The sequence below is a fragment of the Helicoverpa zea genome, chromosome 11, assembly GCF_022581195.2.
Source record: "Helicoverpa zea isolate HzStark_Cry1AcR chromosome 11, ilHelZeax1.1, whole genome shotgun sequence".
Classification (NCBI taxonomy): Eukaryota; Metazoa; Arthropoda; class Insecta; order Lepidoptera; family Noctuidae; genus Helicoverpa; species Helicoverpa zea.
Genome location: NC_061462.1, coordinates 6,556,897 through 6,627,716, shown reverse-complemented (window position 1 = coordinate 6,627,716; position 70,820 = coordinate 6,556,897). Strand labels below are relative to the sequence as shown.

At 36.1% G+C, this 70,820-nt stretch overlaps 5 protein-coding genes across 6 annotated transcripts; 3 read left to right on the top strand and 2 right to left on the bottom strand.

Annotated features, from left to right (window-relative positions):
* Window positions 1–10,098: 10,098 nt before the first annotated feature.
* On the top strand, window positions 10,099–20,186 carry LOC124634270 (transcription elongation factor B polypeptide 3). 2 transcript variants are annotated; one of them, XM_047169741.1, is made up of 10 exons: window positions 10,099–10,284; window positions 10,602–10,800; window positions 12,403–12,578; window positions 13,174–14,245; window positions 14,450–14,538; window positions 15,645–15,820; window positions 16,049–16,137; window positions 16,362–16,561; window positions 16,770–16,919; window positions 17,753–20,186. In XM_047169741.1, exons 1-10 carry the CDS (start codon window positions 10,213–10,215, stop codon window positions 17,951–17,953), a joined length of 2,424 nt encoding a protein of 807 aa, XP_047025697.1. In that variant the 5' UTR covers window positions 10,099–10,212; the 3' UTR covers window positions 17,954–20,186. The 2 variants fall into 2 exon arrangements, with proteins under 2 accessions (XP_047025697.1, XP_047025698.1); XM_047169742.1 differs by lacking the exon at window positions 17,753–20,186 and adding an exon at window positions 16,992–17,737.
* LOC124634275 (F-box/LRR-repeat protein 7-like) lies at window positions 19,801–22,535 on the bottom strand. Its single transcript, XM_047169748.1, has 2 exons — window positions 21,794–22,535; window positions 19,801–21,712 (listed from the first exon to the last, which is right to left on the bottom strand). Exon 2 carries the CDS (start codon window positions 21,700–21,702, stop codon window positions 20,662–20,664), a length of 1,041 nt encoding a protein of 346 aa, XP_047025704.1. The 5' UTR covers window positions 21,703–21,712; window positions 21,794–22,535; the 3' UTR covers window positions 19,801–20,661.
* Window positions 22,536–22,855: 320 nt separating this feature from the next.
* Window positions 22,856–37,387, top strand: LOC124634274 (glutamate dehydrogenase, mitochondrial). The gene is made up of 9 exons (XM_047169746.1): window positions 22,856–23,449; window positions 28,789–28,989; window positions 30,987–31,126; window positions 31,442–31,535; window positions 33,029–33,186; window positions 35,020–35,181; window positions 35,913–36,117; window positions 36,753–36,907; window positions 37,036–37,387. The coding sequence occupies exons 1-9, from the start codon at window positions 23,017–23,019 to the stop codon at window positions 37,150–37,152; spliced, it is 1,665 nt and encodes a 554-aa protein (XP_047025702.1). The 5' UTR covers window positions 22,856–23,016; the 3' UTR covers window positions 37,153–37,387.
* Window positions 37,388–38,351: 964 nt separating this feature from the next.
* LOC124634506 (transmembrane emp24 domain-containing protein 3) lies at window positions 38,352–39,898 on the top strand. The gene is made up of 4 exons (XM_047170107.1): window positions 38,352–38,615; window positions 38,765–38,882; window positions 39,275–39,402; window positions 39,620–39,898. Exons 1-4 carry the CDS (start codon window positions 38,460–38,462, stop codon window positions 39,848–39,850), a joined length of 633 nt encoding a protein of 210 aa, XP_047026063.1. The 5' UTR covers window positions 38,352–38,459; the 3' UTR covers window positions 39,851–39,898.
* On the bottom strand, window positions 39,895–41,151 carry LOC124634505 (protein YIPF5). Its single transcript, XM_047170106.1, has 2 exons — window positions 40,926–41,151; window positions 39,895–40,851 (listed from the first exon to the last, which is right to left on the bottom strand). Exons 1-2 carry the CDS (start codon window positions 41,032–41,034, stop codon window positions 40,166–40,168), a joined length of 795 nt encoding a protein of 264 aa, XP_047026062.1. The 5' UTR covers window positions 41,035–41,151; the 3' UTR covers window positions 39,895–40,165.
* Between the last annotated feature and the right edge of the window lie 29,669 nt (window positions 41,152–70,820).

Below are 70,820 nucleotides of genomic sequence, written 5' to 3'. Positions count from 1 at the left end.
GTGTTTAATTATTAAATTCATATTTAATTTGCAGATACGTGATACGCGCTGTCTATTAAATAAAGCTTTTGAAATACCTGTAACTCTACTTGCAACGCTTCTATTTGAATGTTTTCTGTTCAAGATTCCTACTGTTTGATTGACAAAAAAACACGAGGTGATGAGCTGAAAAAGAAATACGATGTGGGTAATTGGGGAAACGCATTGTACCTATAGGTAAGTATATCTATTTACAATAGATAAAGCGACAATGGCAATTTATATAAAACAGTACTTGTGAAGAGTTTAGCTGAAAGATCAAGATATCATGTTTATTAAGATTGTTTGCGTATCAGCCATGGACCCGGGATAACGGTCTACATATTAGACACACTTGCTTTCCAATCGAACGGCTGATTTATCATCTATACCTATCTACATAGGACAAAAAACGTATAACGAGTGTCAGTTATATTTTTTTAAGACTTCTACGAAAACAACTTTTTTTCCATTTCGCATGTCACTCGGCAGTTGTCGAAATTAGTTTGAACCATTATATTCTTTTATTTTTTATGAATTTGCTTTGTTAAAGTCCTCTACGCGACGCAGCTACAGTTTCAAATAAAATAGTCTACAAATTACTTCCAGTTTCGTAGACAAACTAATGTTTCGTCAAGAGGTTTTTTGCCAATTGTCCGTTGCCATCTAGCCGGATGCCGATGATACCTAACTGTAGGTAATTACACAAAAACTGTGTGAAAGTAAAGGTGTACTCGGAAGAGTTCTGGTTTTAGACTCATGCACGATTAATTGGGGAGTCAGTCGGACACAACCTCACCGCATGAGGCCGTGATTACCTTAGACGCCTTAATTTTTCGTATATAAATCTTTCCGTCTTTGCTTTATTAGATTTTCAAATGGGTAGCTTTCTTTACTTAATAGAATTTGTCTTTGAAATGGTTTGTTAGTTTTGACGTTGATAGGTACTTTAGTGGCCAACTTACGTCTACGACACGAAAACAAATCCTGTGTTGTTCAAATATTTAATAATCCTGAATCAAATTAAATTAGTTAGGATTACCTCAGTTTTTTTTTTCAAAGTTTCTAAGGTTCAAAGGTTCACCCTAGATAACACAACAAAGCTGCATCGTGTCGTCGTGGCAAACATCTATCATGGTCTTAACGGACGTTGACTACTTAGCGACCTGCTTACGGTGCTTACTATATCATACTCGTATAAAACGTTAATGGATGACTGCCCAGGCCCTACCGCACCTGTTTAAGTGGAACAACAAACAACAATGTCTGTAACTTATAAACGAACATTAGGCCCTGAAGCGCCTGAGTTGTGAGGCCATTACGTCAACTGGCCATGCAAAGTATCTCCTAACTCATATCGCTGTAGACAACATGATAAATGCCAAACTTCAGTAGTCAACTTTACTGTGATTACCTTGGATTACCTTAAGTTTGTCATTCTAGCAATTGTTTCTAAACATGTAACGTGGATAGATCAACATGGCTCCCAGCTAGTGTCCGACTTGACGGATGGGCCGACCTCGCAAGACAAAAGCGCGACGGATTTGAGGTAAATCGACGAGTCGTGACCGAGTCGTTTAATCATAAGCATCTAAGCTAATTAGAGTAGGTCGCGAACTCTTGGGACCGGTAATGAAAATCACAATTGAACCTGGTTGCGGTGGAAAATTGCACTTGGCGTGGCATTCCTGTCGACATTGCCAGAGGCTCTCTAGTCACTGGTTGTCAACCCGCCACGATACTGTAATTATTATCCGCAAACATATTTATGTGTATGTAGGTCCTTATAAAGCGAAATAAATTCGAACAGCATTACGATAAAAATAAGATACTTTAGCTTAATTTTTTTATTAATTTTATTGCTTACTTTAAATTGGTAAGTTTCAGATTTAAAATACTTTTATTGTAATAGCTGGCATTAGCACGGCTCGATGACAATTACGTGGGGTCTTAGAAACCATCAGGAAAGGGGAATAGTACTGCATCGGCATTATGTACATACCAAACACATAAAGGATTTCAATTAGCCACGAGAACTTTGCCTGGCTAAACATTAATTAACACCGTGGCAAGCATTACAACGTAATTTGTATGGACAAAGAAAATTAATGATGTGAATTATTCATTCAATAATTTGAAATGGGAATTTAATAAGTACATATTTTGAGATCAATCCTTATATTCTACTTACCTATTTCGCAAAATATTTTCTGTAGAAGCTTCTGTAAAAAGTTTTAAATTACTAAGTAAGCACCACTGCAAGGCACTATTGCCGCACGAAACTTAAAATAACCCTTCCATCGCGCCTGGGAAAAAAGAAAAAGAGTAATTTATTGCATTTTTATTCGATGAGTGACCGGACGCACCGACCACAATAACTGTAACATGATATCAAGTTTGAAGATGTACGGAACCTTACAAAGTCGAGTTCACTCGGAACTCCATACATGCACCTATCTCTGTATGGTCTTGCAATAGAACTGGTAAAGCACTGATAATTTATCGCTACCGTTATAATTACTTTCATATACAGACAATATTGTTAAATCATAAAAGGTCAGAGAGATCGGTTGCTGTATTAATTCGCCTCGGGAACAGTTTACGATACTTATTATTCAATAAAACTGTCGGTTAGAGGAATTAATATGTTGCTGTTTGCGCAATCAGAGTTATGTGCTACATATGGGAGAGCTGCATTGTAGCTGCTCAAGTTTTTGTTGCTATTTTCACGGTAAATATAAACTAGATTAAATACAGTACAAAAAAGGAGAAGTTTATTCGCATGAAATGAGTTTGATACAGATGTTACATGGTTTAAGGTGCCCCTTCTCGGTAGATAGGCGTGCAAATTACAGGAGATCTTCTTACTTATCTAAATTAGCTCCTTTTACGGCCACTGGTTATCGCACGCATGCTTGCTATATTCTCCAGTAATTTGATCGTAGCGCGAATTCTTTGTTCCGTTTTATTTCTCTTTCAGTAACGAATTTGTCAACTGTAATGAACGAAATGTTATTTTCATTGCTATGGTAAACATTATATTGGGCTGTTATATTAGGACGATACAAATAAATATGATTTGATTTGTCAGATTTTATTGATTCTGATTCCTCGGATGTCTAAGTATAGTAGAAATAATGACTAATTTGCCTGCCCAGCGCAGGATTCTATAGTTTCTAAAAAATGGCATGAATTTTGCGATATTCACAGATACTTTTCACATTCATAAAAATACAACTTCTTACACCTACTCTAATAAAGGAATAGGAACATCCATGTACCTACCTGCAAACTTATTTGATAGCCTCGTATCTCGCTGCGCAATTTGCAAAAGTCAACCGTGGAAACGGCAGGAATTATATTCCTTGCAAGCAATGAACTATCCACCTGTCGCCACCCGAGCAATATTGCAGTTTTAAATCAGACACCTTATTACTCAGCCCGCACAAAACAAGCCGAGCGCCCGCTTGGTGTCTATTTACAACATAAAATAATGTCACCTATGTTATCACTTACCGTATTAAACCGATATTGAAGAAAACATAAAACACTGCGCAGGTAAGTCAGTATAAATTTCTATTGTCTTACCTATCTTCCATCCAACTACAACTAGGTATGTGACTCCCTTTCAGTGATGGACTGAGGTGCCAAAAGGTTAACGAGAAATTAATTTCATGAACCTACATAATAGTGAGTAAATTACGATGATACATGGTACTGTGTGTGAAGTGCAATGTTTATAATATTAAGTATGAACACCAAGATTATTATAGTTTGACCTTTGGACGACGCCTCAAGGGCTGAGCATTACCTACCTACAACACCTTAATAACTTCAAGTGATGATCCCTTTAACGCTATATTAATCTTGTCTGCTGGGAAATTATAGGTAACAAGCTTAAGCGCACGCGCTACCTTGCCTATCAGGACATACTTCCTAGCCTCACGCGCAGGAAGTCGATGAAGGTAGACGAACCGGACTGCTGAGTTATTTTTACTTTTTCTAGCAGTCTTGTTTACATAATGAGTGTTCCTGTTGACTTATACAGAGATAAGAAACTGCTATGCTAATCTGGTGCATAACGTTATTTTATTCAATAAATAATATGATTGCAAAATTATTGTTATGAGCGCCTATTTGAGTGTAGCGGTCCGGCAATGGGCCCTTGTCCCTTTGTCTCTATTACGGGTTGTCGGGCATCGTCCTTATCTACACGTGTATCTTGTGTTAGTATCACTCTATATGGAGACCGTTGGGTATTATCACATCAGCTTGTTCCCGGCGCGGTCGCACGGTAAGGGCCTCCATTTGCATACAAGCAAATATCTCGATCTACGGCCGCTGTGCGGGCAGATTACCGTCGCAATGCTTCCGCACGCTGTATTGAATTCGGTACCAACGGTCCCGACTCCCATTACCAGTTCACGTTTACTTGTTAGTGTGATTCTCAAATGATAACAATCGCCCCGGTTGCGGCCCGAGCATAATAACAACCAGGAATAAGCCTGTTCAGCTATCCTTGCAAATAATGATCTATGAAAATAATGGCCAGATAGTGGAATTATAATATGTAGCTAATTCATGTAGTGCTGTCTATCAAGAATACAGTCAGCGGTATTTATAGTTCGTAAGAATCATTGTAACAATATACCTGGGCTAATAATTCGTAACTGTATGTAGTCGTTATGTCTCGGAATGGCTGGACTAAAGATTCAGAATAAATAGCCAATATAGTTCTAAGGAACGTGACAAGAATAACGAGCATTAGAATATCTGGGTCTATAATAAAGTAGATACACACTAGAAATTGGTCACTTGGGTAATTAATGTCCAAGAATAATCTACGTTACCACTCTATAACAAAGCGCATTAACGCCTACACAGAAAGCGCGAGCAATGTGTTTAAATTATATTAATACAAACATCGCAAATCAGGCACCTATAATCCGAAGGAAGATTGAACTTATGTGCTCCAATAAAATTAAGAGTAGAGATTAAATACCATATTTATTAATTAACAATTTGAATGGAATGTTTTGCTCATTCTATATTTTTAAGCATGTTTGCTACGTTAGGGTCAACATACCAACTTTCGATTTACGGATAGGTCGAAGGAGTTTTTGCCACAACACCGACAGGGAGGCAGGAGCAAAAAGATAACGGGGACATTAGCGCTAGACGTGTACTAACCCGGAGTACACAGGATTCGCCATGTACCACTGTGTAGGGGAAGCAGAGAAACGCAGTAGGGTCAACTGCAAATGCGTGGGAAGCGGGCGCCGGCCACCATACGACCAATACATTACTATATATCCATATAATTAACTATATAATAATACGTATCCGCTCTTGTCATGCTACACGACGTTCAGATTGTGGCTTCAATTGCACAGAATTCGATGAGCTTCCTGGGCCCCGATTCTCCTAAGTTAATAATGTCAAAATCGAATAGAAATCGAATCGTAATATGATCGTAACAGCAGTTTTAACCATATCGGGCATTCTGCTACTAATAAAAGACCAATCGTATTCGATTGACATTTGATTGGTGTGCGATTGGTCTGCTATTTTGGTGATTTTGGTCTATACGGTAGTTTGCTGTACAATCATTTTGCAATCGTAAATCATTTGCAGACAAAATGATTCATTATTGGATGACAGAAAAGGATAAAAACGTTTATTTCAAAGAAAAAATTGCGGAATGCCACATACGCTTCAATCGTAATCGAGTCGGGATTGGATCTCAGTCGAATCGAGTCGAACGTCAATCGAATGGCGCTTAAGTAAAATTAGGAGAATCGGGCCCCTGTAACTACAACACGCATTTTGCTACCTTGTAAGTGGCAGCTTGAAAGCTAGACGAGGTAACGGGCACTTACTACTTACATGCACTTACACATTGATTGCTAGTTAGCATAATATGTTCTTTGAGTTCTATATTCGATTGCGATGCTGCCATTCAGAATGAGATAACTTTGTAAGCCAGTGGTTTGCGAAACTAATGAAACAAAATAATCCCTGATGATAGCAGTCAACATGAAACAAAGGTTAAATTCAGACCTTGAGTGGAACAATAAAGTTTCCAATATTGCGAAAGTAGGTAATTGATGTCGGCTTGCACTTATGAAAAGCCATGTCGAAGGTTAAAGACCAAGGATGAGTATTATATAGGTTAAATATAGAGGGTGGGCGCGGTTATTGTGAGTAAATAAAGCGTAAGGGGAAGGTAGATAGTAGTTGACAGAGGTCACGTTAGTCCGCCGGCGGCTGTAGGGCTCACCCATGCCCTGTTGACCCACAGCCTCACAGCGCAACTAGCTCCATAAATCGTTGGAGATGACAACTAACTAGCGTCCGCCCATACTTATAACTGGGATCCCATACTCCTAAATGTATTTAACTGCAGTTTGTTCATACCGGTTATTACTTTTAAGCTGGTATGCTTGCAGTAATGTACGTAATATGCTTCAGCAATGGTGGAGGCTACTCTTTGTTCAAAGCTCATAGAACAATTAATTAAAATCAAATTGTTAGTCGATACTAAGTATCTACTTACACGAATGTTAAACGTCATTAGGTAGTATAAAGAATGGTAAACTTACGTGAGACATAGTAGGTAGGAACTAAACTTTAGTTCCTACCTACTAAAGCATTGTGAGAACTTTTTTTTATAAAATGGTAAAAAAAATATATTTACTTAAGCACGATAAAAATGTTATAGCAGTCACGTATTTTCAAAAAAGGAAAAGATATGTGGACTTAGGACATAGATTACATTCAGTCAAAAATATCGGAAATCTATGATGATTCCACAGTAACATTTTCGTGTAAAGGGTTGCCGAGACGAGCCTGCACTGTCAAAAGTAGGTAATCAATCTCAGATTATAAGCCCTAATTTTACGTACAGGTAAGTCACGGTGAAATTCTTCCAAATATGTCAGCCGCGGGAAAAAGGTTTACAGTTCGTTTTACATGTACTGTTGTTTGTAATACAAAGCCTATACCTTCCTTAGTCAGAATGCGTGTCTTGACCATTTTTTTTATTTCAAAAGCTATGTATAGCAATGTTTAAATAGGTAAACAATAATGAGTATTTAAAAGTTCTATTTTTTTTGGTTATGTAAGTACCTACTAATATTAGCTTCCACACACTAGTTTCGAGGACTCCACCTTAAACTTTTTTTCCTTCGGAATCCATTTTTGGCTTGGGAATTCCTTCTTTGGCTTGGGGCCTCTTGTGTTGTTATACTATAATAACACATCGCACCATGTATCAACATAATCCAATATTATGTTATTGAGCTATTTTAGGATTTATGGGATACATTAACTAACTAACATATATAATATATCTTTATTTAAGTTTATATTTTTTTTCAGAAAGGAAAACTTTTTCATGGCACTGGTAACTTACTATCATTCCTCGCAAAATATAGCTTATACCTAGATGGCTTATAGAGCAATGATTGCTGAGCGAATAGTCAGCGTAAAAAACAATTTACCAATGGCTTCGATTCCCACATTTTAAGTTATTTCTACTCATTATAATAATCGGATAATGAGTCTCGGATTCCTGAACTCAATTCCCGCAAAATTGCTATCGCTCTCGCTATAGCTTCCGCTGACGCTACCTCCGACGTTACCATGGTGTCTCTCATAAGTGGTAGACAGGTGCTCGGCCGTGGTCGCAATTTGGCTGATGACTTTCCACTATAGGACGCAGCCTGTGCACAACTGACTATCGGCGATGGAGCTTTCGTTCTAACAGAAAGAGGCCCCTTGAGATGGTGGCCTAATATAGTGTGCGCCTCTTACATTGCAGGCACTGCGGCCTCTGGGTGGTGAGCACAATAAATTGAGAGAGAGTAAAACCCTTCTTCTTTGTCCTAAAGAATAAAATAAGCCCACACGCTATATTCTGTGGAGGAGTTCCATCGACTCAATTGTTCAAACTTAACAATAAATTTATTATAAGCATAATACTATACTAATACTACCGGCAATCCGGAGGTGGGGGACAGTATACTCTCCCTGGAGCACTCGGATATATAGCCCCGCGGGGTCGCTACTCCCCGTCATCCGCCTCAGATGCCCTGCGGGGCTTATTATTATTTTTGTATGTCTCTAACCGACCACGGGACTACAGAGTCCCGGATTTTTGGAAGGCGAACGTGGGGCCGAAGCCAACACGCTGAAGCCCTTTTGAGACAACTTTAATGAAATGGTAACACAAAACCGACGATTATCCCTGTATACACTATAGAAATGTACCCAAGAACAATCCCCGGTTCTGTGCTAAACTATTGCTAACTATGGATAAAAACTACTTATACTTCGGCCGTTCAGAGAATGCGTTCCTGACACCTATCAGTTAGTCACGACTAGTGATGGGCACAACATAACACTGAGTTCGTTACCGTTCCTTCAAAATGAACCGCCGCATTATTTTAAGATTATTTTCGTTTTAAATTGGCGGAATCATTTGTTTTATATTTTAGTTATTTAAGTGGAAACCAAAAAAAGGTAATATTCATATAATAAAATTGTTTTATTTATTCTTTGTTACAAGTACATTGAATTGAATGTGCGAACAGAATATTAATCAGACTCCGATTTGCTTGAGGAGGTGGTGTCTTCATCATCATCTTCGCCTACATGTATAATTATATTATTATCAATAACAGAATCAATCCTGATATCTCGGTCTAACAAAAGCCGGGTAATCAAATAAAAACAGATCGAAAACACTTGAAAAACGTGGTCTATGCGCACGAAACGACAACGGACGACTGTTTTAGCGTCACAAAATGGCGGCCCATAACGCCATTTGGGGTTACCATTTTTAATCTAAGTATAAAAATGCGGTTTGGTCATAGTTTTATTTTTATATTTCATAAACGTTATAATTAAGTCTTATAGTCCATTATTTTCCAATTCTTAAAAAGAAAATCAAAACGTATTATTTTATATTATAACTGTATAAGAACAGATTACGATACTTGCCTGTTATTTTTAGCACAGCACTACAAAATATAAACCGCTGACATAACCTTGTAATAGCGCAGTATAGATTTAGAAAAATATTGTTTACCAAGTTATTTGACACTCAGTTTGGCACAAAATTATAACATTCATTGATTATTGATATAATAATGTTGTTTTAATGCTCCTCAATTGTTAAAACGGTAAACAACCAGCAAAAATATTTTTATCGTAACTGCAACGCCATTGCAAAGTTACGTCGTCAGTTCAATCGCGACGTGTCAGGAACGCATTCTCTGAATGGCCGAACTATAGGCTATTGTGATGGGATGCTAATGGACTAGGAATGGGGAAACTACGGGAACTATGGCACCTGCCGATGACAATGTATTAAATACATGTTAAAATGGCAGGTGGAGACTCGCCAACTCACTTACTGGGCCCCCGGGAATCAGTCACTGAAAAGCAACAAGAGGGCAACAGGGACATGAGCGGCTGAGAAGGGTGAGGATACCTCGGCGGACTTTAAACGCAGATCACGCGCTCCCTGTGGGTCCAGCATCACCGGCCCACTCGCCACTTACCACGAGGCACCTACCCTCCGAGCAGGACTAACCTTGCTCTAGCGACTCCACTCTGACCGGCCGATGAAGGCAAGCCAAGAGGCGGGAGACCTATCCCCCGTCATGCTTCACTCCGGCAAGCCGGAGGTGGGGGACAGTATACTCTCCCTGGAGCACTCGGATATATAGCCCCGCGGGGTCGCTACTCCCCGTCATCCGCCTCAGATGCCCTGCGGGTATTATTGTAAACTTATATATGTGAAAGTATTTGTAAATAAGTTGTTGGTGTGCCTTGTAAATAAATAAATAAATAAATAGACTCACCATCCGGTAAAATAACAAAAACAACATAAAACTCCGACTGCATTCACCTAAGATTACCTATTTAAGAATTTAACTGGGATGATTTCTGAAACCACGAATAAATACCACTTCAATAAATTAGTATTCTACTTCAAATCCATAGACAACACTGTGTAAAATAGTTGACGCCGAAGAGAATATCAGTGACTCCGAGTATCCAAACATACGTGATACGGACGAACGTCATTGACGTATATGTGTATGATAAAAATGGTGCCCGTTTACCAGCTGGCATCTAGTCTTTATTGATACAGAATTGACATTGTGATGATATAAATCGTGTAGCATGGCGTCAGTTCTTGATTTAGTTAAACACTACCAGCATACAATAGAGAAATATCAAAGCGACGAGCATAAAGTAAGTTTCCATTTTGATCATCTTCCATTTGGTGTGATTCCCACATAAATTAGATAATTCCTGAATAATTTCATTGCACTATTACGTCGTAATTTACTTATCCGATATTTTCAAAAGGACATGTCTTATCGTTACTAAAATCACAAACATACATTTGTTTGATCATTATGAAATATGGTGCAGCTAAAACTGAACACTGAACATATGCATGGTGATGTCGTAGTAGTCCCACCAGCTAAAGCACTGTCATCTTATGAATTAAAACATCCATGGTACTAGTAACAGCCTAACACCATCAACGTTTCCTTATATTTCAGGTTTTAAAATGTATAGACAAGTTATTCAACTTGTCTGTGACAGTGCAGCACCTGCAGGAGACCGGGGTCGGTCGCACGGTGAATGCCTTGCGCAAGGAACCAGGCGACGTGGGCCAGGCGGCGCGCTCGCTTGTCTACAAGTGGAAGTTGATGGTGGCTGCTGAGGAGAGTGATCACGACACAGACCAGAACAATGACAGTGAGCAAAATAAATTTTAAACTATTGCATATTCAGTAACATAGAATCGTGTGCTTCATTTGATAGAAATCTTGGCATGCTACTGCTTAATTTTCGTGTGGTATTATTGTTTACAAACAACTAAGTTGAAAACATTGCATTGTTTTTGTTATCGTGGAATTAATTTGTTGTAGTATGTTAAATTATTGGAATGACAGTGTGACGAAGGAAACTTTTATTGTTAAGCATGACACTCTTCTGTTCTTGTTAGTTGGTCACAGAAATACACTTAAGAAATAGTTTTATAGTCTGCGGATGCCCATCTTGATAACTGTAGCTTCTCATACTGTTCTCTTAGTTTTCCTATACCACTTGAAAATGATACTTATGATGTATGTTTTGAGTTGGTGAATGATTGGTGACAAGTGTCTATTGGGATTGTTCAGTAAACGCTAGAACAACCGCCACTAAGTTTAATGTAGTTGTTTTCCTCAACCATTGATTTGCATTCTCCTTCAAATAAATCTCATGGAAATTGTGATAAACCGATCATATTGAGTAGACCAAACAAACTTATTCATGAGATATTCATTTATGTGTTGTCGCAGTATAGCTAGTGCATATATTTTCTTAATTGTAATTAATATTATATTATTTGGTTATTTTCAATGTGCAATCTCGTGCTAGGTCTCATTTTAGTAGTATGTTGCTTCTTAAATAACTCATAAATGGATGAATTCACTTAAATTGTGTTTTGTTTGTAGAATGAGTAAAATATTATTTATTGACTAAAGTTTTACATAATTTAATGTTTTAAGTTCAATTTTAATTTCATCACATACACCTATAATTAATTTAATAGTTATGTGTTATTAATGAAATATATATATTTTTTAATTATTATTTAATTTTATTTTGAATTCCTTAAGTCTTAGCACATATTACATACACAGAATCATGATCTTTCTGAAGGTATAAGTACTTATGTGATTAAAATTTAATATTCAAATAGATACTGAAGTTTATGTAATAAAAATCCTTCATAGTATGCATCTAACTTAGCTAGATGTTTCACAAAAGCTAATTTTTAACACCCTACAAAATCACAGTAATCATGAAATGTTTACTATGAAATATTATTTTCCTAGTTTTTACTGCTATTGCAGCTATTGCTTTAAATAACTACAGTCGCTGTAACTTCATATTTACCTAAGAATATTTCATGCTTCGATATTAAAAACATGGTTCTGCAAGGCTGTAGTCTAACACCAAACAGCAACCAACTGTTGTACTATTGTGCTAACTGGGCCAACTCCACATTAGCATGAAAGCATTTCACTTTCAAGTAGTTTCGAGAATTGCTTAGTTAATAGACTAGACACTACAAGTTACGAATTACAGCGGGACAATGTTTACTTAGGTTTAGTAAGCGCAAGTGTATGTTTAGCTAAACACAACAGTCCTACTTTGCCAACATTTATTCATATATTTGTTCACAGCCCGAGTATGATATAATGGTTCACATAATACATAGAGCATACCTAATGCAAGAACTAGTCGAGACTTGTTTAAGAAATCAAGGAACTATGTTTATTTATGACTGTATGTATTATTCTTTTTCAGCGACAACACAAAATGGACATGGACATGGACATGGACATGGAAGTGGGAAGGAGTCCGATGAAAATAACCAGTCTAGGCACAAGTCTGAGAGGTCACACTCCTCGTCAAAACCTAAAGACCACAGAGAAACTAATGGGAATTACAGCGGGAGCAAACGAAGACACAATAGCAGTGAGGTAAGTTAATCTAGATTTATGTTATGATCATGTCTGACAATCACACTTAATCGGTTGAGCATTTCAAATGAAGTAAGAAATTGGGTCTTATAAAAAGATTTTTATTCTTGTTGGATACCACAGTAAGTAGATGCTGCAATTTACAACATAAATATGCTTTGTAAATCATGTGCATGAAAACTGTGAAGTACTTTATCTGTGGTTACAATATCTCTTGTGCAATAACACTGACAAAGCATTTCACTAGAGATAATAGTTATTTTTACTAAACCACATCCTTGGTTTACCTCATATATTTACCTACTGCTGATAGGCAAAATTAATTCGACCTAACTTTGGCACAAATTGCAATACTGTTTGTTGTAGTGTGGTATTGCAACAACAATATAAACAACTCCAATGGACTAAAGATAAATATATCATTTCCAATTAATATTCTACATCCTTCAATTCTTTAAAGAAAATTTGGTCAAAATTAAAAAAAAAAATGATTAGGTGATGAAACACAATTTCATCATAAGCATAATATGGAATTTTCAGAACTGTTTAAAATATGAGAGCACCAAATATACAATCGATGTTAAAATTATTTCAGGAGGAAGAATCCAACAGCAAACGGTCAAAACATTCTAGTTCTAGTGAGGATGATTACAAAAGAAAATCTCACAGCAGGAGCAAGAAATCAGAGTCAGACAGTGACAGTAATGACGATAGTGATGGATCTCAAAGTGACGATAGTGACTCAGACATGTCAGACTCCTCGCAAGAAGAGGTAAAAGTCAAACAAGAAATTAAGAAAGAACCAACTAGTAGCCATAAGTCTTCATCTAAGCATTCGTCACACGATGACCATGCAGATCACAAATCATCCAGTTCAAACAGGCACCATGAGCCAGAGAAACACTCCAAACACCACAGCTCACAGTCAAAAGAGAGTAATTCCTCAGAAAGACATTCGTCCTCGAAAGAAAAGTCTTACAGTTCAGACAAACACAAAAGTTCAAAGGAGAAAGAGTCCAGTTCAGAAAAGAAACACAAAATAGATCACAAATCTGACGCAGAGAAGAATCACAAAGAGTCAAAGTCGTCTACTAAGCATAGTAGTTCAGACAAGCATACTTCATTGGAGAAGCATAATAACTCTGAAAAACACAGTAGTTCTGAAAAACATAGGTCAAGTAGCTCCCACAAGTCTGACAGTGGGTCTGACAAAAACAAAGGAAGTTCCGATAAACACAGCAAGTCAGAGAAACATAAATCATCGAGTCACTCGCATGCGCCAGAAAAAGAAAAGCACAAGAGTTCGTCCGAAAAGGAACTTTCCAAACAGAAAGTGAAAGAAAGCTCTAGTAATAGTAGTAGTTCTAAGGAAAAACATAGTTCCTCAAGCAAGGAAAAGTCAAAAGATAGGAGTAGCTCTTCAAAGGAGAAGTCGAGTAGTCATAGTAGTGAGAAAAAACATTCGTCGTCGAGTGAAAATAAGTCGAATAGTAGTAGCAGTAAGAGTCATTCAGAGAAGAGTGATGAAAGGAGTGACAAGAAATCAAAACATAGATCAAGTTCCTCTTCAAAAAGCAGTAAGTCAAGCAAGAACGAAGAAGTACCAAAGAAAAAAGTTCAAATACAACCAAGTGAGGACAGCGATGATGGAATCGACTGTGGATCAGGTAATTAAATTAAATGAGTTGTTTTTTTTAGTATTCATTATTTAACGAGCCTTTTCCCAACTATGCTAGGGTCGGCTATCAGTCTATATGAATGCAGTTGAGTTCCAGTTGTTTACCAGGCAACTCGTTACCAGGTTACCCAGATAACCGTTGGTCACAATTTCTAAATACTCTTCTTCTTCAATTGTATTTCAATTATTTCAGGTGCCAGTTTTGCTGAAGCACTCGGCATGATCAGTCCCGCTAAACCTAAAAAGAAAACATTGAAGGATGCAGCTTCACCCAACAATGACGTAAGTTGAGACGCTATTAAAATCTCCTTTCTGATATTTATCACTATAATAACATCTTGACGGGAATGTGACCAGAAGTTACCACATTTTCCTGTTGGTTTTCCTTGTATCAGATGGCGTGTTTTATAGATATGCGTCATGATGTTTACAACCAAATACAAGGTGTTGATTTGCATTTGTGCCATAGTTCAGGAGGAGGACATACAATACGTAAATAATCGATTGGAATTACAGTAGATGGGAAATAACTAATATGCACTGCTTTTTTTGTCATTGTAATGTCGTGGTATTTCCAAAGTAATCCAATTTTATGAATGAAATTTATGAGTGATCGTTGCGTATGCTTTGTGTTTGCGTTTGTGTGAGGGCGCAGCACGGGTTTAATGCCAGTAACATACGCGCCAAGTTTAAATAAGGCTAGATGACATTTACGGAATTCCGAAAAAAAATTAAATAAAAAAAATTACGTACCAATTTTTTTATTGATTTGGGTCGAGAATCATTAGCAGAATTACCTCCTTGAATATGGCACGGATGCAAATCAACAGCTTGTATATCCAATCCATTGCCTACATAGCTATCTATGGCGGTTGATAAACATATTTACTCTTATGTAATAAGGAGGGGAGGATGCTTATAATATAAGTTTTACATATGCATAGTAATTTCAAACATAATGTGAACAGATTCACAGTATTTTTGGGTTGAACCGAAGCTCGTACAATCCAGATGATCTTCAGTTGAAAAAAATTCTACCGTTTTAAAAGTCAACTAAGAAGATTGCCTAACAGCTAGTTTCTTCATCAAAAGTAAAAGCCAAAGTAATGTCATGAAGTAAAAGTAACGGTCAAATTTGTTTTTTTTATTCGTGTTGCTGTTACTTTAGCCTTGAAAAAACGAATTTGACTGTTACTTTTACTTTATGACTTACTTTAGCTTTTACTTTTGATGAAGAAACTGCCTGTTAGTTACTTACAAATACTCGAAAAAATAAGTTTTTTTTTTTAATGTTTTCGAGTGTTGTTATCGTTAAGTTCTAAGACGCTCTCTATACATAAAAATAAAAGTACCTAATATATTTTATATCTTTTTGTGTTTCTCCACAGCTAAGCCCAGCTGCATTATTAGCTCCTACTGCTAAACTAGCGCCATTGCCCGCGCTAGAGATCTCGGCCTTACCAGAGATATCGCCCAACTACAAACCTCGCCCACCGCCACGACCCTTACCGCATTTCAGTGACGAAGACGCCATGAGTGCTGTCATTTCGTCCAAAAACCAAAGGTAAGACCATAGATATGTGTAGTTGTTGGCTAAAATATTGTTATAAGAAGTATTTTGGGCTTGGATATGCTATCTTTTCGGAACTAAACAAGAGTATGTAAAAATAAGTAACCATAGATTGTGACCACCATATTGAGGCACTATAATGTAAATTAGATTTAAATAAAATGTTTTTTGTTAGTACATAATATAGGTCTCTATTGATTCCATGTTATTCTTTATTTTCAGAACCAAAGTCTATTCAGGCAACAAAGTTATAGGAAAGATACCGTCACTCTACGAAATGTGCGTGAACGTACTTCAAGAACATATTGATGGTAAGTTTTTAATTTTTAATATATCTCAATACATAATTCATTTATTTTTAAAACTGCTTCCTGAATTATTGTAATATAAATGGCAGGGGTTCCTTAAACTTTTTCTAGTATATTTTTGCAACAACATACACATTTTCTTCAGATACCTTTAATTAAATCAAAATCAAATAAAAAAATAAAAGAACAATTTGAAATTCCTTCATCATATAAATTTTGAATTCCAGCCCTTGAATACACGGGCGGAGTGCCATACGAAATTTTGAAGCCCGTCATAGATAAGGCCACGCCGCAACAGCTCTTCATACTCGAGCATTACAACCCTTACCTTATGGAAGACACTGATCATCTGTGGCAGAAGTTCTGTCAAAAACACTTCAGAAATAAACAGAGACAAGAATTGGAGGCTTGGAGGGAGATGTATACGGTAAGATTTTTTTTTATTGTGAGAAAAGTTGGTATTTAAACTCTTTGTTCATCGAAAAAGTTTTACATTCTTTTAAGGTTATAAAATGATATTAAATGCTTTCAAAGGTAGAATGCCATTGCTATGCCATACTAATCGGTAGTGTAATAGAGTTTCTAATTATAATGTCCATGAATACTACAAAATATACTCTCACTTCTTGTTTCAGAGGTGCCAAGAAGAACAAGAAATTAGGTTGAAGTCGCTCACGGCTAATATAAAAATAGCCCAAGAAGCCAAAAAGGCGCCCATAAAACAAACTAAAATGGCGTACGTCGACTCCGTCGCAAAACCACCGCGGAACATCGCCAAAAAACAGGTAATTACCACTGAAATAATTATTTTTATTTGCTCGTCAAAATACGTTTAGAAAAAATACATTATTGTCCAGAAACGACGTTCGAGGAAACGTAAAAAAAGAATGACTTGGATTTTTTATCCACGTCCACCCAACTAAATAGTAAGTATCATCGTGTCGTCATTGTATTTTTTTTAGTGGCTTAATGGTCCAAGTTGACAAATAGGTTCGGTGGGATGATAGTTAAAGTATGAGCGTCAAATTGTTTACTTTGCTCGGTGAAGCAAGTTTATTGGACGAGAACTGTATCAGTATACAGTTCTCGTCCAATAAACAAATATTGCTATTATACAAATCACTTGCCAACTATGTTAGGGTTGGGTTCTAGTCTAGTCGGACGCAGCTGATTACCAGTATTTTACATGAAGCGACTGCATATCTGACCTTCGTAACTGAGTTACCTGGGCAACCCCTTGGTAAGACTAGTTATTAGACTGGTTTCTGACTACCCTTAAAGACTGGGACCGGGCCCACCAATATATCGTGCTTTCCGAAACATGGAGAAACTCCACGGACTGATTGCGTCAAGCATTGCATTACCTTATGATCGATCAATCCTTGCGGCCGTTACTAAGGTTTTATCTACACGGTGCATCTAGCTGGAGCAAGTGACCTGAGAGCACGCCACAGAACGCGTGGGAGCCTGCTTTGGTACATGCACGAGTCACTGGACCCGCACTTATTTAAAATGCATGTAACCTGCACATGTGCAAGCTACTTGCACTGTGTAGAGGTACCCTAAATCATGCCATATTTAATGGTTATTGAGGCGTGGAACATGTTTATTTGATCAGGCGCAGCACGGCACGGCGCGGCTGGCGACGGGCAGCCCGGCGGCGCGCGTGGCGGCGCTGGCGGCGCCCAACGTGCTGCGCGGCGGCGCCACCGCCGCCCGGCCACTCGCCGCGCTGCCATCCACGCCCGCCTCCTTCAAGCCCAAGAAAGCACCGCTCATGGCGAAAGCCCTACAGATCATGAGAGGACGCAAGCGATGATCCGCTTCAACTTCTACCTATGTGATCTTTTTTTGTGTCCCCTTTTAATTTTAACTTGATTAGATTGGTCATCTGAAGAGATGAAAGAGCATTTTTTTTTGTTTTGAGTGGAAATCATAATAAATGACGTTTTCTGTTGGGTGCAGGATGAGGGAGTGCCAAAGTTTTACTGACTAAATTCCATCATGTTCCTTCTGAAGCCCTTCGTGTACTAGGCCCCCGGTAATTCTTCCGAATAATCCTGCCACCTCGGCAGAAGCCGAAAGACCTTGTTTTAATTTATTATAACAACATCAAAATAACAGTCCAGTTGTTGTCACATACGTCAGTTTTAAAGCTGTCATTCTAATCAAGTTAAATTAAAAATATATATATATAGGTTATGCCCTCCGCCCGAAATCGAGCGTATTTTGTTTTATTGAAGCGATTTACACATTGGATTAAAGTACCGAACGACAAATAGTGACCCTTTCAGAACAAATTCGGATGAACTAGCCTCGTGTGTAGAGCGCTGCAATAAATTTTGAATGTTTCAAGACCCTTAAATATTACGGGTGTTGTACTTTTTCTGTAGCATCAACCCTCGTATAGGATACCGATAGTGGCCCATCAATGTCTGTACATATATTTATAATGGACCATATGAAATTTTTGTGCCGACTGGTTTGTGTTTTCTTATAACTACAGCAGACGCTTCTTTTTATATTTGTAACTTTTTACTTTTTGAAACTAAGTGCATGCATGCAATTGTGATTTTCGTGATGCTTCGTTTTTATTTCGCGTTACTGTTTAAGTGCTTGGAGTATGAAATAAAATATTTGTAGATTTTCTTTCGATCTTAGCTCCACTTTAACATTGTAAACTATAGAACAAGTATAGATGGATAGATTAAAAAAAATAATAAAAAGTAATTTATTTGTTTTCGATTTCAACATCACAGTATACTACCTCGTAGCCAAATACGCTATCAAAGTAAACTTCTTTAGTAACATTTTCTTTCACAATATTTGTGTACTTGATGTAAATGTCCTTTTTTCATATTTATTCCCGATATGTTTTTTTTTTATTTCCATTTTCTTATAAATTAAAGCACTGTCACAATTTACCTTGCCGGACTTATTAAGTACTTGTTCCTGTTTGAAACCAAAAAGTAGACAGTGTACAAAGGGAAATCATGTAAAATATCTAGAACAAACAAATTTTGAGCTTATCAAAACATTTGTAGTCGTTAAGTTAGTATTTAGCGTAAATTATCGGCTCTATAATCATAATATTGGACATCTAAGTCAAATGTGAAACTATCATCACATTTGTTCGTGTCATTAGAAGTTTTAACCAGATTTCTTAATATAGTCAGTATACAATGGGATGTCAGAAAAGTACCAAATGATTGGGTTGCTGTGATATGTTTGAAATAAAACATAAAATGTGATGTAGTGTTTTGTAAGACGCGAGATGAATGACTTGGTATGTATGTATTTTTAAAAGTTAAGGTAATTTTTAAACGATGTTTTAGAAACATTTTTAATTGTTTGTCGTGCACTTAAAACTACTGTTGCGAATTCGGCTACGGACTAGATAGACAGTGTTGCCCACCGCAAGAGTAGGTCGCAACGACAATACACGTTCTTTTTTTTCTGTGGTACCTCTGTAGTATAATTGCACGTACCTACAGCAACACATTAACTTTGTATAAGATTCACGCAGCTGTTGTAGTCACAGACTTGAACAATATTAACTACACTGTCTTTGCTAACTGTAGCCGAACTAGCAACGCTATCAATTACCTTGTATGTCTTAAATGTGACCTGCAAAACTACAATGTAAAGGAAAAAAAAACAACTTTGTTTCTCGTAATTAATGTATTGTTATCGTAACATCACAGTAACAAATATATGTAATAAAGTACATATTAAGAGAAACAATAGGTACCCATAGAAATTAGCGGCAGAATAAAATTATCGATGTTGTAATCATGGTTATTTAAAAAAAGAAGTAGGAAAAATATCTGTATATGAGCACATTTAGGTCAATTTCTTGTTATTTTTTTTTATGTATCGATAAAGTAAGAACGATTTCCATTATGATAAAATTCATTCTCTTAACAAAAGACTAGTAGGTATTCTTATTATATAAGTTTTGTCTTATTTACGTCTGGTTTCAGTGAAAAGATTTTAATTATTTGACCCGTATGCCATTATTTATACAGTGAAATATACTTATGTGGATTTTATGTGTTTTTTAATTTTCAGTACAAAATCATTGAATTCATTAATTTCGAAGTTATTAAGTTTACAAAAAAATTCATAAGCAATAAGTTACTATATTTGTGCAAGGTGTTACAAAAATCGTAATCAAATATAATCAAATGATCAAGTATGATTACGATATTCAGTAGATTTTTCAATGTGTATTTTTTTTTTTGCAAATCGTTGCACTGAAATTACCTACTCTGAATAGGCATTTGCGAATTGTGTTTACTTTGGCATCGTAACCTTTTTCGTTACCTTGTAACGTTTTGCGTAGAATTTGCGGGAATATTGTAACACCCTGTACTTTTGGAGAAGACATAAGTTCAAACAGACAAATAAAACGCTAACTAGAGAATTATAATTCCCTCTCAAGTCTCATTACCACGATTCTTAATTAAAATAGCCAATCAAGCTCCATTTTATGGAGGTGTATTAAAGAAAATTTCATATTCGTATTTAATACAAAACAACATCAATATTTCTAAATTTTGATTTTAACTGTTTTTCGTAATCAGTGTTAATGATTCTAGGGCACTGGTAAACGGCAAGAAATTTAAGATTTTTATAATATTCAGAAATCACATCTACTATCACAGGTGAAATATTACCTATTCTCGATAAACTTAAGCTTTCCAGTTTGACTAGATTCGGACTGCTCAGTGTCCTGTGCAGATTGTGTTCGGTAAAGTTCACGTTATTCCAGATTTGTAAATGTTGTATCTGTTTCAGATCTGCCAACTTGATAAGACCTGCATCTGTCAGACTCTCACAGCGTATGATTGCGAGATCTTTCAATAAATTACAGTGCGACAACATTAACAAACATTCGTCATTTACAGAGTCGCCGCCGTAAATGTGCAGAGCGGTAAGAATTAACATTTTCGAACTAATCAATTTTTTGACATAGTCTATATCGAGATTTTTTACTTTTTCTATGTAAATTTGACTGAGATAATTACAACGCAGCAAACTGTCGCGGGTCGCGACTGGAAGTCCAAAATCAGACAAAGCCAAATATTTCAAATATTTAAAATTATCGTACGGGACCAATACGTCTACATTATTCATCAAAACGAGGGAATTTTTCAAGTTGATTTTCCTTAAATTCGGCCACCTCGTGATATCATCTTCAAAATCTTTGGCAATGCGGCACATAACAAGTTCAAGTGAGATGATATTATGGCACTGCTCTATTATTGATTTGATCACAGGGTAACTGTAAACATACTGTATTTTAAGACAGCGTATACAGTCACTATGAGTTTCTATGATTTGCAAGTTTTTCTCGCTTACTTCGCTTTGTCCAGGTTTCCCGGAGTAAACGAATACAATCCCTCTCCAGAGCGCGGGGTCACGGGACAATTTCTTCCATCTAGTGCAGACATTCTCACACTCTAGGATAGTCTCTATTGGCAGGAATTTAAAAATGTTAATCATTAACTCATCTGGTAGGACGTCAATTTGATTTGGAGCTACTTCGGCTGTGGGGACCGTCATTGTCGAAAATCTAGAATATAAACCATTGTTGTAAAAAAAATTAAGAAAATTGGAAGCGCAAAAACGCATTTCGCGCAGAATATAAGCTCACCTGATGTTTAACTGCTTAATATAATTTTATAGATATTTAGATTTAGATAACTGTGTTAGACTACACAGCGTCAACGTTCAAAATGCAAATCATTTGGAGTAAGCATTTCAGTTTCTAATTTTGGCTCCAACTGAAATTATTTTGCGTATTTTGCTACTTTACCCTCTCTCTACACGTGTAAAGACAGAGAAGGGATGTGCCTAGCTACGTATATTTATGAAACGAAAGTAATTAATGACATTGTTTTAAATTAATGTAGCCTCCTACTCTTAAACAAAATTTAGTATCGATCAATCAGTGACACAATATCGAAGTCAATTTTAAGAATGTTCCAATTAAATACAAGTACTTAGTAGGTAATTCTTTATCAAATTAACAAAACATTTACTATATTTGACGTTTATTACATTAACAAGTAAATAATCAAAATCACTCCTTCGGTCAAACCTGCATTATGACAGCTGCTTTGCTTGCTACTCCTAAAATTGGTTCTCTGTGGGTGTCGTCTATGTTTCTCACATAAATCGAGCGAGTCGACTATGTTAAGGACCATAGACAAGCATACACTGCTAAATCAAACTCATCCGAGTCGACGATCGATGCTGGGTTTCTCGTTATGCTCCTGCCTGTACCACTGAATCTTAACGCGCAAATTAATGTAGAAGTTAAGTTAATTTTGATAAAGTTAAATGAGAGTTAACGTGAAATTTAATATACATTAACGTTAACATAAACATTAGCGTTAAAGCAGGACTAATGCAGTTGTACGTCCTAAATATTCTACTAAACTTTTTGCATGAAAAACTAGAGTACATACTTACAACTCAAAACAAACGTTTCACGAAATCAAACCGTGCAATAAATTGGCTGGTAAATAAAATATTTTAAATCGACTCTTATTATCACTAACAATGCTGCCAGTCTCTAGTCAATTATGACTAACGATTTCTTCCGACCCATGAATGTGACCAACTTCGTAGCGTTGTGATATCTTTATTCTTATTGTGTACCTAGGTGTGAGCGAGACCAAAGATCTGCATCACGACTTGGGGCCTTTTTATTTTTTGCCGTTCGGCGCTTTACTCAGTGAGTCGGATTCCGTCGGGGCGGGTCGTCACTACAGTCTAATATAGCACTATATAGAATTGTGTACTATACATTTAGTGTAGAGTAGGGCGGCCCGATTATTAACCCGACTAACGTACTTAATTAAAACATCCACAATGTTGCACCTAAAGAACATCGCCAAGTCGGTGGTTCCACCGCTAAAGAATAGCCTCCAGAATGAGGCAGCTAATACTATGCTCAAACTTACGCCTGCTGGTGTAAACGTATGCTGCCGTACATACGCAAGCCATGAAATTCCAGACAGGCTTAAAGAGATTCCGACCTCCGCTAACCCAAGATTCTTCGACATGGTGGAGTACTTCTTCCACAGAGCATGCCAAGTGATCGAAGACAAACTGGTAGAAGACATGAAGTCAAGAGTTCCCATTGAAGAGAAGAAAAAGAAGGTAGCCGGCATCCTGAAGTTGATGCAGCCATGTGATCACATCATTGAAATCCAATTTCCATTAAGGCGCGATTCTGGCGATTACGAAATGATTCGAGGCTACAGAGCGCAACATTCCTCACACAGGACTCCAACCAAAGGAGGTAGGTGCCATATGTATTCGATTTTCGTTTAACTTTGCTTACATCATCCATGTAATACTTATTGTTAATAGGAAGTTTTATTTATAGCCCAGGAGACACGTGATGTTACTGTATGTAATGTTATATTAGCTCAAAAATGTGAACGTAAAATTTTACCTTTCATATGCTTAAAATAATACCACAACAATCTGCAAATTAGTGAGGTAATAGGTGCCTACTGATTTTAGACGTAGCCATTTTGCTGCGTCGGTAGATTTTAGTCTAGAAGCTGCCAAAACAAAGTATTTTTTGGACAAAAAATATAACCTGATTCGTCTGTCACATGTTGATCTAACCTAGCTGAATAATGCCATTCACCTTGATTGCGATTTGATTTAACCCGTCGAGCCTCTTTTAACCTAAAAATAAGTCGTTCCTTCCTATTATTACTTTCGAGCGAACGATGAATGAGCACCAATGCACAGGGAAAATATAAGTATTGTAATAAAGTCAAATTGTGCCGCGAATTATTATTAAACCTAGCAGCTGCAGAGTTACGAATTTGCACCAATACTATCTTTTGTTACCCACTGTTGAGATCAATAGGTATTAGGTACTGACAACATAGTATCAATGTCGATTCATTTGTTGTTCAATTTGAATCTGCAGCCGCACTAACAATAATAAATTCCACTGAGCATTCGACTAAAGTTGCGATCATTGAATATGTATTATTATGCAAAATATTTTGCGTTACATAATTCATGGTCAACCTACCCTACGGATATTTTTGCGAAAAGAACACTTGTCACGTTGTTGCAAAAACTTAACACAATGTTAATTGAATTAAATAACTGCGAAGAAAAAATTTAAGGCTGAGAAAATGTGGCAATAAAATGAAACATAACAATAATCATATTTGGGATAAAATTGGTTAGCGTTCACATCGAAATGCATTATTTGGAATGACAAATGCGACTGCCCACTTGTAAAGGATGTACCTACAGGAAAAAAATACTAACAATATGTCCTCTCGTGCGATCGACATCTCGTAATTTTATTCCGTTGATGATGACAAATAAAATAATGCCATCTGGACTGATAGAGACATTATTAGAACAATGAGGAATTGTTGAAGGTATAATGAACGCAATTTCACATTACGTAATAACTGCATTACATACAGGAGTACGCAATATGCAACAACAAAAAGTGCACTCTGTATAGGTTCCCGAAAAAAAACAGCTGTTGTGCATGTGAACTACATAATGGCCTATAACCGGCGTTCAAGGGTCCACCTTTGTTTGCAACAGGAACTAAACAGTTAGGCGTCTACCAGATGTTAACTTCGTAACAAGAACTCTGCCAGCAATATTGTAGATTCAGCCCGTAGTGATCGGAATGCGGTTAATTGATCCCGTTTGCACTACGAGAAGCTTACTATCCTCTACCTGTTTTTTTGAATATAAAGAGATACCCCAGTGCAATGGTATAATACTCCTGTTGAATTAAGATAACACGTAACGAGATTTTCTCCTCTAAGATCTTTTTCACTGCATAGTATATTATCTGTAACATTTGTTTCAGCAATTAACGAAGATAAATGTTTTGTCAGGTCATTGGACTCTATTCTAGATCCTTCCTTCCTCACCTGACACTGTTTCTTTAGTTGTTTTTTTTTTCATCTACTATTTTTTGTTGTGCATAAGCATGACGCATTCTAAAAGATAATAATACCTGTCTTATATAACTAGTTCCTTCTGATCTTATAAAATACATATTTGTAAGTTCAATAGTCAGGTTATCTAAATTGAAAAGGTTTTGATCGGCTACACCTATATGTTCCTTTCAATTGTATTAATTAAAATTATAAACGTAACTCGCAATTAAAGTTAACGAAGCAACAGAAAATTCACATTATTAAAGTACGTTAAACCACCATTACAATCGTGTTATATAATGTCGTCGTTGATAAATCTTTAAAAATAATTGATTGTTTAAAAAATGCAGTGGTTTCAGTGAAGGCAAGTTTTTTCCTACTGAATTTTCTAGGCAATTCACCCTGAAAAAGAAATTCCTGTTCATGTTATCCATATATTTGATTGGAGGATTTGTACCTTTATGTAAGAAAACGGTATCCTAAATGTGTGACCATTTCTTCATAATATTCTTTTGACTTAATTTATGACATCTCCTGTTGAGCACCTCAGCAACTGCGTAATAAGAAACTCCATACTGTGACAGTCTATATTATTGAAATTCAGGCATCCAAAGATGAGATTAGCGGAACCGGTCCTATACAAACACAATCCAGTTTAAATTGCCAGAAAATGGAATGCTATTTCAGTATAACCATTGAAAAGTTTAATCATATGGAACTCGCACTAACTATAACGTGAAGGTGATAAGGCAAATTGGTACCACATTGAGAAGTATTAGAATTTCTGAGGAGCTTATAGCGTTCATGAAACACACCTCCAAAGTGACGGTTGGCAACAACATTATCGTGCCCAAACCACCAAAATCAATTATGAATGTGATACATAAATCACGTGTTACGTGACTCGTGTCACCAGCGAAAGTGTAGGTAGTGCGATTAGACACTTGACAAAACAAGATAAAATTTTCAGAGGTTCTTAACAGGTTGGCAACGGGAGGCGTGGTCGTGACGCATTTTACGTCATTTAATATTGCGCAATCTCTAAAATTAAATAAGACTTGTTTTCATTTCATAGCCGACACCTACCCGTACACCCCTATACATATTTCATGCGATTGTCGTCTATATTACGAGAATTAGAAAAGCACATACGACATGACAATAGCTTTATTGAATAGTCACGTTTTGCTAAGTATTTACTCATTCTAGTTACACTTTGCCATGCCCCCTTTTTGACATTTAGTACGTAACTTGTTTACCAGAGATATAATAAATATTTGGACGTCTGAATACAGATTTATTTAGAAAATCTTGACTTTGTCTGCAGAATCTACTCCATTTATCACCTACTTCGCGTTTTGGACATATTTGTCACTTTGATATTGATATAGAGGATTTAGTGGGTAGGTACGATGGAGAGAGTAAGAAGCTGCCTTTAGAATAACCTCGATCAAGATCGACTTGGGTGAAGATATGACCACTGACGCGATTGACTAGGTATTCTGCGTTGAATGCACACAAAATAATATTAATGCCGGTTCAATTGATATATTATTGTATACCAACAAACAACTTTCAATCAATCAGTGCAGCTCAATGAAACTGAAGTCATTAATGTACCTGTAGATACTAGATGTATTTAGTGCCAGTGAGTGACACCTATTTAGCACGCGACTATTGAACTGAAAAAATGTGGTCAGCAACGTCAGCTTTGACGCATTTCCAAAATATTTTCTTGATGCAAATAGAAAACTTTATCCAAAAATACCTGAATGTAATTTTCCTGTCTAAGCTGTAGATAAGATACAATTTATCGTCCTAAAGATTATCGCTCTTGATTAACGATACTTAAGTGCCGTTAACGAACTACTAATTTGTATTTTCAATAGTCATGGTGCTCCTATTTTTCTACACAATTACATTAATTCATCTATAAAGTAGAATCTTTTTGTTACGTACCAAACTTATAACCTAAACAAGGTTTGGAAATAATTAATTTCGTACGGTCGATATCATCTCCGCTAGACGATAGACTGCTTCACGGCTGTGAAAAATAGCTGAAATGTGTCTCGAACAAGGCCCATTTTATTTCAGTCACTTATCGTTAGGAGCTATTTATAACAAAATGGAAAAATATCCCATGCAAAACAACTTCAACATTTTTCACTCAAGTAGTAACAGATTTTTTGATATATATGATTGATGTTGATATATCTTAACACATTTTAAGCTCACCTACTTATTACATTATTGTCTATGTACCACCTAGAATGTTTATTTTTAAATATTTATTTTAGGATGCGATAATAATAGCTTGTACCTAGCTAGCTACAGTTATATAACTAGTATGAAACTGAGCATTCGTAATAGTGAGACGAAGTCACAGGTGCTCGGGTTTTATTTTATTTTCGCTTACATTTGTGAATTTATTCTCACATGTCAAAATTTTCTTTTAAAACATTAAGCAGCAGCAACTGCCACCGTTTTAGTCACATTCTACAGGGAAATCCCTCATGGAAGTGATTTATTTTAGAATAAAATTCTGTTTACATCTAGTAAAGCAAAACGTGCAGACGGAACGTGACTGCTGTTTTCGTGTTTCAGTTTGAGATTAGTTTAAGTACCTATACCTACCCACCTAAATCAAGTGACGAAACCAAGAAATTGATAGCTAATCTTATCGTATTTTTCCTCAATTAGAATTAAGATACTTTAGGTAGTTACCGTATAAATCAGGTGATGAGGTGACCCCCAAAGAAAAACAAAATATTTCATCATGCCTAATTTATAAATGTCGAGATTGTTCTTATCGTGAGAGCTGCGGATAACCCCTATTGGTAAAACAATAAACATTCATAAAAATTGATTTCAGTGCAAGATTAAAGACTTGATATCTCAGACTTTGATATGGCGACGATAAACAGACTGACCGAGCTGAGTTAACTAAACATTAATGTCGAATCATCCTTTCAATACAATCTTCTGTGATCGCAGAAATAGATTAGACGAACCAGATAAGCTCGATATAGAATACTATCTGTTTGGGCCTACTTACCTATCTAATATCACTTCAAGTCGAAAACGTGTTTTTACGAGACTTCATAAAGCTAAAACCATACAATTCCCTCATGTAAAATATAGGTAATGACATAGGTAGGTACATGAAATTAGGGTATCTATTACGTTTAATCGCAATATGACATTCGAGTTCAAAAAGATATGGTTAAAACGGCGACTTCCTCGAATTAATTAAGTGTGGCTATCTTTATAATGAACCATTAACAACAATTAACTCGGTGTTGTTAACAAACACGTTTATGGTAATATATTATGTTCATGTAAGCCTGTGTATGTTATGTACTGTAACTGATAATTCTGAAACTGAAGCTTCATATGTTATTTAATTTTGTGCAACGTAAAATCTACAGTTTTCGCTCAGTTAAATCTAATCAAATTGTTCAGTTACTTCAGGAATGTAGCTATAAAACTACGTTAAAGCTCTTAGGACTAAATCAGTGAACACAGACCAAATATAAATTCACATTCGTAGTAGTTATAGCGAGCAAATCAACTCTAATAGACCGACAGCAAGAACTAACTCATATAATTATGTATTAGCTACGTAGGTAGATAAACAGTTGGCTATTTTAAGAACTTACCTTATCTTTTTCGTTATTAATTTTCCATAATTCTTCCACAGGTATCAGATTCTCAACCGATGTGTCCAGAGACGAGGTCAAGGCTCTTTCCGCCTTGATGACATTCAAGTGTGCGTGCGTTGATGTGCCATTCGGTGGTGCTAAGGCCGGTATCAAGATCAACCCCAAGGAATACTCTGAGCATGAGCTGGAAAAGATTACCCGTCGTTTCACCTTGGAGCTCGCCAAGAAGGGCTTTATTGGTAAGCAAATCTTTCTTATTCCTTTAAGCGCTTGCTTGCAGGATTGTTCGAATGAGTTACCGCGACCCTTGTACATAAAAGGCCTATGAAGGAAGACGATGGATTTTTAGTCAGTAAAAGTCTGACACTCCCCCAGCGCTGCTAGCTACCCCACAGCAGGAGGGGTCATTTAATGATTTTTGCCGTCGTAAAAAAAGCGCTTGCGTATGATTCCAATATTTCTTCGTCTTCTTTGAGAAATGAAGATAATTCTTATAAGTAACAAGTTCGCACTGTTCGCGTTAGATAACTGCAATACTTTACACAGACAGTGAGAAGTTAAATTACTTAATTGATAACGTGTGACTGACAGTGTCATGATAAAAGTGTTAGTGAGTGTTCCAGCGATACAATTTAGGTGAAGGTGCTTACCTAAATACTTTGTCGCTAATTTGCTGTAGAAATTCACGAAAATAAGATCAATGTTTGAAACAGTGAAATTGAATACCTAAAGTGCCTACTTTCATATTTTCTCATACCAATCATAACACAGATTAGGAATCATGTTTACTAATAATAGACTGGGAAACAAAACAAACATGTTTTTCTCATCGATATGTTTATTCTGCATTTAGTTACATAGTTAAATATTTACAAGTGATGAGCGACGTGATGTAAATTGTTACTTCTCGGTTTAACCTTGTTTGGTTCAGTTCATTGACAGGCAACTGACCATTTACCTAGGTCGATAACCGCCGGAAGAAATTACTGAGTCGCGTGACCGTCGTCCAGTGACAATGCGCTGCAAAATAGGATAAAACTGATATTATATTAGACACCTATATTCCTCGAAGAGTAGGGTAAATGATGACATTATTTGTACGGCGCAATCTCATCTTATTTACTAGGGTCGAGATTCTAGTACGTCATAGATATCTTAAGTGTCTCGACGTAAGAGAGCCTTGAATGGACAGCGAAATACTCAAGTTAGGAACCGTGCTAAGCACTTTACATGCTCTTCAATATCGAGCTTGAAATCGGTATTAGGTAAATTAATACTATTGAATCTATTGCAATATTAAATGTAGTCTTCACAGGCATAGTCTGTTGCAAAATGCATAACTTATAGTTTAGTGTTAATTCGCCGATTCTTTTAACCATTACTTATCAAACACTGTTATCAGATATATTGAATTGAAAGGCCAATAAGTGTTTCTTCGTTCAGAATTTCATAGCAACCGATAAAATTTACGATAACAACTGTGTACCTATAATAAAAATCCAATCTAATTACTTACTGATAATGTATTCGAGAAATACCAAGGCTACCCATTGACCGAAATGTCTGGAAAGTAAAAGTCCTCAGTTTGTAACAGTTTTCTTCATGACCAGTTTTCTTAATATGCTATTATGATGAGGTAGGTAGTTAGGATAGTAACCACTTTTTCCAGCATAAATGAATTCTTTTACAGTTTCTGTAGTATTGTTTTAAGTACCATGTAAATATATTTCTTTATATTATTTCTTTAAAGTATATCCCATAGGTAGGTAAACATAAATTAAAGAAAATATTTGTGGTTAGAACCACAATTCATTTCAAGGAAAATAGTGAATTGGGTATAATAGCCTAGTCACGTTTAAACACATTCATTGTGGCAAGAAACCATACTTTTTGTAACACCTACTTATATTCAAAGCATTTCAACTATTTATTAAGCGAGTAATGAAACCGTTATTTTCCTTTACTTGCTGTTTAAGGGATCCATTTCATCTCTATAAATCTTCTATGAAAGCTAGTAGGCCTTGGTTTGTTTGTAACCCTGCTAGTGTCTCCATATATTAACATTTTATGGTTACCTGTACTCCAATGAACCGTTTTTCAATTAATCTGACTTTCCTTGAAGAACAGGATAATATATTCCTAAATCTTATAATGCCTGCCTCTTTAAATACCTTCATAACTCCTTTAAATGTCCATTTTGAAGTATTTCACTAATACCTTTTCTTTCTTCGTTCAGGGCCCGGCGTGGATGTGCCAGCCCCTGACATGGGTACTGGTGAACGCGAGATGTCGTGGATCGCCGACACGTACGCCAAGACCATTGGTTACCAGGACATCAACGCTCACGCTTGCGTCACTGGAAAGCCTATCAACCAGGTAAGATATGCTCAGAAACCATAAAAGCCAGAAATTAATCGAAATTAAGTAGTCTTAGTGAGGCTTGAAACACTTAATTACACGAGTGGTATTAATCTGAAGTACGTCAAGCCTGTGGTTTCGATTAGCGATTATTACGTTAAACCATTGTATGATCGTATTGTATGCTGAGAATATACATGCATGAAATATGCTGCAACGAATATTTTGCAGTCTCTCATCAATGCTATCCGTCGATGGTCTTCACGGAATTTTAGCCTAGTACCTATTTTTTTAAAGAACACTATTCTAGAACAAAATTTTCATGTTTGACAGGGAGGTATCCACGGAAGAGTGTCCGCTACCGGCAGAGGTGTATTTCACGGCCTGGAGAACTTCATCAATGAGGCCAACTACATGAGCATGATCGGTAAGATATAAAGTACACGCTGTTTGATAGACTATACTGTACTATACTGTTTGATAGTTTGTTGTTTGTGTGATAGACTGTATTTCTAACCTAGCTTTAAGTACTTACAACCTAGCATAAAACGACCGCGTGACGACACTTGAACTTTTAGAACACGCTGGTCACATGATTATGACATTCAAAATGGAGGTTAATCTATAGCTATTATGATGCATTGAAGCAAGATTCTGGAATAAATATTGTAGAAACGTGTTTGCAAAACGACTGTTACATTTGAATGTAAAATAATGAGACCAGCTAGATTATCAGAATCATAAATTGAATATCTAAGATTAGTTTTTTAGCTCTTAAAAATATTCAGACTGTTAATTGTGAACTGTAGTCAACTTTATTTGATATCGCAACGCGAAAATAGTGACGTTGATGACGTTCACAAGCCATGCCCTCGAAGCAAAGATAATTATTTCAATTCAAACACAATGGCATTCCTCGCTTTCTGATAAGTTTTAATTTGTATTGTAACTACACACAAATACACTCCGTCATACTGTGTTTTTATCTCAAATTACAAATAATAATTTTGCTGATTTATGTTCACGGCCATGTCTACTTTAGTTCTTATATTGGCAATTTTTCTATTGTTTTCTAATCATAAATATCAGTACCAGTACCTACTTATAATATTTTTACTACTCATTAATGAAACTGGTAGCGTAAAACCATAGAGTTTATATGATATAAATGACTGTGTAAGTTCATTACCAAAGTCATGATCCAAACGCGTGTTTCTTTCCACATAGTAACAAAGATGCGGCCTAAGGCCTCTTCACACGGTCGACAGTCGTCAGCTTTTTTGCCCCATCCGTTCTAAGAACAAATTAATCGCCCACGATGCTTAGGCTGAACTGACCTTGCTCCAACGTTGTTCTCTGAAGTTAGGAACCAAGGTTACATAATTAAGGGGCGTATGCAGACTAATATTGATGGCCCTGTTTGCCTAAGGAAATTGTGTCGGTCATTATGCGGCTTTCATTCATAAATATTTTTGAAACTGAGCAAAATATCTCGTTTATCATTTATTTTTCAATGTCACATGTTTTCTTAAAACTGGCCAGATATCCTGTCAGATATGCATATCACTATCAATATCAGTCTGTAATATATCATATTTATTTTTGTAAATTGATTGATTGTTACATAAATTATGAATCACAGTTATCACAAAGATTATGAATTCGTAGAATTATAGGTAGGTAATAATACATTTTTACCTAAGTAGTTGTATGGGCTTAATATCTTGTAAGAGCATGGTCATAAGTAGGTACCTACAGGTCAGTAATTTGATAGACAATGAACTTATGTGGGTAGGTTTTGAACACATTTAATTTAACACACTTAAAATGTTTTTTCTTCTATATGGTATCTCCTCTCTGCCACAATTCTTGCCCACATCCAAAAGGCCTTCTATAGCCATTATATGTTGTGTTCTCCAGGCACGACCCCCGGCTGGGGCGGCAAGACGTTCATCGTGCAAGGTTTCGGTAACGTGGGTCTGCACACTTGCCGTTACCTCGTCCGCGCTGGAGCCACCTGCATCGGTATCATCGAGCACGACGGCTCCATCTACAACCCTGACGGTATTGACCCTAAGGTGAGAACTGATAAATTATCTATACTTACTAAGGTTGAGGTGAACCATATGATAATATATTGGGAACTTCTGGTGTGAATAAAAAAATATTAGATAACTCATTCTCGAAAGATATATGTATACCTATAGGTATACCTAGGCACTTCGTATGTCTTAAACAAAGCGCCATTACTATCACGATAAATACTTAAAATTAGACTCTTAACATATTAATGACAGTCATAAAAACCTTTGTGTACACTATGTGTTCATAATTTAAACTCATATTTTCAAATAGACTTCACAATTAAGCATCGTATTAATATCTAGACACATTAACTACTCATCTTAGTATAAAAACCGTCTAGAATTAAATTAATTCCGACACCCATCACTAGCCTCTCAATTGAGCGAGAAACAGCATGCAGTCACGTGATTATCCGTTACGTATTAGTTGATAATTTGAATTCTCACAGACATAAAACAGCGATTAATGTAATGTAATAGTCACAGTTATGTAATGACATTTGTCTGACGCTGAACAAAACGATTAACACCTGTGCCTATTATCACATGTGACACATTATTAAATGCCGACTTGCACCAATCAAAGGCCCAAGATCAACGACAACATAAACGTAAGTTTTCTTAAAACAATGGTCTACTCTGATTTTTAACTCTCAATTTTAAAAATTCTCTCAAAGTACACAGTTGTGTTAAGAAAAACGTACGTTCATGCTGTCGGCGACGCTTATTTGTCCTAAAGGTCTATTATATTACTGGTCCAGTCGGGGTCCTCTTTTGTCGCACGAAACCATAGACAAATTGGGTTTGAAGTGGGTTGAGGATAAAAGCGTCCCATTATAGTAATTAGGCAGCCGCCTACCTGAATTCTTATGATTAACTTCCGAGCGCTGACAGACTCTTCATGTTTTGCTGAACAATATCAAAATTAACTGTGCGATTTGTTGAGGTTTTCAGAGCTAATAATAATTATTAAAATGCTATCACATTTCGGACCTATCATCTTTTTCGCAAACCTATTAATTATATTAATCATCCACCAACAATACATGTTCGCCTATAGGAAAAATCACAGAGCGTTACAAAAATTACTGTAATTATCAGCAAGGTCACAGGTGTTTCAGCCAGTATCTGCCTTGCTGACCGCCGAACTTTTCGTCTCTATAAAACTATCAAAACAACGTGAAACAAATCAATATCGGATGTTTTTCATCCGTTTGTTAAATAACTGATAAATAGTTACATATCTTCGCGTCATAGGATTAAGCATAGATACCTACTTAGGTACCTATATTTGTTTATCAATTTCATACTTTCATAATAGTAACTGGTCAGTGCATGACAATAAAGAATTAGGTAGGTAACCTACCTTCTTATACAAAATGACCTTTAGCCGTTTTGATATGATAAATCAAATCGATCAACCTTGATCTTGGTCTTATCACTGCTATTAAGTTTTTAATGGGCCATTAGTGACTACAATTTAAATATAATAACAAAGTAAAAGTAACTTCCTTTGATCGTTTTTATTCTCTTCAAATTTTTGAATGGTTTCTAAAAGTAAGTAACAAGTATCAGTGAACAAATGTTTATGTTCATATGAGCGTAAACACCTGTTTGTACCTACCTATATTTTAATGCGATCGCTAATCACCTGGTCATGATTTTCACGATAGTAGTAGTGTAGTGTTTAGGTACCTACATACATATTTAACAAAAAGTTTAGACAAATGACTGAAAATAGCAATATTTAATTACCTACACCATTTGTTACATTAGTCATAAGCAGTCTTCTATAAGTAATTTCAACTGTAAATTCGTTTGTTCTAGGCCCTCGAAGACTACAGAATCGAGAACGGCACCATTGTAGGCTTCCCCGGAGCCAAGGCGTACGAAGGCGAGAACATGTTGTACGAGAAGTGCGACATCCTCGTGCCCGCTGCCATCGAGCAGGTCATCCACAAGGAGAACGCACACAAGATCAATGCTAAGGTAACTTACTATACAACCTTTATTGTCTAACTGTCCCACTGTGAGCCCTATAATTTAGTATTTTATTGTCTTTGGGCTGCCTACTTCCACTGCACTCTTGAACTGAGCCAACTCCAGATTTGTTATAGTCTATTACTAAACCTTGCGTTACATTTTGTAAGTAGGTATTACACATATCAGATTTATTTATCAAAAATGTTTGTTCTGTAATGGAAACTTGATTTGGTCCATCAGCAAGGAAATCATTGTTTTCATTTCGATGTTTTATAAAAAGTAAGATCAGACCATTTTTAATCATATAAACTTATCGCTTAAATTACATAACGTGTGAAAATACTCTTACACGTATGTTTTATTGTATGCACTTGTTTTTCTTCCGAATTGACATAATCTCTGTGCTTGATAAGATAATGGTAAAACAAATAATTATGCTAGTGAAATATTGTTAACTTAACAACAGAAAAGCTTAAGTAAGATTAAGTTGTAACTAAGCATAATATTTTAAAAAGTGTAAGTACAAATAAATCAGATAGATTGGACTCTAAATCAATCTAAGTTGTATGTTCTTAACTTTCTGACTAGAGACATTCATCAAAAGTCTACTAAGAGCATATGAAGAAGTCAGATATTTAAGTAGCTAATTGGTTGAAACTACTTCTACCTTCACCACCATATTTTATGACTCCATTCAGATAGAAACCAAGGAAATTATAATACTTTCTTCCTTCTAGATCATTGCTGAAGCTGCCAACGGCCCAACCACGCCCGCAGCTGACAAGATCCTGATCGACCGCAACATTCTGGTCATTCCTGACTTGTACATCAACGCTGGTGGTGTCACCGTGTCCTTCTTCGAGTGGCTCAAGAACCTCAACCACGTCTCTTACGGACGTCTCACCTTCAAATATGAGCGCGAGTCCAACTACCACCTATTGGGTAAGCTAGCTTTTCCAGTGCCGGATTATACAAGTTCTTTCTAAGTATATCTTGGACACAATGGCTGATTAAAAGTTTAAGGAAAAGTTTCCAGCACTGGCACGATACAAAGGCTGATGATATATAATAAAACATGTGTGGGGCCCGTAGAAAATATTTAGGACAACTTTTTCAAAAAAATGGAAATCAGAAAGTGTGGGGCACGTTTGGTCCTAAAGGCTGTGGGTCCATTTTAAGCTTAGGGCCGGTAGCTTGCGATATGGTTAATCGCTCTTTGCGCCATTCTCACATCGCTACTACTCACTGACCGCGACAAGACACAATAACTAAACAACTGATGTGTATCATATTTGTTTTATGACACAAGGAAGTTATTAAGAGCAAATGGGTATATGGATCTACAGTATACCTATTTGCATAGTAAATGACCGCAAACACCGCGAGGATTGTTATCTGTTTGCTTAATGAAAATACTCTTAGAAGGCCAGGTTTTGTTATTCTCTAAATACCAGGCACTGTGTCCATGTGATGAGTTAAAACTTTTTGAAACCCAAAGTAATCCTTATTTATGATCCAATATTTTAGGCTCGATTGATTTTTAACAAGAAAATTAACTAATAATTACGTTTTTACAGAATCCGTACAAGAGTCACTAGAAAGGCGTTTCGGCCGCGTCGGAGGCCGCATTCCAGTCACACCCTCAGAGTCCTTCCAGAAGAGGATTTCTGGTGCCTCCGAGAAAGACATTGTTCACTCTGGTCTCGACTACACCATGGAGAGGTCGGCTAGGGTAAGCATAAACAATATTTTTTTACAGCAAAGACTTTTTGTAAATATGTAGTCATCGGCAGTTATGCCAAGAAAGTGCACTATATTTAAATTTACCTAATATTTATCATAATTTATTTATGTCAACAGGCCATCATGAAGACTGCGGTGAAATTCAACTTGGGCTTAGATCTGAGAACAGCGGCGTACGCCAACTCCATCGAAAAGATCTTCACCACATACGCCGACGCCGGTCTTGCATTCTAAACACTCACTAGATAAATTGAAGTATTGTCTGCATTTTATAGACTCCAGTTTAGTCCCTATGCACATAAGTGTAACTTTTAAGACATTATTATCACAGTATTTTTGTTTGTTGGAATCATGGCTTTTTTACTTTAATGTTAAGCGAATCGTTAAACTTTTTAAAGTGAAAATTTAATTTTCCAATTGTATCGTCTTGAATTTTGAATAAATTGTTTTACTGTTATTCCTAAATAAATTGTATTTTTATTCCAATCTTTATTTGATCTTTGTGGTCTCGACCTTTGGTTTGCTATCTGATCACTTTTTTTACAACGAATCCATTTCAAAACATGCCAATTGGTTATATGTATTATGAAATCCTAGAAAAAAACAACCCTTACCAATATACACCATAAGTCAAAGGATCGATATTAACCTTCATCCCTCAGGACTTACTCCGAACACCTCAAACAAACACTGGCGGATCTATCGTAATGGGTTCTCTGGGCACGGCCACAACCTTTATTTATAAGTAACTTTACACTCATTTCTAATTTGTATGTACTCCCTTATGCACTCTACCTATCAACTTCCTTATGTACAACCCCTATGTATTTACTTAGTAGAACCACAGATTACTATAATAGTTACTACGGTAGAACTCCCATATACACCCTTATACGTAGACGCTTCTACTTAGACATAGTCTCAGTTCTTCCTTATATACTCCGTTTTGTACTACTACCCCTATGTATTTTCCCTGTTTACTCTGTTAAGATACTACCCTTATAAACTCACTTTTATACTTCCTTATGTATTAGTGTGCTTCCTCATGTATTCACTTACGTAATTTTTTAAGTACTCTCCTTATATGCTCCCTTATGTACAGCTATCGTAACAGCCTAGTTTAAAAGAGGACAAGAAAAAGAAAGAAACCATTCATATGAGTTGTGGTTTGGTCACAGCGAAGTTTTTGAAACGCATAGTGGATGAAATACAGTTCAAATTAGCTGACTTGTGATCTGACGCAAAAGTTCAGACTGGTGATAATAATGTTTCTTAAGTAAGAACGTATACAATATTATCTTCTTGTTTAGTTTTCTAAATGATTTTTTGCTATAAATCAAACTATGCTCCTAAGTCCGCCATAGACAATAAGTAGACTTTTCTTTTTTTTGAACGCTATGGTAACTAACGCTATTTCTGGAACGCAGCCAATTACGTGGTGAAATGTCAGTTGTCAATCGATGCGGGTTGTAAATTTTTCTAAACCAAACGATAGTGATTATTTTTGTACTTAGGCTGTTTGGGAAATTAATCTTAGTAAAATGCTTTTCTCACCAATATTTTTTACGATATTTATGACGTTACTAAACGGCATATTCTCCAAAAGCGTTGAACTTACCTTCGAGTTACCTGACAGCGCAGTAGAATGTTTTTACCAAGAAATAGAAAAGAATACGTCTGCGGCGTTAGAATATCAAGTAAGTACATTATGTAGAGTGTTATCTGGCAAAAATAGAACAGCATAGTTAAGCTATTGTATAGTGGAACTACATATTCCTAACCTTACACTTGTTTTAAGATTTTCCTGTTGATTCAAGGGCATTCACGTTTTGGTGTAAATTTTCAGGTAATTACCGGAGGACAGTATGACGTTGACGTTAAGATAGAAGGTCCCAACAAACAAATTATTTACCAACAGCAAAAAATGCAATATGATTCACATCAGTTCACCGCTCAAGTCGCAGGTATTTTTATAAACAACATTATAACTTTTGTACAGTCATGCAGCTTTGATTTTCACTCATATCAGTGTTAAGCAAGTCTTAACTCAGTTTTGTGTAGGGTTGAATGCTGAGCAAAGGCTCTTTCATGTGGATGTGAGGCATATTTTCCTTTTTCCCTTCTGTCTCAGATGTCTTTTCATTAATAATTAGATTTATTTGTCTATTTACTTACTTTTGTGTTAGCTGTATATAATTAATTTTATTATCTTTCTTTCATATCAGTGATACATAACTTAGCTCTCATTATAATTGCTACAATAGTTACAAGATAATTGCTAAATGTATTTTCTTAACAAGTTATTTAATCACTATAAGATAAGAAACTAATGTACATTGCAAAATTTTTGTTTCAGGCATATACAAAGTCTGCTTCAGCAATGAATTCAGTACATTTTCTCACAAACTTGTGTATATGGAATTGAATGTGGGCCCCGAGACTCCATTGCCTGGTATTGGTGACCATGCAACTGTTCTTACACAGGTTAATAATTCACTTATGCTTACATCATCTATTATTGATAGTTTCTATTTCTACATTCTTATGAGAATACCTACTGAGTCACTAACCATTTAAAAGCAATTAATGTAAATCCACACAGACCTAGTTATAATTAGAAGTATAATTAAAACTTGTTCTAGATATTCTACCGTAATGTAATATCATAGCATATTGTAACAGTACATTTTGTTAATTTCAGCTGGAAACTTCTGCAGAAGAAATTCATTCAGCGCTCAACAGAATCATTGACCACCAAACTCACCACAGGTTAAGAGAAGCTCAGGGTCGCAAGAGAGCAGAGGACCTCAACGAAAGAGTATTCTGGTGGTCTATGGGCGAATCTCTAGCAATTGTTTGTGTAGCATTTGCACAAGTTATGGTTCTTAAGAACTTCTTCAGTGACCGACCTACATTATACAATAGAATGTAATACTTAGTTCAATATATAGTTTATTTATTAAAACATCTTTGGGATTTATTTTATTACAGTTTTATTTTGTAAAAATGTACATTTTATGATCTAATATAAAATTAATTTTCAACTTAAAACTCGAAGATAGTACTTTTGTTTTATATTACACTTTAAATCTATATATTTGACATGGTTACAAAATAAATGGAATAATTTTAAAATGCTCTATTTAAATCAAACAATTATAAATCTTTTGTCAAAATAGATTTCTTCAGTAGCAAGCTTATTCCACTGACAATTTTATACTCTGTTCCCATTAGATTACATTCAAAATCAAAAGAGTACTAACAGAGCAAATACTCCATTCACCAAGGCACATGGATAAGCTATCAGTGGCCTTTGTTCAGAATCACCTGACATAGTTACGAATAGTCTGCTAGCAGATAGAGCTGACCAAATTACTGCAATAGCAGATAAGCTTAGTCCTACAGATCCTTCAAGGGATATAAATATACCCAGCCCAGCTAATACAACCATGGGTAACATACAATAGCCAAGAACACTGGCTACACTTAACAGAGTAAATACTCCTTCAGTGCGACTCATCAAAGATAGTAAGCAGTACATCAATATTACTGACATAACAGATAGTCCATAAACATATCCAAAATGAGCTTTGTTTCCAGCAAGAAACAGGCAAACTGCAAGAGCTAAACAAAACGCTATTGGTCCAGCAATGTCTGTATCTCTCAATAGAAAGTTAGCATCATCAGCTTTTGATTGACCATGGAATGGGTTCATTACAGCTAAAGTTTTTTCCAGTATCCTATCAGGGTAAATTTCAAGTTCATCTAGCAGTGGCGGTTCGTCGAACTCTGTAGGTTCACCGACGGGTTCCCCGGGTACTGGTGCTGGGGTAAATATGTTTGAGTTATAGTACTGATTGTTGTTAGCGGTCATAGTACCCTGACCCTGGTCGAACGAGTAGTTTTGTTGATCACTTGGAAAGGTCTGAAAGTCTGAAACAGAAACACTATAATGTAGACTCAGAATGAGCTATGCCTCATTAAATAACGATGAAAATGCAGCTTACCCAAGGTTTGCGCTGGATCGGCAAATGTGTTGGCAGAAGTGTTGAAAGAGTAATTTTGGCTATTTTGTGTCTGCCATGAAAAATCGTTGGGGTTATTGAAATTAGCCATATTTGATGTAATTTAGTTCCAGATTTAATAAGAATAAACAAATTTGCTTCAGTTTATTACGTTAATAGACAAATTCCATGTCACTACATGTTTGTCAAAATAGAAGCCGTCATTGTCAATGTCAATTTGATCATTTGCCAATGACAAAGTTTTGTTCACAGATTATGTTATATATCGGTTCACTATGGTTTATCGTTTATCAATAACAAAATAAAGATTAGAAATATACCTCACCCCTAAAAAGTTATTTAGTTGAACTGGCCGTGACGGAAGATATAGACATTTCTGAGATTGTTAGGTATGTAGAACGCCGTCCCGAGCTCGTAGGTAAGTAAAAGTCGCATCCGCCGGATCGATCGATTATAAGGCTAAGCAACGCTTGGCGCGGTTGGTCGGTGAATGGGTGAACATTTCGTCGAAACGAGTATTTCCGTTTTTCGGAAGACATGATAAACTGGTGGGTTCCGGCTATCATTTGAACATCTTTGGCAGATATCAAGGATAGACAGAAGCCAGAAAGTCTGACAACCAGTGTTACCAAGGGGTTCGGGTTGCACGGGTAACTGGTTTGAAGAGGTCAGATAGCCAGTCGCTTCATGTAAAACACTGCATGTCCTTAGCTGCATGCGGTTATACTGAAAGCTGACCCCAACATACATAGTTTAGAAAAGGCAAGCAGGTAGTACCTAAGGAGGTTGTAGTCTGCTAGCGTTTCCTAAAGCCATTGCAGCTATTGATGTTTTTCTCAACCTTTTGAAATGCTATTCCGGTTTACGTCGGCGGCTAATATTATGTTTAATGTTTTATTTCTTGTACCTAATACATATAGGATTACATTACCTACAAAAGGACCGCACTCTAGATTTATTGGTAGCCACGAAGCGAACCAACCCAACCCGTTACCTACTAATGGTAACCGCATTTATCTGCGGAATCATTTTGGTTGTCGGAATTTTATTGCAGTCGACCATTATTGTTCCATGAAGCGAAGCTACTAATAGCTTTCGTTGATAATAATCAGACCATAACAAAATTGAGTTTCCACAAAGTGCAGTTACTGTTTATGTTAACGTTTGGCTGAACTGAATTTGATGCGGTTTTCAGCATAGTATTTGTCAGACTGACGATAAGGTTTTAGGTAGTATAGGCATATGTTTATTGAAGTCGATTTAAATTATCATTTAAAAAAATATTATTCTTATAACATTCCAAATATTATTATATATTGTATACCTATATAAACCTTCAACCATAACTTTACCATCTTTCGTGTTCAACGTGGGGTTAATTTCCTCCTAAATCTTCATTTAAACCAAAGGAAGCTAACTATAGTAGAAACATAAGCTTAAAATGAAACATAATATGTATGAAATACTTGCTTTTTAAGAGAGTACTTAACTTCAGTGGTACATTTATCAAGACTAAGTCAGTAGTCTAATTTTACAAGATAAGTTTTGTCTTTTATTTTAACTCCTTTGAATTTTTTCTTTGTTCTTTTTATGCGAGCTTCAGAGTAAGTACCTATTTGGGTATAACAAGTTAGGATAAAAAGAAGGTCCCTGTACTAAATTAGGACTATCCAGGCAGTTTTTTCAGGGACACTGCTCCTGTTGTCCTATTTAAATTTTAATATCTTCATTCTAAAGTCAAGCGAGGAAAGAGCCTGTGCCTTGCTCCGCTTTGGTAAAATAATACAATTTGGGGATTTTTGAAAAAGATTTTCTTTAACATTTTGTTTTTTTTTCAGGTATCTAGATAGATATATATATTAAGCAGACAACTACAAAAGAAAGATATGATAGAATGACATGGATAGAGTCAAGTGGAGAAGAAAAACTAGGAAACCTGATCCCAATTTCATAAGCTATATATAGCAGAAAAAGAAGATTCATCTACCTGTAGGCAAGTGTTGATTGCAAAAGATCTCTGCGATAAGGTTCATGGCCGGTTTACGAGAACTGTTCTGTTCATTTTTAGGTTTACTTTTTATCCTAAAACAGGAGTGCTCAGCGGGCCTTATTACTATGTAGGTATTGCTTTTGGTACCAGAAATATTTGGAAAAAGGAATAATTTTACGATAGCATTTAATTTCAATTTAGCATCATCTTGAACCACAATTTCTCCTTTGAAGTAAAGGCACACCATCATGATATTACGAGTAAATAACACCACTGTCTACTTGTGTCCAATTAACTACGTAATAAACATTGTCAATACATGACGGAACAGTTTTGCTTAATTGCTAGTAAACAAAGACGAGAAGGCGACACATTCATCCTTCTAAGTGACGTAGAACAGTGAGTTTGCGGGAATTTATATCCGTCCATAATGGCTAAAAGGCGGTTATCGCTTTGCCCATAACCCAGAAGCACATAAACTGGGATAATCCTACAATTATGACTGTTTTTTATTTGGAAGTCGGGTGCTAGGTAAATTGTACCTACAGGGAATTTATTTAGGTAAAGTTTGGAGATGATAAAGAACATATGATATTTATAGGGATCGAATTTGTGCCAATTTCTTTGAATTGATCTCTTTTTTTCTTTTGTCTAAATCAACAATGTTCTGTTTAAAAATGAGTTAGTTAAACTTAGTCTTTCAACTTTATGAAGCTTTGACGAATCCGCCCTTTCCACGCTTCAAAAAACTTTTCAGCTCAGTGCTATAAGTATAACCCACATATTTTCAAAGCAGATATTTTCGCAACAACACACAAACAAGAAAGAAAATTGCGATTTTCATTTAGATAATGCTTTTCTAACGTAGGTATGTGTTTATTTGGATAAGTACAGAATCTTTATGAACGATAAATAGACGGCACAACAAAAGAACCGTTTTAACTTCAGTTATCAGCTATCCCAATCAATGTTTTGTTTTACAGATATTTTTTATAAATCCGTAAATAAACGAAATGAACCTTTCTTCAGTCTATTGAGGATCCAACCTATGTATGCCAGATACTTGGTTCTATCGTTCTGACAGAATTACCTACTATTCAGTATTTATTCTTAAAATAAACTTTCCCATATAAAATTGGTCACGGATTCTTTTGTAACTACTTACGATGAAATCACGAACCCTTTAGATTGAGTAAATACTCTTGATATTGGGTAAAGAGAATAGTGTTATTCAATAAGTAGAGAAAATGCTGAACAAAATACATTTGCTGTGCAAAGAGACATTTCTTATTATTGTAAAATAATACCTATATATTCTTTGTATATCTCAGATTAAAATTGATTTATTGTTAAGACTCATTTTACACATCATTATGACAAATGGTTTTAAATCTACGTTTTACAAAGCTCTAAGAAAGAGATCCTTAAAATTCATTCTTAGGTTTTTTATTTCTCGTAAGTGTTTTATGTTTACCGCCATAATTTTCTATATACCTACATATTTTAAAAAAATATTTGATTAATTATAATTTTAGTTTAAAATTCAGTGGCTGCAAATGAAGTGTCTTGCTTAATTAATTGTTTTCTTTGAGAAGGTATCAAGTTAAAAAAAATAAGGTTGCCTTGCTAAGTTCAAAACTTTTGTTCTTGCGATCCACTTTCGGCAAATTGCTATCAATTTCTATCATGAACCTTCCTGGGGTCGGTGATTGTGGCTCGAGGGTTGAAGACCATTACCACTAACCCGGATTATGACTGGATTTATAAACTTTAATGATTTCCATATGATATGTTGGGGTTAGGTACCCTATCACAATTTAAAGTGTTGTTTTAAATAAGCAAAACTACCTTGAGAAAGAGCTCTGTATTAGGTAACACATATTCATTTTGATCTGACTAAGTAAAAGATAGATAGAGGAAAGTAGATTTTGCCTGCCTAAAACTAAATAGAATGAACTATTTTTTGTCTATGAACTAAGCCAGCTATCTAGACGACTTAGCACCTCATTTCTTTGGCTACGTTAGATACCTGTGCATATTCCGTATATTTCATCATATACTTACGCAAATCCATAGTTTTTCGTTGTGATTGAGTAACATTCATCCATCTAGATATTTTCCACATAAAATAATCGCGTGCCTATTTTTTGTGAAGACATTTTCTTTTGAAATTATTAAATGATAAAGATACCGTTGGTGTTTTTCATGTAGGTACTTTAACGCCTACAGAATGTCTACTTTAACGGATCACTTAACCAATAATGGGGCTTGAAATTGAGTGAAGTATTCGTTTAATATTATGAATATTGGCTTGTGTTCAGTGAACGGCGACATTACCTTAAGTAAAATAAACATTGTTGAGGTAGTAAAGATAACACTGTACCTATCAGGTAAAAACGCTTAAAGAGAAGTCGAAGAATTTTATGACATAATGTTGAACCTGACATTTTTGTTATTTAATTACTTAATATTCCCGAATATACGATGGATTTATGACTCAGCATGAATGTCTCGGGGCTGGGGTATTCCTTATTTTGACCTATTTCTTACTTCTAGAATTTTTATTAGGTAACGATATTTTAGTATTTGATTAACTCATAAGATGAACGTCGGAGTAATAATAAAATTGAAGTAGATCAGTTCAATCCAATCTCTGGATTGAACTGATCTGATACGGGCGTTTGCGTGTTATGATACTACGGTAGAGACGAATATATTGTCGCAATTAGGTTTATTTTGTTCTTTCATGCGATAATTTTATCTACATCGAAAATTCACCATACTTATTTAGGTATACAATGCTCTCAATACATAGTAGGTATAGGTTATACATGAGCATAATTATTTCTGTCCTGATTGCCTGACCGCGCCGCTTGTCTCTTGGTTGCAACCGCCACTGCTGACCTCAGTTCCCATTTTCAATTTCAAGTCGAAAAAATCTTAAAATAATAGATAGTACTTGATAGATATTTTGATTAGTTACACCATTTTTTTTCATTTTTGATGTTAGAAATAATTAAACCAGATGACATTATGGGCGGTCACATTGCACTACTTACTGGAACTCAGAAGTAGCGTTCCTGAAAAGGAATGGAAATAAATTATTACATACAAAAACAATGTCCTAATACGGTAATCTACAAACACGTACAGCATAATCGTCTAAGTAAATTACACCAACTCACTGACGAGCCTTTGGTTAGCATAGATAGCTGTGAATTATTCCATTTCGTGTTATTAGGCACTCCTGACAAGGACAGGCTCTCTAAATAACTGTTATCTATTACTAGACACAAACAACATTAGGCTCGGCACGTCATTAGTACCTAGTAATATTTCCATTAGTTGTAGGTAAATTACATAGAAACTGCGTCTGGAATTATATGTACTAACTAATGTGCATCATCTATGTTTTTTTTTATCGTTCAAGCAATCTTCAAAGTAACGACAAATTATATTAAAGTTTCTCAATCATTGTGACTTGTATACTTATGCGAGATGTGAGCATAAAATAATACAATTTATCTCTCGCTTAGAATCCTACTCAAGTTTATAATTTTCCTAGGAAAATAAACTTAGGGATCTTGTTATTTTCCGGTGACTTATAAAATTTTTAGCCTTAGCATAAATTTTATAAGTTACACAACCTAGGTTAATAAACTTAAAAACTTTTTGGTTTAAAAGGCGTTGTTCTTCTAGTTTATTTAGTAAACAAACTGAGCTCGGAGTCAGCTTACGCGACCACGCATAACTGGCTAGCCTAAATCCGAAGATACGTCACTTATAGTTCGCGTGGGAAAACGAGGAATTAATGGGTCAACAATTCATAAAAAGTAGTTGCTAGGTAGTTTTCCTTTACAGTATTTTCGGTTTAAAATATTAGGTTTTCGCATCATCGTTTATAGGGATGAGATACTTTCTTAGTTAAACAAAAACTCGTGGGTATTTTTTTTATTGCAATTATGTAATTTAAGCTACAGCTCAGTGTAAAAATTATAACTATTTCTCGACTCAACTACCTACTATCGATCTATAGGGCTTTAATAAATACCATAAAGTGGTTATAGTGCACTTGGAGAGGCCTATGTCCAGCAGTGGACTGCGATAGGCTGATGATGATGATGATGATGAAGTGGTTATAGATTTAAGAAACGCTTAAGTTAGGAAATGACGTTTGTTTACATTGATAAATATTTTACTAACTTTCATCGATTTCCATTCACAAACAACTAAAGGTCATATTTTGACGTAACAATAGCACCGGGATTTACCTATAAATAATTCAGAATGTTTATCAAGTTAAACATTTCAAAGAAACTGTCACAGTTCACGAAGATTGACAGGTTAAATAAGTAATATGACGTCCACTGAGGTTTTCGTGGTATTTTCATTCATTTGCTTTATCTTATTATGTAGAAATAGGAGAATGTGGTGCGAAAAGGTTAGAAAAATATATAATCTAGAACTCTGCTTTATAGACATCAATGTTTACGGAACGCAATTTTCTTATTTTCTTGTTTTAGTCTAGCTAGATTTCTACTACGAATACTCTATGAGCGGAGTACTATAATTGAAATGCCGGAGAAAAAACAATTGTATGAATACTATATCTACAGGAAGAATTTTCATGATACTTATTAAACTTATTTTGCCCCATCACACCCTCGTAATAGGAGCTCTGACCAATCAAAAGGCCAATCTTGAAACTCACAATTTGGCAAATACAATTTACCTATAGATATTCAATTAAATCCGAGTGAGCCACTAGCCACTGCAACACGTGGGCTAACGTGAGCACCACAAACCGCACGAATGATAACGTACTGAACAATTCTACTGGTTGCTAGTACAATAGAAGCCGCAACCGCAAATACTGCAGGTATGAATCGCGTTCCCAATGAACTAACCTAATGACTTGGAAGCAGGCTTTAGAACAGACGGTAGCACATTAACCTAGCTTAATCTGTTAAATTTCTTTAATACATTTTCAACCTTATCGCAATAGTGGAAGGTTAATGTTCGATTGGTAAATTCGGCTGGCGTCTGTGCTCACATTTTTTGAATGTCTTGTTCGACCAATACAGCAACATAGAACTTTAAACGGAGTATGTTAATAGTAAGTTAATATTCTGCACAGTGCCCTCGTTTTTAAGGGTTCCGTGCCCAAAGAGTAAAATTAAGAAGTCTTCTCCGTCAGTCCGTCTGCCATCAGGCTATCTCCAGAAGCTAGACAGTTGAAATTTGTAAAAATTGAAAACTGGAATAAAATAAAAAATAAAATAGTTTTTATTTCAGACAAGTGGCATCCATAGTATGTTAGTAAAAAATAAACTTATGAAAAAACTATGTTAGTAAAAATTAAATATAAAACAAAACAAAAGACTTACTTACATTTTGGCCACGAGGTTGTTGCGCGTTATACAATTGCGAACAATACCTCCTGGATGGGCCTCGCTGGAGAAATTGCTGGCGTTACTGCAAACTCCGTTGAAGTCCCCGTTGAAACCCCGTGACCCTCAATGTAGGTGAAAAAGGCAAACTTACCTGGGAAACAGGGAAGTGGACAGGAAAGCAGTCTGCCGACGACGGGACACTCGAATGCCGGCCGGCCAGCGGGACACTTTCTCTGCACTTGCTTCGTATTGTCTTTTCACGAGTCCGGGTGATCGAGGCACTAACAGACAGCACTTCTAGCGAGGCTTTTATGGGTTTTTCTTATTTTTATCGCGCGACGAGCCGCGGGCGATACCAATTTTTTGACTTTCCCAAAGAGAAGTGAAAAACAAAAGCGAAACCCGTCATGGCAGGAAAAATTAAAAATAAAGAAATGAGGAAACGACCAAGAAGTCTGAACATTTCCCCCCACTTGAAAGCCACATGGGTTTCACGGATAAGCCGAACGCAACGAAAGCTATGCTCGAAAAATATATGTTAAACTAAAACTTAACTTCTAAGAATGAGCAATACGATATAAAGTACTGAAATCGATATTGCTCGAATTATATCTAGTAGAATATCTAATTAATTGGCAAAGAGCAGAGCTTGACGACAGGTTGTCGAAGCGTCTTGCCATTAACAGCTCGGAGAGTAAAAACTCTAACAACATTATTGGCACCTGGGTGCACTTGTTCTATACGAGCCAATCTCCAGAGCACAGGTGGAAGATTTGGTTTGTTGACGATGACTAAATCGTTAACCTTTAAATTAGGCACGACTGGAAACCATTGGTTATTTTGTTGAAGTGTGTGAAGATAATCACGTTGCCAAGCTCGCCAAAAGACGATTTGATGACAGACTAAACCATCGTATATAGCAGATTTATTTTTACAAAGTTCATTTACGATGTCTTTGAGACATTTATTCGCGCCTACGAAATTTATACGACAATCGGTTAGAACATAATAACACATATCGCGACGAGGAACAAATCCGATTATCCAGAATTTACATTGTATCAACGATCGCGATGTTCTAGGACCGCAGTGAAGATATTTTAAATTAAAATGTTCAACTATCATTCGAGATAGTAGACTTAACTTAGGTAAAAGAAGAGGGTGAAACGAAGATGTGAGTAAGTTAACCTCATCAATGCGTCCCCCCACTCGCAACAAATCTTCCTCATCTATGAACGGTGAAACGCTTTGAAAGGATTGGTAATCTTGTTCCTTATCACGCACTGGATTACATTTTGTTGTCATATATTCACTTTGAGTGTCCAAAGTTCTCCATGACTTATTATATTCAGTGCAAGTAAGAGGAAAAGTGTCCCAATGTTGTTTGGGACGTTTAAAATTCGATATAATACGAAACCACCAGGCTAAAGTTCCTTGATGTTTCATAAAATTGGAATGTCTAGAAATTAAAGTTGTATTTACATCTTGAACTTGACGAGAATGTAAATTCTCTATGATAACAAGTTCACGATTAGCTGCATACATTTTTAGTAAATGAAGAGCAGTACCAATCCAACAGAGCATTTTACTGCTATCGGAATAAGCACGAATAGAAAGAATAGGAATTTTATCCTTTACCAGATTATACATGTGAGATAGCACACGCGCTAGAAGCAAAAAAGCGCTTAGCTCGAGCCTATTCACTGTTGACGGCTTTAAAGGAGCCACTCTAGACTTTCCTATCAATAGATGCGTTACAGTAGAATTTGTACATGTAACAGCGCATAAATACCCGCAGCATCTATATCCTTTTAATGAACCGTCGCAAAATCCTACTAAATAGATATCGATAAGATCTGGAGGTATCACTAGCCGCGGTAAGAGAATAATTTTCAAACTAAATAAATTCGCGGCAGGCAAATGCCATTGTTTGACTAAATGTTCAGGAATACAAATTGCTAAATAAAGCGAACTAGGTACTTCATTTGCAACTGCTGTGTGGCACTCATATTCTACGAGAGCGTCGGTAAGATTGTCTCGCCATAGAATATGTTGACAGCACCTCTCTTGAGGCCTGAACAGAATCTGTCTGTAAATGTTACAAACAGGAGAAACTTCAGCAGTAAGAACAATTTTATAAAGACGAAACTTTGTAACTAAATCGACTATATCGATTTGAAGTTTAGGTCCTACATGGACAATATTATTCAACGAGTAATTATTTGTAGTTCGACTACTGGCGTCGAAGACTACACGCAGTCGTGTCGTAGTACTTTCTAGACGCACGACGCAGTGATGCGGAATAAGGTACGGACCAGTAGACAAAGTATCAATAGGCTGCATATGTCCCAAGTCTTTGTATTGCTCCATGGAATCCTGATATTCCGTTTTAAACTCAGGTCGAGTACATAAACGTTTCTCTAGGTTGAGAAATCGCTTTAAAGCGTGGCGAGAAGAATCGCCAAGGGAAGGGGCATTATCCTTTAACATCAAAGGAACTAAATACCTATCCTCCGGAGTACGATATGTACCGGATTTCTGTTCACAAACTTCGTGAACTACATCTTTAGGGCCGGAAATTTTACATTTCGACGGCTCCTCAGACTCCCAGAACCGTTGAACGGTATCGTCGAGCGCACTGGATAACGCGACGAGTGACGTAACGGATTGATCTGGTGTCAGAGTTGACGTGTTATGAAGAAACTGACCTGTTATCACCCAGCCGAATATACTCGATAACGCGCAAGGTAACCCGGGACCGGGAGTGTAACGAGAGCCAGTATATAGCTGGTCAAAACACTCAACTCCTAATAAAAGATCGATCGGACCCGATTTATAGAAATCGCAGTCGGCGAGATCTAAGTGTGCGAAATGATCCTTGACGTACATCGGCAGCGATGACGAAGGCATCATTCCCGCAATCTTTGGTAAAACTACCAAAGAGATGTCAAACTGTGGTGACTCACTCAACCGAGGTATTATCGAACCAACAGTGTGACCCTTGATATTAACAAAATTTTGACCAAGCCCAGACACGGTTAAGTTGCATTTTCTAATCCGCAAGCCTAATCTGCGTGCGCACTCATTTGTGATCAACGAATCCATCGACCCGCTGTCGATGAGCGCACGAGCATACTGCATAGAACCATCGGAGTGAAGCAAGCGCACTACAGCAGTACCTAAGATCTTTGTACTCTTGAACGGTTCAGCTGTCGTAGATGAGCAGGTAAGCGTGGTGCTTGAACCCGCTCTCACAGTCACCTTTGAATCACCCGCCTGTGTTTCTTTACTTTGACGTTCGATATGCAGCAGTGTATTATGTCTCTCGTTACAAATGTAGCAAGACAACTTTGATTTGCAGTTAACATTATCGTGACCAGGACGCAAACAGTTAGTACACAGACGCAAATCTTTAACTAATGTTCTGCGTTGATCAACCGACATTGAATGCATCTTTCCGCAACGGTACACAGAATGACTTTCATTGCAACAAACGCATATTATCTGGTCTGACTTGGTATTATTTGAGGTAGGTTGCTTAATATTTAAGGAAATTAATGACGTTCGATTCGGACGATCATGATTTTCGACCTTATTAATCCGAACGTTAGATTTATTAAAATTAGAAGAGCAAGCTAACGCGGGTGGCTGACTTACTTCCAGAACTTTTATATAATTTTGTAAATAAGCCAGTAAGTTATTGAACGTAGGAAGTTCGTCCTTATTCTCTAACTCGAACCTTCGCCTAGTGTCAAAGTCAAGAGGTCGAGACGCAATGTAAAATAAAATAAATTCACTTAAATCGTTAATATTTAGAGCACGAAGAGCGAGAGTATGAAAGTGTCAATGACACTTTCATACAGTGTATTGGTTAACTCGGATAGATTCGATAACGATGGTTTTTGAATTGGGGATAATTTAAATAATTTCTCTAAATAAGTTGTCGCGAGAATGCGCTTGCTGTCGAACCTATCGATGAGCGCGTTATATACTACAGCGTAATTCGCTGATGTAATAGGAACGCCTTTCGTGAGCGACAACGCACTGCCGGACAAACATGGAATTAGATAATGAAATTTTTCTATATCGGATAACGAGGCGTTATTATGCACTAATGGCTCGTAACTATCTTTAAACGTCTGCCAGTTTTCAATCTGGCCATCGAATTTTGGAATTTTCAACTTAGGCAGCTTTACAGCAGCAATCGATGATTGTGTACCAGATGCTACTGCCAGTGGCGCACACGAACTAGAGTCTAGCGAATCGGCAAACTCAACGGCCGCGTAATATAACTCGTCAAACGACACCAAAACGAGATTATCAATTACGAACTTCGGATTAATTTTTAATTGTATTTTATCAATTTCTTTACAGACTTCAACATAAGTATCGCGAATTTTTTCTATTGACTTATATCTGGCCTTGAAAGTAGATATTTTTGCTTTACTTTCTTGGCAACTTTTAACTAAGTCGTAAATAATTTGCATGTTTTTGAACGCATACTCGCGTTCTTTAATCAAAGATTTCAATTCTACTTCCATCTTGCTCAGAGACTACTGAATGAAGAAAGAAAAAGTTAACTGATTGGTTTATAGTTAAAATGAAATCCTTCGAGCACAACTGTCACTACGAACTACTTATAAGAGATCACCGGCGAATGCAGCAACAATACTCTTAGGTATAAGAAGTTTTGCGAGTGGAACAGATCGAAAACTCGATAGGAAATATTATTTTGAGAAAATATTACTGAGAAATATTAGTATTTACGAGATTTTGTGAGGAATTCGGACCTCACAGGAGGCACCAAAAGAAGAATGGATGGGCCTCGCTGGAGAAATTGCTGGCGTTACTGCAGACTCCGTTGAAGTCCCCGTTGAAACCCCGTGACCCTCAATGTAGGTGAAAAAGGCAAACTTACCTGGGAAACAGGGAAGTGGACAGGAAGGCAGTCTGCCGACGACGGGACACTCGAATGCCGGCCGGCCAGCGGGACACTTTCTCTGCACTTGCTTCGTATTGTCTTTTCACGAGTCCGGGTGATCGAGGCACTAACAGACAGCACTTCTAGCGAGGCTTTTATCGGTTTTTCTTATTTTTATCGCGCGACGAGCCGCGGGCGATACCAATTTTTTGACTTTCCCAAAGAGAAGTGAAAAACAAAAGCGAAACCCGTCATGGCAGGAAAAATTAAAAATAAAGAAATGAGGAAACGACCAAGAAGTCTGAACACCTCCTATTATTGGGGAGTCGTACCTCTCCGCTATGGTCCTCATGATGGAGTTGGGGCTGCCCCGCACTCTGCAGAGCAACGACGCGGATTTCTTGCGTATGATTGCATAAAAGTCATCGACATGTGCCTGCGCGAACATACCTGAAGCACTGCAGAAGCGGAATAAAATACATCAATATTTTAAAGGGATCCATATAACAAACATGATTTTCTATAGATGATAGTACGGAACCCTTGGTGCATGAGTCCGACTCGCTCTTGACCGGTTTTAATAATTTACTTGTTTAGTTTTGATATCCTAACTTTCTGGCGAAAAAAGCTGAGATAAATAAGCCTTAAAAGGTTGCGTAATTTTGTGAGGCAAGGATTAATTATTATTGTCTAATGACGCTATTAAGTTAATGCTCTTAAAGTTATTATTAATATTCTTCCTTACCCGGAATAAATTATGATTTTTTATATAACTCGGAAATAACTACCACAGAATAATAAAGATCAAAAATAGGTGCTTGATTGGCTCACCGAGTAAAAATGAGCTAGCGTTTTCAAAAATGTGATTTTGGAATTCGTAACTTAGAAAAGTTCAATGATTCCAATCCTGATTATCCCTCTAGTTTGTCAGCTCTCGTTTGGTTCAATAAAATAAGTTTATGTTTTATTGGAGAATGAATCACGACGGTTTGAGTTAGCCGTCAGATTTATGATACAGTGTTATATTTCACTGGTCATCTTACCAATTAGACGGGCAGACATCGTTTTATGTTTCATTTTGGAGTTACTTTTTTTAGTCTGCCGACTTTATTTTTTAAATCCTGGAATAAAATGGTCGTACTACTAGTGCAGGATGCGTGAAATGAGTTTGTGGTATCGCAAGTCCTAAAACAAAACGATTTGAGTATAGTTTAAGTAAATTGACTTCATGGGATTGATGAATGCAGGTAATCGGGGTAAGTTGAGGAAAACGTTTAAAGGGGAAGAGGAGGACGTTTAAAAATTTACGAAATAGTTCATTAATTATTATAAGGTAATTAACGCTAGCCAGTACTTCATTTGGAAGAATGGGGACTGCATTTTGTAAGTTAAAAGATTCTTTAAATGTCTGCCACATTGAATTGTCGTTCCTAATTAAGGAAACTCCTGACTTTCAAAATGTGACCAACTCCATTTCAAGTTCTAAATTGTTTGATTACTTTGCAACTGTGAAATTACGTACGTAATTTTATTAATTAATATTCTCAGAATGTACCTATTGAATTAACGAATTTTGTCTTTCAGTTTTCATTTCTGGGTGTATTTGCTATACTTGTTACAGTATTGTCAATATTTGTTATAGTTCAGGTTCATTGCCACTATTTAAAACTATTCACTATTTAGTCTGTGGGTAGGTAGGCACACCTACATGAAGACAAAACGATCCCTTGAGAATAAACTAAAAATAAAATTCTAAGTAAACGCGGCTTCCTAATAGATCAAAGTACCAAAACGCAAATTCCCCTTGACCTTTCTTGGTCTTAAAGCTTTTTTCACTGACAGTCCACTTTTTGGTAACTGGTCCGCAAATGGTTGCTAATTCTTAATTTGTGAGACAACTCTAAAGAACGAAGACAGAATATTGACGATCACAAATACATTTTTTTACATATCAGCACCTACTAAATCCCATTGCTGTTATTTGTACCTACCACTTACATTATTAATTTCAAAGTTTTCCCACTACGGGTTTCCGATGTTCTAACATCCCAGACCCAGACCTCCCGAAGTTCAAGTAACACTTCAATTCAAAGACCCCAGAAAGAAGTCCAATAAGTATATACCCAACAGCGGTACCTATTACCAGCAACTACGACAGATACTATAGCAAATGAATCGATAGCTAGTCAGTCAGGGCAATTGTGATTCGTCACAACAAAGCGACTCGTTTCCTACAAAATTGAAACCGACAGTGAAACCTAGTCCAATATGGTTTCCTCGAGTGCCTTTTGTAACCTGCGTCATACATATTGTGCCTTTACTAAGTTGATTGTACCAATCAGATTTATATTCCGTTCCTTTTCATGAATTGTAATTTCCGTTGAAATTAGGAAAGTACTTGGTCTGTTTCATTGAAAAACGTATGGCTGTTATTGAAACCAGTGTTCAAAATTCAGTGTTCTGTATTTTGTCCTTAATTTACGTGTGGTCTTTGTATCCCTTGAATTGTACGATTTTTGTGTTCTTTAATCAACAAGTTCAATCACTATAGTAAATAATGATTTAGATTTGATGTTTATCCTTTTTTATTATGTACTAGCTGTTGCCCGCAACTTTGTCTGCGTGGGCAATATAGAATCGTCAAAATACTACTTATCCTGTAGGTGCATTCTTTCACGTGACAGTATAATTAGGATTAGCACTTAGCAGTCGCATAGATTCATTGATCAAGGTTGTGTTGTGGATGTGACCATTTATCTAAATAAAAGAAGTAAAGTTTGCGACGTTGTTCAGCCAATTTGGAAAATTATTACGTATGGTGCGTAAGTAATTTTCACAGGAAACGGCTATAATCTATGTCTACATGCTTTGAGTCTGACAAAGCTGTCATTTGTACATTTTCTGCAGCTGCTGCGACTAATCAGAAGCCAGAAAGTCTGTCAGTCTTACCATGGATATCGTCTTGTGTAGTTGACTGGATTGAAGATAGGTAGATAGGTAGTCGCTCCAAGCAAAATATTGGTACTCAAACAGATTCGGTGACTGGAAGCCAACACCAACATAGTTGAGGGAATAGCTGGATGAATGACGACATGAGTCATCATCATCAGCAGGCGCATAGGGTAGGATAGTTTCACTTACTCACTACGGTAAAGCTGACCCCACATTAGGCGTGCGCGATCCTCGGGCGTGTGAGTAGCGCGGGCGTCGCGAGCGCGCTGCGTGAACGTCGCGTTTTGCTGCCCTGCGGCATGTGTGAAGAGTGCAAGCGCTCGCGGCGAGCACGCGGCGCTCGAGTTGCGTTCTTACCCCTTCGTCCGCTATCCCCGCCGCCCGCTAAACGCCTTAGCAGTTAAACGTCAAGGAGAGCGGCGCGTGCGCGCCGCGAGCGCGTTGCAAATGCCGCAGGGCAGCAAACCGCGACGCTCACGCAACGCGCTAAGCCGGGGGGGAGGCCTAAGCCGGGACTCCACCGAAATGTTTGCATTAGTTCACGAATAGGCAAAATGTACGTATCTGTGAGAGTCCACTTCATGTGTTCGTACTTGAAACCTGCAGTTTTGCCAAGATTTTCAGAATGTACGCTCGCAATTTGTCATTTCTTGGTGGAGCCAGCAAATCAAAAGAAACATAAGTGTTGTATACTGTGCGTCACTACCGCACACCGGGAAAATTTCGCTCTTGCGGAGGACGTTTATATACCATATTTTGTGTCACACGTAAACAGGACGACAGTAAGTATCCATCGAAACACTTTCAAAGATCTGATGGACGAACAAATCAGACCTGACTTGGTCACCTGGGGCCAATCAGAGCTCTATGAAGCGATCATACGCTTTGGCTCCTACTGTTATTGTTGTTTCTGAAAATTTATTCATCTCATTCAACGATGAATGTAATTCTGATGGTACTATTAAGAACACTTGCTTAGCGCAGAAGCTGACGTTGGCAGGTCAACTCTTTTGACTTCTCGAATAGGATACCGTTGGTTTTTGTGCAATGCACACCTGCAATGCATTCTGGATTAGGATAGGATATAGGTGGATAGGATGTCTTTGTGATTAAATGACATCAAACGTAATTTTATATAAAAGGTGTTTTTTAGAGTTTTTAGACTTGGCTCGGGTCTTACTGAGACTGTTCGTAATCGTGAACAGTGTATTTGCGATCAGAAGTTGAAAGTAAGCATGTCTCTGGTATGCGGCGCGTAATTTGTACGTTTTCAGACGCATAAAGCATTTTACGTGTGTATGGTATTAAATAGAGAGAGCTCCCATTTCTTATCTGCACTTTGTATCTGGGCTTGTTTTTAAAGCTACAGAATCCTACATTACCTACCTCACGCTTAGCAGCGCTTGCGAGAGATAGATCCTCATTTCTTCTAGGATTAAGTTTACATATTTTGCATCAGAAAAAATAATTAAGGTCTACTTAATACTACTCACTCAAAGTAATTTGTTTTAAGGCCACCACATTAGTGGAAGATAAGCTAAACTATGTTTATGAAAAAATCCTGATATGAACTCCATCTGTAACTTTAAATGATAATTAATTGTTCCACTAAAGTCCTCATTTTTGACATAATGTACAAAAAATAATTTAGATGGCACCGTTTTAAATTTGGCTGAGAACTATTAATTTTCCTTTCATCAAGGTAATAATTATAGTTGGATTTTGATGTGGCACGGCAAACTGACAAACACTATTGAAATGTCTATCGAAAAATTACACTACGTGTTAAAATATGGTGAATTAGGGAAAATACACAACTCCATCTGTTGAAATATAATAATCCTCTATAAAGAATGTATGGTAATATTGTCATTTACCACCTCGCTCCTTTGACAAATTTGATATATTTTATTTACCACAGATGGAGCTACTTTAACCTTGGCTAAACAAAATTTTCATATTTTTTTTTCTTCCGAAGTTACTTATAAAGGTGTGATTTTCTGTGTAAAGATTAATAATAAGCCGATCAACTAATATAAGTACAACATTCAAATGTACAGTTTTGACAAATAGATTGCGTGTCGTAATATTTTACATCTTGAATTCACAAAATTAATCATATCTTTTGATAGAGTGAATCGATTTCGATGGAACAAAAACTAAATAATACCCCAAGTTACGTAGAATTTTTTTATATAAGCATTGTCTGCATTTAATTCGTAGATTTTACGTGAATCGCGAACAAACAAACAAAAATGACAAAAATGATGGAAATGGGTTCTGTTAGTTATCCTTTAACATGCTGGCTATTTTTTTTGTCAATTTCTTCAATGTACAAAAATTACAGATTTATTATATGTATAGATTCTATCATAAGAGGTGCTATAGCTAGCCTTGTCATAAAGAACGTAGATTTATATAATAATTCACGAAAATTAATCGGCAAAAAAATGAGGCATAATAAAAAGGAATATAATGTACATATGTATGTTGAGACATCAAAACTTTTTACTTTTAACTTCGTTTTTAAAATTGATTCAACTATCTATTCCTTGAAACATAGGAAGGAGCTTTCAACTTTGCTTTGAAGATTTCCTCAGAAGTACATTTGCTGAAAGGCGACAAGAAGCTAGATATGCTTTCATCTTGTTTAGATTTAGAGCTTCTGTACTGAAAATGGAGTCGCGGGTAAAATACTGGCCTCAGAACCTCGAGCAGAATAAATAGATGATTATAATCCACATTGTTTACTTACTGCTTCTGAATAATATAGACACATTATATAGTATTACGAAAATGATAGGATGTGACGGCGTGTTACACTACATTTGCCAGCCAGTTATTCGATGTTTATGAAGGAAAATTCCTGGATAGAACAAAAAATAACTTGCTTGTTTCTCTTGCTTGTGGAAGTTTGTCTTTGTTCTTGACGTGGATGGTTTAGTCTCAGCTACATATTTTGTTATGGTAATCTCATTCGGCATATCATCCATTGGCTTGCATGTATGTTGATTTTTAGGCTATATGGAACAATATCAACTTCAATATGGCTTTCTTAGGCCGTAAAGTGTTTGTCATTGTATATTTTGATTTAACATATTTCATATTCTAGATTATCTTATAGCCGTGTCCCTTCAAAATCATAAAATAATCCATTTATAGCCAACAGGGATGATCCGTTAAAAGGTTTCATAGTATATGATTTGCAAAAAGATTTGCTTTTACGTAGCATTATGTTATCTCTATTATTTTAATTGTTCTTATGAAAGTCTTAGAAATGCACAATTAGATTTAATCACTCAGGTATATCGTGCCCAGTTTTCAAAGATACTTAATTAAGATCGTGTCAGACGAAGATGATCACGTCAGAATTCTATTAAACAGGAGATCAGGTGAATTTAAACTTTAATTGCATGATTTGTTTAATTACTCATTCTTTGACAGATTTGAAGAGAAAATATTTATTTTAAAACATATTTATGTCTGTTGTTTTGAATAAATATTGACTTGTAAGTAAATGCAACTAAACAACAAACAAAAGTCATCTAACTTAACGGACTCTTCCCTTTGAGTGGGAAGTGAAAACAAATTACAGTACTGTGATTTGATCCCAGCTAGGTGAAGAGAACAGAATGTAAGATAAGCGCCGCGTCTGATATGATATAACTTAATTAGTCTGAAGCCCACGATTTAGAAAAATTTCCTCGGCTAAACTTTTCCTTGTTCCAAGTTTAGTAGGGTATTGAAATAAAGCCCCATCGTAGTGCTCCGAAGCGAGAACGAAATGTTGGGATAACAGTAATTTGTTGCGCCAAAGCGTGCCAAGATATTTTCCATTTGGAGAGCGTCTTCACATAAAACATTACCACAAGATTGCTGAGCAAGTGCTGTAAATTTTAAACTTTCCGAATAACTCGCTTCTCGACGGTTGAATAGACCTAATTTAGATTTTATAGTAACACCAAGTTTGCGGGTTTTCCAGGAAAAATTGCGGACTCTCTCGCTAAATGTTTGTCTTTTTATACAAAGCTGGGTGATGCGTGCCTATACATACTCATTACTGAAGCAATATTGCGGCTAGTTTATAACACTGTTAGCAAATAAAAGTTTTGGAGAGACCCTTTAAATCTCATACGCATGTCGTCAAACAATAAAAGCTCTGACGATTTCATCAATGATGTAGGGAAAAAGGTCGCTGTTTAAAAAGATTTCTACTTTTAGGGCAATATAGGCTGAAAAAAGCAATCCAGTCAAAGCTGATTACAAATTGGGAGTTTTATGTTCCAAAATAAAAATAGGAACAAATGAAACCATGTTACACTCAAAGGAGATTAAAGGAGTTCCCATTTCGTGGTTTCTAATTTTTAATCAGTTTTGCTGAGTTACAGAATTATTTTTAATTTAGTACTAGAGGCAACATTTTAGAACTAAGTTTAATACTACGTTTCAATCATAACAATTCAGCGGCTTAATTGTTAAATTCGTACTGTGTACTTTAATCTGAATATATATATGCTTCCATTATTTCATTGGTTTAACAAGATTATCTTTCATTTAGGGATGAAGCTAATTTATCGCTGTTTAAAACTCCTAGTATTATTGTTCTAATGTAAAGTTATAATAGTAGGTCAATAATACCTAAGTCATATTATTTATGCCATAGCTTAATCTATTATTTCGATACAATTTAGATATTAGGTATAAGTTGATAAGGTTTCAATTTTTAATATCAAAATAAAATTATGAATGTATTAATCTTGAACTATTTAATTTAAGGGAGAAGAATATCTTTCAAGTTAAATTGAACGATAAAAATAACAGTTAAAATATACGATTCCAGCAAATTATGGAAACAACCCACAATTGAACTCATAAAAATATTTATTCAGCTTTTAGCTGCTATTAGCTATTAAAGAAATCAGTGTACAATATAACGTCTAAATTGTGCCTGTAAAAGTCGGTAATCCAGAGTAAAAGTACGCGCAAACTACGAACTTTAAGTCTGCCGATAGTTGGTTTGGGCTCATAAATCAGTATGAAGATGGATGGAAGTACACACGTAACAACAATCAAGTATTTATCCGGTATCAGACCGACTAAAAACTTTGTCTGAATTCACGATTATCTAAAAACTAGCTTTCGCAAGCGGTTTCACCCGCGTCCCGTAGCCGGATGGTGACAAAAACCTCCTGCCGGGTCTAAGTTACCTCCCCTCTAATTTGCCAAATCGGTCAAGCCGTTTTCATGTTATGTCGTGACAACGGAAAGCGGGTTTCATTTTTATATATATGTTACCGTAAGATTACAAACATCGTTAGATTACAATCTATCTCGAGAGATTGCAAACTGTCGAATTATTGTGAACCGTAACATCTGATTGCAATTTAACGCATTATTTTTCGCTATATTATAATCTATCGATGAGAAATTGTCAAATTGTCAACTGTCCGAAAGCTCTCTCTGATTGGTCAGTCTTTTTGTAAGATCGACCAATCACGACCAGCCGTTCTGTTCCCATGGAGTTCCCGTAGAGTTAGGAATGAAATAGAGGTGTCAGTTAAATAAAATAAATGCTCTTCAAAAATTCTTCAAATATTAAATTTATATAAAAATAACTCTTATAAAAATACAGTTAGGTATTTTGTCTTCAAATACAAACTAATATTTAAAAATAAAATAAAAGGGGTGCTAATTAAACAGGCTTCTTTTTAATATCATTATTCGCCCCCAAAAATGTATGTTGCCTTCTAAATTACTAAGTCAGCCACAATTAATAAAGCGTCGAGCATCTAAATAATACTATCTTAGCCACGAGTTATCTTCCACTCTAAATACAACTCAGCATGGTGGTTATTTTTTTGCATCTAAATTTGTAGCATGCATTCTAACAGTAAACTTCTTAAATACTATTAAATGACATCATAAAAATATTTATTTACCTTCTAATTTTTTTACTCGTACCTACTGAGTTTTTTGTTTAAAATATAACACATCCCATATTAATTGACCCAGCATGGAAGTAAGCATGCAACATGCAGCAAGCATAACTTCTGTCACGGCTCCGGCGCTGCGGGGCTCCGGCGGTCCCATGCGAGCTTATCGTCGCAGATGGTTTTCACGCTCACCACCGCAGCTTCGGCTTGCTGACCGGCTCCGCCGGCCAGCCTCAGCCGCGGCGGCGAGCGCTGAAACTACCTGCGCCTCAGCTCGCAGGCCGCCTCGCCCCTCCGCGCCTACGCGGTTTTGAATTGCACTCTAGGGGTAGGGCAGACAAGACTACGTGGAGTCGGTTTTGCAGCGATTCGTTTTCGTCACTAACTTCAATTTTTAATACAATTTTTGATTTTATAAAAAATTAAACCGTCACTTATTTTTGCACGTCAAAGAGCTGTGACACCGGGAGTAGCAAAGAACATTGTCTTTTTTGACGTTCTACCTATCAGCGCGCAAGATGCATTCCGTTCTACGCCAGTTGACAATTTGACCGCTCTACATCGCTCTCGATCTTACAAAAAGACTGACCAATCAGGGAGAGCTTTCGGACAGTTGACAATTTGACAATTTCTCATCGATAGATTATAATATAGCGAAAAATAATGCGTTAAATTGCAATCAGATGTTACGGTTTACAATAATTCGACAGTTTACAATCTCTCGAGATAGATTGTAATCTAACGATGTTTGTAATCTTACGGTGACATATATATATATATATAAATTATTTGCAACCACCGCGGGGCAACAGTCGGTCAACTGTTTAGTCTGCAGTGTGTACGCAGGTTAAGCGTAAGCACCCTTTGGTGAAATAAAACTCCATTAGCATATAGGATAATATTCTTTCTTCATGAAGATTTCCCGGAAGCTTTAAAGGATCAAAACTTTGGAAATAAGCAGCAGAGAATATATGTATGTGTATGCATGATAGTATTATTCTAAGTAAAATGCTTTGTCCAGGTTTTGGAAAAATATGACAGCTGTTCTTGGTTTCATTGTTTTCATCAACTGATTGAAGATTTTTTTATTGTTTCGAATAAAACTGACTTCAGGACTTGTTCTTGCACTTGAAATAAATAAATAAAATACTTCAAATAACTAAAAATACCTTGATTTTATACATATTTCTATATATTATTTCATTGAATTAAAAATATACTCAAAACTCCAAAAAGCCAATTAAAAGTGTAAAAATCTGCGGGCACGGCACTCGGCAGTGCCCCAGTCAAGTCTGGCCTGGGGTAGTCTTCGCCATTCCATTCCATGCCATCAACTTTAATGATAATAATTCTGACTGATAAAAATTGTTATAATAGCTCAATTTGGCTGATATCAAGACAGAGTTATGACAGCAAGAATATTCGGGAACCCTTATTTCGTTCAATTAGAGGAATTGTTCTTATATTCGAGACATCCGCTGTTTCGGCACTTGGCATTGATCGGTACACAAGCCGTCCTCAGTATTTTCCACTCATAATACGTTGGACATTACTTTGTTTACGAGGTTTTAACGGAAAATAACTTTTACCTTTTGGGGTTTCAGTTTTTTTTTCATTCTTCTAACAACAATACCAGTATCTATAAGTACTTACAAAATTATTGTAAAAAAGCGACAGTGATTAAATAAATTTACAAATTAATTCAGTAGTTTCGGAGCGTATAGAAACCAAACAATATATTCGAACCTACCTGCCTATAGAGAATCGATCAATTCTTGCATGGGTGCAAGTTACATTTTCGGTCGATAAATATCGTCGATATTCGTTATGAAATGGTTCTAGTTAAATTGGAGTCAGATTCGTCCGACTGACAAATTGTTACAGAACTATTGGCACGTGACGTATTAATAGACAAAATATTATACATACCTACGAACATACCTACTCATATTTTGTACCGATAGAATTATGTATTGAGTATTTCCCTTTCTCTATGACACAGTTTTGATATGAAAGGTTCTTTTCGTAGAGTAGGTGCATAATTAACTACCTATGTATTAGATCTTACATTGATAATAATCAAGGTGTTTTAATAAGGCTCCTACGTTTATTTTTGTAACGCCAACACGCATAATGCGTTTACAATTAAAAGGTCACATAAGTAGGTATTTGGAACACTTCATCACTCATAAAAATATAAAGGAAACATTGCGTGACATGTTTGTATATTTTGTGCTAGTCAGCGATAAAAACTATAACAAACTGACGGAGTGTAAATGATATTTTAACGAACACCCGATGCCTATCACGAACGCTGAAATTGTTCATCTGTGAATATTCCCAACGGCAGGGTAAACATCAACAGATTAATAGCTTTCCAGATAGGTTCCTTTCTTCAGGAAAAAAATAAAAAAGTATCGTATTTCACAGCTTGGAAAAAAATCGGCGTCCTTTTATCGAGCCGGTGTAAATTAAAAACGAGATCGCTATTCCCTGAAAGATTTCCATCGTTAGTACGTGACCTCTAGAAGAATGTATAATCAACAGATTTTAAGCCCTGTCTGATGCACTAGTAGATTTTGTTTAGTGGAAAACACGCTTTAACTTTTAAGGGTGTAGTGAAGATCAGTCGGCTCCCGACCGCGGTTCCGTTGGCACGTGTCATGCGCCGCGAGTGATAATGCGACCAAACTAACCCCCAAAAATTGTGAACCACTAAACAAATAAATAAAATAGTTTTACAATAAAACAATAAACAGTTTCTTGACAATTTAATTAGTTTTATAAAAAAAAATGTGTTAATAAAAAGTTGTTCATGAAAGTTTGTAAAAAGTTTTCGCGCTTTCTAAATTTTTTTGGTCAATTAATTTATTGTAATAAGCCAATAAATTACGTTCGCTCACTGATAAATAAGATGTAGCTTTTTTGTATCTGTTGTGCACACTTCTATCTAAACAGAAACGGTAAGGCAATTCAATTTAAGGAAAAGGCGGAAAAAGAGTTTTTATTTACTGGCTTTGAAGGGCTTGCAAAGAATTGGCTTTAGGCAATAAGGGATTTATCAGGTTTTCTAGTATTAAATTATTTTAAATTAAAATATTTCGATTATTTACAGTTTACGTAAGTTGTTACAATAATTTTATTTCATGAAAAAATAGCAGATATAAGATTGAGATATACTAGATTTCTAAATATTTTAATTTCACGGCTCCATGTAACAAGTCAATGCTTTAGTTTTTAGTCAATTTTCTTATTTTCGAAGCATTATTTTCCATATTATAGACAAATTTATTTACTTTTTACTATTCATCGATTGAAAAATAAGAATTTGAAACTATATCGCAGCTATTTTCAACGTGCTTTTCTTAGTTACGCAAATTCATACTTTTAAAAGTTACTAAAAAAAGTGTACTCGTAGCTAGCTTTAGGTACTTCTGCCTATTATTCTAATATAGAAGAAAATGTTTATTTGTATCACAGTAGTAAAGTAACCCTTTATTACACCAAAGAGGTAAGTAGCACATAAAACCTTTATCTTCCAACCTTTCCGTGCGTAAGTGTTAAGAGCTCTTACGAAATTAAAACCCTCCCTGATATTTCTGTTATTATCAAATACGTTTCATGGGTATTCAATTTGAATTTCTATCCACGTTCCGGACGTCCCTACCATACATTTGGTGTTATATACGTGCGTACATTAGTTCCTATACAACATGTCCTTGGAAATTCATTTGCCACCTTTTCATGGCTCTGCGTGCGTAATTAGATTGCATATGTTTGTATTTTTTATTGTTTTATTCATTTTGCTTGTACGCCTTTATTATTTTCGTGCGTGTGTATGAGTATTGTCCGAGCTTGATTGATTGACGTAATTATTTTTTAAATAAAAATGAGGTACTCATGTGGCACAAAATAATAATGTCATTGATCTTAATGTACAATAAAGATACAAAGTATTTCGTTTGCAAAACTTTCGTAGGTATTGGTTTATAATCAATTGTGAGTTATTCCTAAAATTGTTTTACGAAGCCGAAAATGTTTTAATAATTCCTAAAATTAATTGGTACGACTGTCAACCCCATTCCGTGTTATATGCCAATTTCATTCCACGCTTATTTATTATCAATTTGAGTCACCGTTCAATTTGGGTTTCAGCTTGCAAATGGCTCCAAATCTTCCATTCTCTGTTCCACCCCAATTTCCGCATGATTACGTTCCTTAAATTCCTTTGTTCTTTTTAACTTCTTGTAAAGTATAAGTTAAGCAAATGTAATGTAAAGCCTGTTTTACTAGATGTAACGAAACGAAATAATTATCTCAATCTCTTATTGCTTAGTTAATGTCTTGGCAATTTCACTAATTGGAATTGATGGCTCATGTAAATGTTGTAATTATTTTTACGACTTTTCTTTTTCTTTATTTTTCTCAAACCAGTCGAGTGTATCATTGCAGTAATTTCGAATTCTTGAGACCACTCGTTATGATGATGATGATGTCCTCCTAGCCGATTATCGGCTACGGCGGCTGTTCTCATGTAAGGAGATTAGCCAACTGCGCAGGACATATTATAGTGCACAAGCATTTGCGCAGACACAGGTGCACTCCCTATTCCTTCACTCTCATAGCCCGATGGGACGGCAATCCGACACGACCGGAAAGAGATCAGGCGCAGGACCGACATTTACGTGCTCTCCGATGCACGGGTGAATCAATCACCAACTTCCAGGCTTCGGGCTGCTTTGTGAAAGTCTTCTAAAACCCACAAAGCGATTTCGGCCCGACTCGGGAATCGAACCCGAGACCTCGTGCTCAGCAGCCACACTTGCGACAGCTAGACCAACGAGGCAGTTGAGGCTAGACGACTCGTTATAAATGTGTCTTCAGTTATAAACTGCACTGAATATCAATGTGTATTTATGAATAAAACATCTTAATATAAAAGTTCAGTCAATTTTGGCTGAACAGATTAAGTCTGACATTTTAATGATGGCCATCTTTAAAAATTTACAGAATATACAGAAGTTGCTAAGATTAATTATAAAAAAGATAAACGTTTAGCTGGATGATACGTCAAATCTCTTGGGTAAATGTAAAAAATATATTAGAAGTAAATAATCTTGAAATATTTTTATTCAAATATTACACCAACTAGGTACTTATACATTTGTTTTCGCTATTGAATTTCTCTCATATATTGTTTTCGAAATTGAATAAAAGCAATTGATTTTCGAAACTTATGTATCATGTTTATCGTAAATGCAATTTTTTGTAGGTACCCATTTATTACTACGAGAAATAGAGAAATCCATAATAAAAATAAAATGATATGTCATCTGCGTTTCAGTGTTATTATTTGAAATATGTATTTTGAAGTAGTAATTACCATGGGTATTCTATGGTTTATTTTAGTTCAATTTACGATTTTTGTATACAAGTGCTTGGAACTTTCTACTATATCCAATATGTAGTCACATATCTTTGTATATCATAGCATGGTGTGGCTCAAAGTTAAGGGAAACAAACTCCATATAAGTACCGATTTATTTTTCTTTGTCTCTGAAAACTGGCGTCTCAACCGAAACTTACAGGAAATATAATAATACCTTTTTTCTCTCCGTTTGAAAGGAGGCTTTGCCTTTGTAATAAATATCAGGAAATAAAACGAACGGGATGCCACGAAACGCTGTATTTTTTTGTACCAAAAAGATTTTTTGGGTTCACTTATTTGTTTTGTTTTTTTTTGTCGAAATCTTGCAAGCCAAACCTGCGGTGCCTGTATTTGGTACATTTTGCAGAAGTTAGGAAAACAGTACCTATTTTTTTTATAAAGACAACTTTGGAAAGATTTCCAGAACATTAAAGATAGAGGGAACATTAATAAGAAGTTAATTGCGTCTTCAAAAATAAGTGGACAATCACGTGCCTCTATTATAATGGCTTCCTAAATGACCGCAGCCATTGTTGACTAGGCCATAAAAATCGGGAAAAAACAAAGAGATCTTAATTAAGCTATACTTATTCGGTGTCGGAAATGTTCTTGGACTATAATTGATATTAATATCTAGTGTCGGGTAATAAAAGATGGGTATATTGTGATTTATTTTTCAGTGAGTGGCGTATAAATCTATTTCCTTGACCTTGTTTAATTTACTAACTATAAATGTGGTGTGATATGACAATTAAGTGATCAAGGGTAATTGAGGTTTCTGAAGAGAGAAATCTGTGTAAGGTTTTATGACGTCAAATTGTATTGATAAAATAATGATATAGAATTATTTTTGTGAAGTGTAAGTGAGGTTATGTTGCCATGGATTCCGAAATAGATATTCTGTTGTTCATCAACTGCACGCAGCAGATACTAGGGCGACAGCAGTCGTGGGACCATCCCAATGTCACGCAGATCCTGGACTTGCTACCAACGCGGATCCTCGAGGACATCAATCTTAAGTGAGTATGAAATTCTACTAGCTGATTTATACATGCCACTATGGATCTTAATGTTATTCTAACTTCTATGAAATGCTCTAACCCTATCACAAATACAATAGTGCGTATATGTCGTGATCGTCAACCTACGTTCAAAATAGTAATACACATATTTTTCTCCTCCATCAGTATATTTATTGCGTAATACCTAGGTGTTTATCCAATTTTTTTATATGCTATTGACCACACTAGACAAACAACTCTCGTAATTAATTTTCGTCATATTCACGATGAAAAAAAGGTTCAAAAGTGCATGACTAATGCTTGTTTTTTTTTGTTAATTGGCCTCTTTTAAACTAGAACACTTCCTCATGGCTTCGTCTCTTTAATTATTACCGTGTCATAATCATAATTAGCTTCTTGCCCACGAGACGTCCAAAGTTACTCATGGCTCCTTAAGTATGAACATTACTTAAAATTCACTGACACCGAGAAAAATTATGTTGAATTTTAATTGGTACGGCAAAATCCTCTGCTCTGGGTCGGTAGACCTTTTTGCATTAGTACGATTTATACCTAGAGTAATTCTACGCAGTATTTTTGCTATATTCAGCAGCAGCTGGTAGAAATTAGAACAATAAGATAACCTATACTACAAACAAGACATACTTATTATGGTACAAGAATTTATCGTGAGTTAGGATAACTACTTACGACATTTCGCGAAAATTGCATAACTTGGGGATTACGGTGTGGTTCTCGCGAAGATGTTAAGGTCAATCACAGATTAAGTTAGGAACTATATGTATTTGGTAAGAAGCGAGACTTCGGCCCAGACTCGTGTAGTTAAAGGTCGTTACCAATTATAGCGATCTGCAATCAACGCCATCTTAGTTAGTTACTTGATATGTTTTTGATATACAACCAACCAATACATATACTTTTCCTATTTACTACTGCGAAGTTTTCACCAAAGCAACTGTCTTATAAAACTTGATACCTGAGTTAGAAGAACTTATTTCATAATTGTAAATCATTTGTTTACAAAACGCAACAATAAACAATTGGGATCTTACAACTAAGTTTTCAAATCGTAAAGCATACTTAAAAAGTTGTACGACAACCCTTAACATCACTGGTCCTTAGAGAGCAAAACACTTAAAACAACCTTCTTGCTTTGAATAAAAGTCGTTGTTTCTTAAATTTAAACAGGCCAAACCGGATCCGGAAAAGCCTCAAAATTTAACCTTACTCTTTGTCTTTTTGAAAATAGAACAGTGTAAATTATATCAAGTAATCGTGTACAGTTTGTTATAAAATTAGGGGCTTGTATAGCAACAAGTTTAATTCTGTAGAAACTCAACAAGTGGTGGAACTACTAACTATGTTTTTTAAGAATCACGGAGCCCATAAAGTTTTATAGTGACTTCGCTGAAATGAAAGCTTTAGTTACGTCTAGGGTTACCAGATGAAAAAATCAAAAGTCCGGAGAAAAGACCTGATTTCCATGGAAAAGTCCTGAGATTTTCTACAGATGAGAATTTTCTCTCAAAAACGTATTATTATCGTTGTATACACTGCGGATCTTGCGCACGCGTTTTACGTGACGCGTTGCAAAAGAAGATTGTTTTTAGTTCGTTTTACTTCGATAAATAAGTATTGATTTTAACTGCAATTGTTACCAAAAGAAGATTATTTTAAGTTTGTTTTAAATTAATACATAAGTATTGATTTTAACTACAATTGTTACCAAAAGAAGATTATTTTTAGTAGTTTAATAAGAGAGATCTTTAAAATGTAACCTGTTTTTTATTCAAAATCCTGAGCTATCACTAGATTTGCTAAATCCGGCCGGAATCCTGAGAAGAGTCGAAAAATCCTGAAATCTCAGGACAAATCCTGAGATATGGTAACCCTAGTTACGTCACAATATTGAAGTGAATCATGCTATCCATGACATTGAACTAACTTGACTTTGATCAAACCCATCAAACGAATTCTAATTTCGTTATTTTCTTACTTTTAATTAATCATTATATTGGTCATAACAGGATAGAAAGATGAGCTGACAAAATTGGTAACTAATACTATAATTTATTTGTTTTTTTCCTTCTTCCTTGAGCGCGGAAACTTTTTCAGAAGTGACCTTTAGCATTTTACTCAAAGCTACTCGGAGATTGAGCCAGACAGGATTATTACCAATACCTTCAATAAAACTATAATATCTTGGAATGAATTTTATTTATGTATCTGGTATTTATG

Bases quoted from the DNA above. Each gene is read 5' to 3' on its own strand.
- LOC124634270 (XM_047169741.1), top strand. From the start codon at position 10,213: ATGGCGTCAGTTCTTGATTTAGTTAAACACTACCAGCATACAATAGAG. The intron at 12,579-13,173 runs GTAAGTTAATCT...AAATTATTTCAG, and splicing joins GAAGACACAATAGCAGTGAG to GAGGAAGAATCCAACAGCAA. The intron at 16,562-16,769 runs GTAAGATTTTTT...TTCTTGTTTCAG, and splicing joins CTTGGAGGGAGATGTATACG to AGGTGCCAAGAAGAACAAGA.
- LOC124634275 (XM_047169748.1), bottom strand. From the start codon at position 21,702: ATGACGGTCCCCACAGCCGAAGTAGCTCCAAATCAAATTGACGTCCTA.
- LOC124634274 (XM_047169746.1), top strand. From the start codon at position 23,017: ATGTTGCACCTAAAGAACATCGCCAAGTCGGTGGTTCCACCGCTAAAG. The intron at 23,450-28,788 runs GTAGGTGCCATA...ATTCTTCCACAG, and splicing joins CAGGACTCCAACCAAAGGAG to GTATCAGATTCTCAACCGAT. The intron at 35,182-35,912 runs GTAACTTACTAT...TCTTCCTTCTAG, and splicing joins CACACAAGATCAATGCTAAG to ATCATTGCTGAAGCTGCCAA.
- LOC124634506 (XM_047170107.1), top strand. From the start codon at position 38,460: ATGCTTTTCTCACCAATATTTTTTACGATATTTATGACGTTACTAAAC. The intron at 38,616-38,764 runs GTAAGTACATTA...GTAAATTTTCAG, and splicing joins CTGCGGCGTTAGAATATCAA to GTAATTACCGGAGGACAGTA. The intron at 39,403-39,619 runs GTTAATAATTCA...TGTTAATTTCAG, and splicing joins ATGCAACTGTTCTTACACAG to CTGGAAACTTCTGCAGAAGA.
- LOC124634505 (XM_047170106.1), bottom strand. From the start codon at position 41,034: ATGGCTAATTTCAATAACCCCAACGATTTTTCATGGCAGACACAAAAT. The intron at 40,852-40,925 runs GTAAGCTGCATT...TTTCTGTTTCAG, and splicing joins CGATCCAGCGCAAACCTTGG to ACTTTCAGACCTTTCCAAGT.